This window comes from Oreochromis aureus, linkage group 10 (assembly GCF_013358895.1).
Source record: "Oreochromis aureus strain Israel breed Guangdong linkage group 10, ZZ_aureus, whole genome shotgun sequence".
In the NCBI taxonomy this organism is placed as follows: Eukaryota; Metazoa; Chordata; class Actinopteri; order Cichliformes; family Cichlidae; genus Oreochromis; species Oreochromis aureus.
Window position 1 is genome coordinate 18,684,410 of NC_052951.1, and position 69,846 is coordinate 18,754,255.

The 69,846-nt window shown below is 38.3% G+C and overlaps 5 protein-coding genes, 1 long non-coding RNA gene, 5 other non-coding genes and 1 pseudogene across 15 annotated transcripts in view; 1 reads left to right on the top strand and 11 right to left on the bottom strand.

Annotated features, from left to right (window-relative positions):
* LOC116333975 (calpain-1 catalytic subunit-like) overlaps positions 1–4,750 on the bottom strand; it is a 6,730-nt gene extending 1,980 nt beyond the window's left edge. The window contains exons 1-15 of the mRNA XM_039618459.1: positions 4,698–4,750; positions 4,344–4,608; positions 4,069–4,156; positions 3,865–3,980; positions 3,633–3,766; positions 3,344–3,536; positions 3,195–3,269; positions 3,034–3,119; positions 2,839–2,910; positions 1,362–1,519; positions 943–1,100; positions 770–781; positions 445–647; positions 275–320; positions 112–189 (exon numbers count right to left, since the gene is read on the bottom strand). Coding sequence (XP_039474393.1) covers positions 112–189; positions 275–320; positions 445–647; positions 770–781; positions 943–1,100; positions 1,362–1,519; positions 2,839–2,910; positions 3,034–3,119; positions 3,195–3,269; positions 3,344–3,536; positions 3,633–3,766; positions 3,865–3,980; positions 4,069–4,156; positions 4,344–4,583 — 1,659 coding nt within the window. The 5' untranslated portion in view covers positions 4,584–4,608; positions 4,698–4,750. The remainder of the gene's footprint in view (positions 1–111; positions 190–274; positions 321–444; positions 648–769; positions 782–942; positions 1,101–1,361; positions 1,520–2,838; positions 2,911–3,033; positions 3,120–3,194; positions 3,270–3,343; positions 3,537–3,632; positions 3,767–3,864; positions 3,981–4,068; positions 4,157–4,343; positions 4,609–4,697) is intronic.
* A 5,275-nt stretch (positions 4,751–10,025) lies between these two features.
* LOC116313246 lies at positions 10,026–10,097 on the bottom strand. The gene has a single exon (XR_004198935.1). It is a non-coding gene; the product is annotated as a small nucleolar RNA SNORD49 (small nucleolar RNA).
* Positions 10,098–15,243: 5,146 nt separating this feature from the next.
* On the bottom strand, positions 15,244–17,279 carry LOC116330628 (calpain-1 catalytic subunit-like). The gene is made up of 6 exons (XM_039618460.1): positions 16,936–17,279; positions 16,713–16,800; positions 16,073–16,188; positions 15,837–15,970; positions 15,552–15,741; positions 15,244–15,448 (listed from the first exon to the last, which is right to left on the bottom strand). The coding sequence occupies exons 1-6, from the start codon at positions 17,170–17,172 to the stop codon at positions 15,374–15,376; spliced, it is 840 nt and encodes a 279-aa protein (XP_039474394.1). The 5' UTR covers positions 17,173–17,279; the 3' UTR covers positions 15,244–15,373.
* An 11,763-nt stretch (positions 17,280–29,042) lies between these two features.
* Positions 29,043–35,748, bottom strand: LOC116313245 (calpain-1 catalytic subunit-like). Its single transcript, XM_039618788.1, has 22 exons — positions 35,721–35,748; positions 35,381–35,644; positions 35,159–35,246; positions 34,956–35,071; positions 34,737–34,870; positions 34,453–34,642; positions 34,290–34,352; positions 34,074–34,159; positions 33,443–33,514; positions 33,092–33,234; positions 32,785–32,942; positions 32,460–32,471; positions 32,120–32,322; positions 31,484–31,532; positions 31,336–31,410; positions 31,173–31,230; positions 31,008–31,066; positions 30,797–30,865; positions 30,561–30,639; positions 30,344–30,457; positions 30,192–30,244; positions 29,043–29,846 (listed from the first exon to the last, which is right to left on the bottom strand). Exons 2-22 carry the CDS (start codon positions 35,612–35,614, stop codon positions 29,820–29,822), a joined length of 2,082 nt encoding a protein of 693 aa, XP_039474722.1. The 5' UTR covers positions 35,615–35,644; positions 35,721–35,748; the 3' UTR covers positions 29,043–29,819.
* Positions 35,749–45,186: 9,438 nt separating this feature from the next.
* On the bottom strand, positions 45,187–46,742 carry LOC120432711 (calpain-2 catalytic subunit-like). Of its 2 annotated transcripts, XM_039618462.1 has the most exons (6): positions 46,667–46,742; positions 46,364–46,375; positions 46,039–46,241; positions 45,860–45,864; positions 45,665–45,721; positions 45,187–45,560 (listed from the first exon to the last, which is right to left on the bottom strand). In XM_039618462.1, the coding sequence occupies exons 1-5, from the start codon at positions 46,718–46,720 to the stop codon at positions 45,708–45,710; spliced, it is 288 nt and encodes a 95-aa protein (XP_039474396.1). In that variant the 5' UTR covers positions 46,721–46,742; the 3' UTR covers positions 45,187–45,560; positions 45,665–45,707. The 2 variants fall into 2 exon arrangements, with proteins under 2 accessions (XP_039474396.1, XP_039474395.1); XM_039618461.1 differs by having other exon boundaries at positions 45,187–45,721.
* Positions 46,743–53,208: 6,466 nt separating this feature from the next.
* LOC116333974 lies at positions 53,209–58,324 on the bottom strand (annotated as a pseudogene).
* A 3,724-nt stretch (positions 58,325–62,048) lies between these two features.
* On the bottom strand, positions 62,049–64,446 carry LOC116332759. The gene is made up of 8 exons (XR_005614658.1): positions 64,297–64,446; positions 63,843–63,927; positions 63,599–63,646; positions 63,411–63,510; positions 63,158–63,212; positions 62,639–62,683; positions 62,396–62,449; positions 62,049–62,155 (listed from the first exon to the last, which is right to left on the bottom strand). It is a non-coding gene; the product is annotated as an uncharacterized LOC116332759 (long non-coding RNA).
* LOC116332773 lies at positions 62,524–62,596 on the bottom strand. Its single transcript, XR_004200501.1, has one exon. It is a non-coding gene; the product is annotated as a small nucleolar RNA SNORD65 (small nucleolar RNA).
* LOC116333986 lies at positions 62,757–62,834 on the bottom strand. The gene has a single exon (XR_004200499.2). It is a non-coding gene; the product is annotated as a small nucleolar RNA SNORD49 (small nucleolar RNA).
* LOC116333987 lies at positions 63,287–63,361 on the bottom strand. Its single transcript, XR_004200500.2, has one exon. It is a non-coding gene; the product is annotated as a small nucleolar RNA SNORD65 (small nucleolar RNA).
* Positions 63,725–63,796, bottom strand: LOC116333985. The gene has a single exon (XR_004200498.1). It is a non-coding gene; the product is annotated as a small nucleolar RNA SNORD49 (small nucleolar RNA).
* LOC116333978 (ras-related protein Rab-34-like) overlaps positions 64,344–69,846 on the top strand; it is a 9,601-nt gene continuing 4,098 nt past the window's right edge. Inside the window, exons 1-11 of one of the 4 annotated variants that reach the window (XM_039618633.1) lie at positions 64,344–64,467; positions 64,915–65,017; positions 65,378–65,515; positions 65,906–65,997; positions 67,271–67,336; positions 68,298–68,399; positions 68,805–68,869; positions 68,972–69,023; positions 69,113–69,194; positions 69,558–69,648; positions 69,748–69,846. The exon at positions 69,748–69,846 is cut by the window's right edge and continues 9 nt beyond it. In XM_039618633.1, the coding sequence (XP_039474567.1) occupies positions 65,435–65,515; positions 65,906–65,997; positions 67,271–67,336; positions 68,298–68,399; positions 68,805–68,869; positions 68,972–69,023; positions 69,113–69,194; positions 69,558–69,648; positions 69,748–69,846 (730 nt within the window). In that variant the 5' untranslated portion in view covers positions 64,344–64,467; positions 64,915–65,017; positions 65,378–65,434. Of the gene's footprint in view, positions 64,468–64,505; positions 64,739–64,914; positions 65,018–65,377; positions 65,516–65,905; positions 65,998–67,270; positions 67,337–68,297; positions 68,400–68,804; positions 68,870–68,971; positions 69,024–69,112; positions 69,195–69,557; positions 69,649–69,747 lie in introns of those variants that run through there. The other 3 variants (XM_039618632.1, XM_039618634.1, XM_039618635.1) reach the window with 3 other exon arrangements.

Here is a 69,846-nt window from a genome sequence, read left to right on the forward strand (position 1 = left end):
AGAACACAGAAGCAAGTAAAACTGTTGAGTGCAGATTTAAAAAAAAATGAAAAGGACAAACAGCAAAGGAGTAAAATATGAGGAGCAATCATTAAAAAATATACAGCTGACCTGATTTGCATACAGGTTAAACAAGGAAATAAGGCTGGCGTCCTTATCTGTGGTCTCCTCTTTGGGCTTGTCTCGGATCTTAAAGAAAACAAAACATATTGGATGATAACTTGAAGTTGTATTAAGTATGTTACAGTATGCACAGCAACCTCTTATTTTATACCTGAGGAAGAATCAATTCCTCCTCTTCATCACCTCCACTGTGGGAGCTGGATACAGCAGAAAGTGTGTAAAAAGGTGAGACTTATGTGTCTTGCAACACTTTTTAAAATGCTGCTAGGAAAGCATGTATTGAAAAAGTATTTTGTCATTCTTTAGGAATAAAGTCTTTACCTGATCTCAACATCAGCCTTGGTGTAGACAGTAAGAACGAAATCGGCAGTCATGTTGGGTTTCATGGTGGACGGGATGATCACATACTCTCCAGGTTCCAGACTGTGTAGTTCGGTCAGATCGCTGTTGAAGCTGTAAAAATTGGGTGTCTTCAGGGGGTTATTACCATCAAAAAAAGAGGACCCTAGGTGTCCTTGCGGGGTCTGAAAGCAATATGAAAGTTGTTAAGTGCAATGAAATTGTTTCCTGGGCATTGGCTTGTCTTGTTCAAGTTATTTAAATGTGGAATTTGCTTTTTGTTGGAGTTTGCTATTTGTTTGCTTACCCCTGGTGGAATCTGTTGAATGTGAAAATGGGAAAAAGGATGTCAAACAGTTTTCAAATCACTCAAAAGGGCATGTCTATAACAATGACAAGAAAACGTTTATATTATTAATAAAATTATTAAGCATTTTGTAATAATTTGCTGTTATTTTATATTTCATTCACAATGCATACCTTATAAATGGTTAGTCCAATGGGGTAGAATCGTCTCTGTCTGCGTTGCCCCTGCTGAGGTTTCTGCATCAGGGAGAGCAAGACGTTTTTGTCTTCTGGCTCTTCCTTGTCTATAACACTCACCTGGATGCGATACTGAGGGTTTGTTGCAAAGGTGGCTACAGAGAAAGGGAAACAAAAATGCAAATTACAGTTTTAGAGAGAGTGTGGTGTCTTGATCCGTGCTCAATCATCCAGGTAAGAAAATCCCAAAAAGTTGAATTTGTTTATCTGGACGTAGAAAATGCTACGTCCAGAAACAGTTCATCACACAGTGATTTCCTCAGAGGAGATGGTGTGGTGGTTCTTGTGTTTGCAAAGACACATATATAAAAACCATAGTATTTGCACATTAAGGAAAAAGAATGAACAGGCCTCACAGTTGTTCACGCCGCCACCTGCAGATCTCCCTGCTACCCAGCTGCCATCGTAAGTCATGCATTTCCACTGACATTTAAGGTCACCGTCTATGAAGTTAGGGTTCTCACAGCAGATGGATAAATAGCTGAAATAGTAACAGACGTCCTCCAGTTGCATCCTGAGAGACACAGATGAGTACAAGAAAAGAGATAAAAACAAAAAGGGTAGAGGAATGTTAAACATCATTGAGATAAATATTGCTGTATGTGCCAATGGTTTGGAGCATTTTCTTACTACAGCAGTAGGAAAAGTAGTAACCTGTCTGCAACAATAAAATGTTTGCTAGGTTTTTTTTTTACATTATGAGGCCTTTTGTTAAGGCCCTGTGAAGTTTTTAACCAATACAGTTCTTTGGAGAAACATTTTAAAGAGGAAGGACGAACACGAGGTATGCTCCACTGTATGATATTCAGGGAGATTAATCAAGAATCGCTAAAGCTGAAAACTGAAGCCATTGCACAAGTTCCATAGTTGCAGTTCCTACAGTGTATTTATGCTAAGCTGGGTGACTGAACTTGACAGCTCTACCTGGTTTCAGATGTTGGGGCCTTTTTTGAGCATCTTTAAGGCAATTATTTGATAAATAACATGATTGCTTGGTGGTTAATAAAGTCCTGATCAAAAGTTTAAGACCACTTGAAAAATGGCAAAAAAGAATCATATTTTGCATGGTTTGATCTTAACAAGCAGAGCTTCACCATGCAACAAGAAGAAATGAGAGTGAGACAAAACATTTTTGAGCATACAATTTATGAAAACAACGCTTAAACTGAAACAGGCTCTACTTGGAACCTTGTTAAGATCCAACCATGCATAATATGATTTTTTTTTGCCATTTTTCAAGTGCTCTTAAACCTTTGATTGGGATATTGGAAAACAAATAGGTGAAATCACCACTTTTAATATACAATCTTTCGTATTAAAACGCTAAGAAATCTAGCAATAAGCAAACGCAAGCCAACAAACAAATAATGTAAGCAGCACAGGTTTTCAAAGACAAGCTTTACAAATGTTTTATGGTAAATGGTAAAGCGCTTTACACATCCAGTCATCCACCCATTCACACACATCACACACTGGTGATGGCAAGCTACATTGTAGCCACAGCTGCCCTGGGGCGCACTGAAAGAGGTGAGGCTGCTGGACACTGGCGCCACTGGGCCTTCTGACCACCACCAGTAGGCAACGGGTGAAGTGCCTTGCCCAAGGACACAACGGCCGAGACTGTCGGAGCCAGGGTTTCAAACCGGCAACCTTCTGATTACAAGACGAACTGCCAACTCTTGAGCCACGATCGCCCCGCAATCAAAATGCTGTTACAAATGTTTTATGGGGGTCATATGGCTGTAATGACTTTCTGATGTGTTGATGAGAAACACTTTAAAAATGACTGTGTTACAATAACTATTCCTGTGGTACTTTTATTAGCTAACATACCAGAACTCTCCGTCCTCGCGGTTGAAACATTTTTTCCGATCTTCTATCCTCACTTTGTACCACAAATCTGACCTGAACAACAAAAGGAAATGAATTCAGCACTTTAAAACATATTCTTTTCTTAAAAGTAATATATAATTGTGCAAGGTTAATCCATTTTTTCATTTTGTAAAATGCACACAAATGTGTGAGTACTTGTCGCTCCACTTTCCATTCCACTCCTGTTTGCCCCAGGGGTTGATGAGTCGCACCAGTCTTACTTTGGAGCTGTATAACTCCACCTTCAGATGAAATTTTTCACTGAAGTCAGAAAACATTTGCTGCAATTAAGTTCTTTCAGCTCTTTTGCAAGTTACCTCAGTGACAGCTGTGACAGAATAAGCGTGAGCATCCACCAGTCCAGTGTGAGAAACAGTGTTGACCAAAGCATCCTGGAAAAGGCAGGCAAACAAGTTCAAATAGATCAAATGAAGGCTAAATGTTCATCCAGGAAAGTTGTTCTTACCCCTTTTGGGAAAGTCCCACAGCAAATCAGTGATTTACACTGAATAGCTCTCTTGAGCGTGAGCCACAGCTCTGCATCATGGCCTGCTGAGTGGGCCTCCCTGAGTTTGTAAGTCATGGTCACCCCTCCAGTGAAGTCTTTGAAGGATTCTGATGGTGACCCCCAATGCAAGTCTGCATATGAACCACAAATTCTGAAGGAGCCAAAAGAGAAAAACGTGTGTCTTTATCTGGAATTTGTGCCGCACATGTGTGTGTGTGTGTGTGAGAGAGAGAAGAATGGTTTTTACTTGGCATATGCCTTCTCCAGCAGTGGAACCCAGAACTCATTTCCACATTTGCTATGCGCTAACAACAACTGCTTGTTGATTGTTGGCAGATAATCATCAATGATAACATCTACCCACTTTCCAAACCTCCAGAACTGAAACAGATGCAAGATAATAAAACTATTGTATTTTATAATGCAGCTGCATTGTGAAAGCAATATATCATCAGGCTTGTTAGTTACTAATTCTTTACCCTGAAGTGAAATATTCCTGCGTAATTCTTGAAGGACTGGTCCAACGGCACAACTTGTGCCAACAGTTTTTTTTTAAACGTCAGTGCTGATATTGCAGAAAGAAACCAGCAGTTACCTGTTAAAAGAAGACAAGTAATAGTTTTATCAGATGTGCCACATAGATTTTTGTCGTCTTTAGCTATAACCAAGACATTTTTGCATACCCACAAGGCCTTGCCCGAAGTCAAATCGTGAGGCTCCATCAATACAGAAAGCAGGCTCATCATTGATTTTTTGTAATTTCAAAATCTCCTAGAGGAGACAGTGAAGAAGAATCATTTGTTTAACACTTCAAATTGGCCAAAGAAAACCTGTACTGTATTACCCACATACACAAAAAAGATAAATACATTTACTTCAGTAAGAAAATAATAGTATATAATACTATATGATGATTTGACAATAAGTACTTCAAAGTATTTCATAAAAAGTATTTTACTGCCGGTCGAAGCCATTCCACGTCGTTCTCCTGCGAGGTGCTCAGATCAGGCAGGTCACCCAAAGAACCACTGTTAGGTGGGAAGGTGTTGTCCACAAACAGTCGCCCGCTGTGGAGGCAGTCAGCTTTTATCTGAGCAAAATCTTGATTTTTAAACTTGGCAGGGTTGGAGGGGCTTCCCTCGCTGCCATCTTGGTAACGCAAGTTAATGACAGACGTGCAACTTCCAGTTTCAGCCATGATGAGCAAAATCTTCAGACAGACCCTGACACAAGAAAAAAAAATTAACTAAAAGACTTTTAAACTAAAACTTTGCATGCTGAAGCTTGTGTAGAGATGACCAGAGGTTTTTACCTGTGTACGGCAGCAAGAGACAGCTGCTTCCTCACAAGAGAAGGATCTTTGAATTGGCAAATATGGCATGTTCAGCTCACAGCCTCTTTCTTATAATCACACACCCTTACATAAGTTTGGAGTCCCACCCACCCCTGAAATTGTAGGAAAGCCATATGACAGATTACTGAGACGCTAAGCTTGATATCTACAAATGAGCTGGTGCCTATGTTGGTGTTTTTATGAGTTTTACAGGAAATATGTGGGTCAGTATGGGTGCTTCCTCACAAACACTGAAATAACTTTAATAACACTTATGTTTATTTGAAGCTGTATATGTATTATTATACATGCTAATTATAGTTACTTAGCGAGGGAGTTCAGAAGGTCACCTTCAAATAAAGTTGTTCTTCACATGTTGAATGTCATTCAGCTGTAGTAATGTGTCCCACACAGGCACATTCTTTGTGTCCCATTTTGTTTGCTGGGGCCTGGTTAAGCTACAGAAAGGGGTTGTCACTAGAAATCCTTTTTTACCTTTTTTTTCTTAAATGTACAGGTGATCTAAATGTTTTCCCTGCTGTATGACTGTAGACAAAGGTGTTATCACATAAACCCTGAAGCATGGATCCAGACGTTGTGAAAACTTGCTGCAGGAACGATCCTCTGCCAGCAAGTCCAGACAGTGCAACAGTTTCCTCCAGGACATATCACGTCTTCTCTGTGCACTTCCATGTCAGTAGGACTGTCAGTAGAGCTTTTTCACAGCAGGTATATTAACAGTAATTACTGCAATAATAGCAAGCAGTTATTATTATATTTAAGTATTATATGGTGCCAAAAGTATCTACTAACTTTACTTTGCTGGTTCTAACTTCTTATTTATTAATGGAGACACTTGCAGCCATCACACAACTTAACCCTTTCATGCATGAATTATGACAACTTCAATAAGAATTTTTTTTTTAAAAGAAGTTTTCAAAGAGTTTTTTAAATGTCCACTTAGGAGGACAACATACATTCTGACTTATGGCAGGGTATGGAGTGACACATCAGTGTCCAATGTAGTGGTTTATGTGCAAGTATACCATCAACACTGACACAGATACAAGAAAACAGCCTTTGACTGGCTGTCCACTGTAGTGACTGCTATGCTGCTGCAGTGCATTTTTGTTTGTGTTTGCTTTTCATTTCAAACGTATTGAATATAAATATATTCAATTCAATTCAATTCATCCATCCATCCATTAAAAGCTTCCGCTTATCCTTTTCAGGGTAAAAGCTACACCTCAAAATGGGGGCACTGGAGCTTATCCCAGCTGTCATAGGATTGGGAGAGGCGGGGGTACACACTATTAAACCTGGACAGGTCGCCAGTCTATCGCCTGCATAGGGCCGACACAGAGGGACAGACAACCATTCACACTCACATTTACACCTAGTGACAATACAGAAATTTTTTGATTATCCAATTAACCTATCCCCACAAGCTGCATGTCTTTGGACGGTCTTGGAGGAAGCCGAGTACCCGGAGGGAACCCACGCAAACACGGGAGAGTTCTTTATTACATGCAAACTCCACACTGAAGAAGAGACCCTGGCCTGATGGTGGAATTGAACTCAGGACCTTCTTGCTGTGCGGCAACAGTGCTAACCACCGTGCCACCGTGCTGCCCAATTCAGTTCAATTTTATTTATATAGCGCCAAATCACAACAGAAGTCGCCTCAAATGACCGAATGTAACCTTTGATTTCTCATAACACGCTCTACTTTACTAAGTATAAAGGTACGTTTAGAACAAGCACATTTAACTCATTATTATATTCAACATTCTTAGACTTTCTGTTGGGTGATTTTTTTGTTCTAGTTTTGCGGTGCTTTAGGTGGATCATATCCTAAAAGTCTTTTTCCACATTTAATATTTCATTTTAAATTTCAGCTAAAATAGCTTAAAGCTATGTTTTTTTAAAATCATATGTGGTTTGTTAAAGGATCAGTGTTTATAGACATCATGTGTCTGTTTTTGATCATTTGGGTTTCTTTGAGCTGTCAGTACATGTCTCTTAATTACCTTATGTTCTCCTTGAGATTTGTTCTGTTTAGCAGACCTCCTTTGTTCTTAAAAGAACTGAAAATGTTTTCCTCTAACTTTACAAGCTTGCACATGTTTTTGCCTGCAGGTATAAATTCAACTGCAACAGATTCCACATCTGCACTGCACTCAAGGCTGCACTCAAACTTTGCTTTGACAAAGGATTCTGTGCAAGTCAGTCATTTTTTGGGTGTCAGTCAGACATGGCCAAAGATTTCTTTTCACGCAATGGGGAAGTGGATTATTTTCTGATAGAAATGACAAAAAGTCATCTAACCATGTTATCTAGAAACCACAAAACACAGAGAAAGACATAAATGCATTTTAGAGTATTGAAAGTATCATGATGTATATTGATGATTTCTCCAAATGATGAAAGAAACCAGTGGTTATTAAACTGTGGGGTGGGAAGGACAAGGGTATAAATAGGGAGTGAAAATAACTTTTATAAATTAGTTTGATTTAAACTAATAAAAAGGCTAGGATTAGCTGATGACTGTGCTCACCTTTAATCAAATTTTATATTGATTTTTTTATAGCATCAGTTGATTGAGTTATATATTTTATATTACATTTTTGTATCATTACAAAAATAGTAAACAATGAACAGCTGTGAGACAAAACTGAATATAGTAAATGTCAGGGGAGTAACATCAAGGACATGATAAAAGAAACCAAAAGGGAGCATAAATGAAAAGGGGGGTTATCTTCTCTAATCTAAGAAATAATCCAGACGAGAGTAGGAGCGATGAACAGAAAGTATTTTCCTTACAGTTGGGGTGAAGGGAGCGCCATATGTCGCTCATGTACTGTTTGATTATTATACTGTTTTTCATTATTTGTGGAATGCCAATTGCGCTGAGTTCCTGCTGTATTGAGCCTATGCATTTCTTCATTTAGTCCAAAGTTGAGGTCGCCCCCAAGAACAAGTGCAAAATCTGCACTTGTTCTGCATCCTGCGTGTCGCCCAACACGTCTTCCTATGGATCCAGAGTTCAGTTCTCTTTCGTTACTTTTTCCTAGCCTACAGTTTCTGTGTGTGCCATCTCCGCTCTTGTTGTATCCTGCTCTCCCCATGAATAAAGCTCACTCTCATCCCAAGCCTTTGCCTGCATTTGGGTCCTTACCTCTCCTCAACAAGGCTGGCGAGGCAAGCTGTGACAGAATGAGGGGAGGAAATATATTTCCAATTATTTCCCTTTTGTACAACAAACTTTTATTAAATTTTACAGTTCTTACAAATTGATAAATAGCATTGGACGAAATTGTAAGCAGGTTTTATGTAATTGAACAAAATATGCAAAGCTTTTTAGGATCAGTGAAGGTTCTCAGTCATTCAGACTAAACACAAACTTAACCCAGCGTGTTTCCCTGCTGTACAGTGCAGCCATGAATGCCCAGACCTGTACATCGGAGATACCAAACAGCCACTTCACAAGTTTATGGCACAAGGCGCAGGAGCCACCTCCACAGGAAGACTCAGCAGTCCATCTGCATCTACAAGGACAAAGGTCACTATACAAGAGGATGCCAATGTTCACATTTTGGACAGTGAGGACAGATGGTTTGGAAGTCCAGGGACAGCACGCGTTCTTCAGATTATCCACTCACAGTGACCATCTTTGAACAGAGGCGACACTGCCACGACACCAACTGTCTGCCATCTATAATCCAGTTTTGAGATCCCTTCCCAGATGCCAGCGACGAACACTCACATCCTGGGCCATCTGACCTCAAGAAATCACATGATAGGGTGGGACCCAGGTTTCACAATGAGCTCACCTGAAACCCTGGCTGATTGTGACCCACCCGCTTTCACACCTTGGCTGATGAGATTAGGTAGAGGAGAATCAGAGGGGCTGATTTGTCCTCTTTGCAGCTGATCCCACTGGGTTTAAATCTGGGACTCTCCACTCTGCTTGCAGCTGTTGACTCCTGAACTCTGCCTTGTGACATCTGACCCTCACTAAACACATGGACTGAACAACACACACCCACATGGATCCAGAGTACTTTATCACTATCATTATCCACATATCTCACTTATCTTAACTGCACCATCTATAGTTCTGTGTAAATATCATTCTGTACATATGATAATTTTTAATCTCTACAACTGTTTATGCTTGCATAGTTCACATTTCTGTATAACTGTATATCTCAGATTTCAGTATAGGGAGGAAATTTATTTCATTTATATCCTGTTTGTAGCCTGTACAAACTTGTTATTAAACAGCCTGTACATACTTATAGTTATAGAATATTCATAACAAAATGTAAGCACCGTGTACATGATAACAACAAAATAGACCCATTTTTGTAGGATACTTACACATCTCTAGTCATTCAGACTATATATGTAATATATCTATATCAAGGTAAAGTACTGCTGGATGGATGCAACTGCAGGAATGCCCTGTACCTGTGCATGTGCAATGACAAACAGCCAATTCTATTCTATTCTATTCTATTCAATTCATTTGACCTTAGAACTGAAGAACTCAGGATGAGATCTGCAACTCAAAGCAACTCAAAAAAGTCCAGACGCTTTTCTTTCCAAGCTCCTTAGACCTTTTTGGGATCAGACACAATCATCATTTCAAATGATTGATCAAAATGTTAATTCCATATGCTGCACAGTGAGTACTTTAAAAATCTGTCCTGTTGTACAAAGGTAAGCTTACAATAAACCTGACTGTATCTCAAAATAAGTACTTACAAGGACCGGCTCAGCATGTCTTCAGATGAATCTCAACCAGCTCACTTTGAGACACCTGAACAAAGTTCAAAATGATGAGACACTTGAACTGATCAATTCAATTCTTGAGAAATTTACTCTCACTTTCTGTTCAGAAAACCAATGATCAACATCAACGTTTAGATTTCATCATAACAGAAGCAGCCAGTTTTTCATGGGCTTATGGGCAGGAATAGAAATTTACCTGTGTGTAACAAATCCACATCTGTCCACTAGTTCAGCTGGCAGTGCACACACCATGCAGACAAACATCCTTCATGGATGCTCAAGTTCTTTTCCTTTACCTGCAGAAGGAAAAGGTTAGCGTGTGAGTTTGGTTCATTTGTTTTGACATGCATCAGAACTACATGGGTTCAGAACTATTAAGCCAACCTTACATGCTGGTTTGTCATCCTCTCAATCTGGCATCTTGTGAGTAGCCTAAGGAGCAAACACAAGTTAACTTCTACTTGTCATGTGAACAGACTGATTGCCACAGAGTTATGAGACTAAGGCTCAGAACAGTGAGCATGATAAATTGTTAGTTATCACATCCAATGGCACTTCCTATTCACAGTTTTCATCATGTGTAATGCAAATAAATAGAGCCACTTCATGGTCACTTATCTTCCAAGGACACAAGGCGACTAGAGGAGGACTTGAACAGCATGATTTTTAAATTCGTACTGTGACCCCAAAGCCCTAGATCCACCTGAGAGCGAGAGGAATATTTTTTTAACTCTATCGTGTTCATATTGCTACTTCAGCTTTCTTCACATTTTGTTGGAGAAAACATCACTCCACGTGAGTGAGTTGTTGTTTATGTTTATGTCAACATACATGATTTTGTTTCACATTTTGGCATCTAATTACCAGCTTTTTTTATATGTGCGTGCTCAAGCTAGTAATTTATGTTTGCCCACTTAATTGTGAATTTGATGAACATAAAAATAAATATTTTAAATGCAGCTACTTCTTAATATAAAATGTGACCTGTGACCGCACAGTGGCGCTGTTTGACAGCTAACTCTGTGTCTCGTCACTCATTTCACAGTATGTGGGTCTTCTCTCTGAGGCTGTGGAGCCGTCATTTTGTTCTGGATTTGTTTCCTCGCAAGACTTTGGATAACACATCACATCTTCTGAGTGCTTCAGTTAAAGTTTTTGAAAGCTTGCTTCCTGCAACTTTTGCTGAGAATCCATTCAAACCCCTGTTTGTTACACAGAAAAGCTTTATGTGTTTGTTTATTTATTTATACATTACATTATGGTGTGTGTTTGTGCATGTGTGTGCATCAATCAGCTGCATCAGCATGTTGCCACCTGTGAAAAGGTGTATTTCTGAAAAGATTAAAACATACGGCTCTGGTTTCACTTCTGACATAAATGTAGGCAGAAAACTAAACAGCAGTGACGTTTGTAGGGTTACTGCAGTTGGGCTAGCTCAGGGGTCTGCAACCTTTAACACCCAAAGAGCCACTTGGACCCGGTTTCCACGCAAAAGAAAACACTGGGAGCCACAAATACTTTTTGAAATCTAAAATGAAGATAACACTGTATATATTGTTTTTTTTACCTTTATGCTTTGTGTGAACAACTAAAGTAAGTAAGTAAAGTTTATTTATTAAGCGCTTTTCACAGACAGGCAGTCACAAAGCGCTGTACACAAATATTAAAATAAACAATACAATCAATAGACATTATACACAATGTAAAAGATCAAATGTAAATAATGTAAAGAATATAAAATACGTAGATCAACAAAAGGCTTGTTTGAACAGAAAAGTTTTTAACTGCTTTTTAAAAGAATCCACAGAGCTACTAAGGTGTGTTGCTTATGGAATCCATGAAGTGCTACAGAGAAAATTACATTTTATTTATGTAATTAACACATTTTGAACTCTTAAAGAAATATAACAATAGGAAAGACACCCAGTTGAACTAAAATGATCCATGTAGCAAACAAAAACTGTTGTGAGCCGCCACCCTTATATCGCCTTTGGGCTTTTGGAGCCTTGACCTGACTTTTAAAAAATAATTGTAAAAAAAGCACTATGCTGCTAAAAAAGGAAAAATAGATATTTGCAAAATACTGCCTAAATATGTATTTTACCTGGTTAATGTGTGTGGCGGGGCGTGGTCTGCAGTGCCGCTGCATGAGAGTCAGACGCACCTGAGCAGCATCCGCAATCACGCCTCGCCGCCTTAAAGTCTGTGCTCTCTCTGCTGTTGTGTTGTCGGGCTCAGCCGGCTGTAAGCGTACAGCAACCGTGTGTGAAAAGTGGTCAATAAAGAGATGCTGAAAAGCAGCGGGTCTGCCGTGGTACGAAGTCACTCTCATCTTTATGCGGGACTGTAAGCTGTCATCTGTGAGGCGTGAGCGGTGTTTGTTTTTAACATAGTTCATGGTGGAGAACAGCTGCCGACATAATGTGGATCCGAAGATCCATAATTGGCCTACCTGGGGTCGAAAGTCTCGATAAATGCACGGCGTTTCGGCGGGTATACCGGCTTCCGCGAGTGTAACGCTTATTTTGAGTGATGAAAAAATAATAAAATATAATTTTATTTTTATATTTCAAAATCACAATAATCTTCCAATTTAGAACTACAAGTTAAAAAAAGAACTAAACACAAATAAAATACACTTCAGCTAAATACTTCTAATTTATTTTCCCAAACCACCCGGAGCTGCAAACTAAGGACTAAAGAGCCGCATGCGGCTCCGGAGGTTGCCGACCCCTGGGCTAGCTGGTATATAATCATGTATAATCAATATAATCAAACACAGCTATGGTTATATTATAAACACTGAAACTAGAAAATGAACTTTTTCCACTCGATAAAAGTTAACGTGAGGGTTCCCGATGGTTAAGGACAAATGCATTCGCATGGCAGGAGGCCCTTTATAGGCTGCTGCTAATTGGCCCTCAAAACATACTATTATCTGGGGTTACATAGTAAGCTAAACTAATAAAGCTACACAAGCTTTATTTACACAAGCTTGTGTAATTTTCCAGCTTTTCTTTTTACCTTATAAATATTTTCCTTATGGCAGCACAGTGTGTGTGTAACGGTTTATACTGAAGATGACATCACTTAATGTTGCAAATAATATTTTCTATTGAAAGTAGAGGGGAAAATGAGAACAGACAGAGTCAGAGCTGAAAAATCATCCTGTTTTATTTTCTTATTCTTTGTGAAAGCCAGTTTAGAGTCACCAGTGAAGATCTGTGTCTTTGGAATGTGGGAAGAAGCCTGAGTCCTCAAAAGGGGAGAACATTCAAAGTCCACACAGAAGATCAGGAGATTAAACCAGGAACCTTATCCACTGCATCACTGCATCACTTCTTCAAACTAACTCCCAGTGTCCACAGAACTTATTCTTTTACATAATCATTATTCTGTTTTATAGAAATTGATGAACCTGGCCAACTATCAGTAGTATTATCTTTGTATATTTTAATCATTTAGCCTATTATTTCTTTTGGGTATGGATAAATTCATGTTATTTATCAGCATTTATCTTATCTGTGCAGAAAATGCACTACATGGCTGCATTTTGCCTATGCAGGCTGTGAAATAAATAGAAATGCCCAGCAAAAATTATGTCTCATATAAAGAATTATATGAGACAGTATGACTCATGTGACCATTTTGAACCCCACCGCCCATATTTCACAGCCAGCAGAGATAACACACCTGATGTCTGGCTAACAAATAGGAAACTACCCTATGGTGTCATTTGTTAAATAAATAATTCATGTATTTTATTATCCTGAATTAATCATATTAATCCTTCATTATGTGAAGGATTCTTTACATGATCTCATTTGCCAGTCTTGGTGTAGACAGCGAGAGCGAAATCTGCAGTGATGTTGGGTTTATAGGTGGATGGGATGATCACATACTCTCCAGGTTCCAGACTGTGGAGTTCAATATGATCTCGCTCAGAGCTGTAAGTCTTTTCTGCCTTCACAGGGCTGTTCCTCTGAAAGAAATCCTGTTGCAGGCGTCCTTGTGGGGTCTGGGAGAAATATGAAGGAACTTTAGTGAAATACTCTCCTGAGTCTCAGTGTACATTGTTATTAAAGTTATTAAAATGCTGAATTTACTTTTGGTGCACAGGAAGTTTAATATATTTGTTATTGTTTGTACTTACCCCTGGTGGAATCTGTTAATTGGAAAATGGTAAGAATAACTTCATTAAACTGTTTCGCAGGAACCAATTTGCATAGTGACTTTAAATAATGAATGTGAAATCAGTGAAGGCATTTTTTTTAGTATTATTGTCTTACTAACTCAGCTGCTAAATTAGGAAAAGTACTCGTGTCTTAATAACAGGGTGATACAATTGTTTTAAAGATTTAGTTTCTTGTCCTTTGGTATTCAGTTGCAGTATTTAACAATTATTTAAGTTAAAGGAAGCGGATTCAGAATGAATACCTTATAGATGTTAAGTCCATATCGGTCGAGGCGTATCTCTTTGCGATTCCCCTGCTGAGGTTTCTCCATCAGGGAAAGCACGATGTTTTTGTCTCCTGGCTCCTTTTGTCTATAACAGTCACCCGGATGCGATACTGAGGGTTTGTTGCAAAGGAGGCTACAGAGAGGAAACAGTTTATTTGTTAGTTACAGGTTTTAGAAATTTATGGTGGGTTTTGTGTTTGTACAGATAAATGAAAAATGTAAAAACCAAAATATTCTTTTAGTGATAGTTAAAGTTTAGATAGGAATGAACTTGTCCACGGTGATTCACATCGCCACCTGCAGATTTCCCTGCTACCCAGCTGCCATCGTAAATCCTGCAATTCCACTGACATTTTAAGTCTCCATCAAGAAAGTTAGGGGTCTCACAGCAGATGGATACTTTAGCAAAATAGGAACAGAAGTCCTCCATTTGCATCCTGAAAGCCAGATGAGCAGATAGAGATAAAATAGGAAATAAACATTAAATATCAAGCAGTAAGACATAAACTCTTTGGTAATGCATCAAAATAATTGTGTGATTTTTTTTTTTTTGAGTTTTTAAAAGCTTTTTTAAACTATTGAGAGTAAACAGTGTGCAAAATTTCTAATTTACCAGAACTCTCCATCGTTACGTTTGCAACACTTTTTTCGAACTTCTGGACTTACTTTGTCCCACAAATCTGACCTGAGAACACAAAACAAATAAGTTAATGACAGACTTTAATGCAGCAAAACAGATATATCTAATTTACAATTTCATTTGGCTTGAAGTTCTTAAGTTGTTCTTCTTTATAACAGAAAGCATCCTGTGGTCATCCACCACTATTGTTCTCTGTGAATGTCTGGCCATTTTTATTTTGCACATGTATATGTGCATATGTGTTTTCTCTCTCTCTCACTCTTTTTATGATTGACCACTAATGTTGTTCCAACTATACTGTTTATCTCATGTTTAGAAATTCTTGAACTCCCTGCTGTGGTTTTGCAAAAAACAGCTTTTAATTAAATAATAATGATAATAATAATAATAATAATAATAATAATAATAATAATAATAATGATGATAATAATGAGTTGATTATGTGTAGGTGCAACACTAGTTAAAATTGTGTCATTTTCAGCGGTATATGGACATTGTTTGTTGTTTGATTAAGTCAAGTACTTGTCGCTCCATTTTCCGTTCCACTCCTGTTTGCCCCATGGGTTCATGACTCGCAGCAGTCGTACTTTGGAGCCGTTTAATTCCACCTTCAGATGAAATAATAAAGTTTTTAAAAAAAAAAAAAATTCTTCTTTATCATTATCACCAAGTATTCTTTAATTGATACTGTTACAATTTTGCTGCAATGAACCTCTTACCAAAAGCCCTTTTCCTAGATGGAATATACTTTTGAAACTCAAGAATTTACCTCAGTGATGCCTGTGACAGAATAGGCATGCCCATCTACCAATCCAGTGTTGGCCAATGCATCCTGAAAAAGACACGTCAGATAAATTACGTATTGAGGGTTCTTTCATTTTGATTTTAATTATTGTTGTTTTGTTTTATTGTTTCTCTAGAAATTTATTTCTCACCTTTTTATGCAAAGTCCCACAGCAAATCAGTGATTTGCACTTGGTGGCTCTGCTTAGTGTCAGCCAGAGTTCATCACAACTCGGTGCATTGGCCTCTGTGGGATGGTAAATCTGGTTCACACCTCCAGTGAAATCTTTGCAGGCCTCTGACGATGACCCACCACGCATGTCTGCGTATGAACCACAAACTCTGAAGGAGACAGACCGAGTAGGAGAAACATTTGTAAATCTTGTCTGTGACCTTTTGAACTGATTTACATTAAAGTGTGTGACGTGGTTCTGTACTTGGCATATGCCTTCTCCAACAGAGGAGCCCAGAACTCATTTCCACATTTCGAGGAAACAGACAGCAGCTGCTTGTTGATCGTTGGCAGATAATCATCGATGACAACATCTATCCACTTTCCAAACCTCCAGAACTGAAACAGAGAAAACAGCTTAATAAGGATTAATAACCACAGTGTGTTGTGTTTCTGTTTTGTAAAGGTATTCTTTAGACACATTTATTAATCCTTTGTTACCCGGAAGTGAAATATTCCTGCATAATCCTCAAAGGACTGGTCCATTGGTACAACTTGTTCCATCAGATTTTTTTGGAAGGTCAGTGCAGATATTGCAGACAAAAACCAGCAGTTACCTGATAAAAGAAGGAAACTAATAGTTTTCTCAAGCTGCCGGAGTTAAATTATGGAACAGTCTAAAAGCAGAAATAAAAGAAAGTAACAACATAAACCAGTTTAAAATAAAATATAAAAAACTAATTTTAAACAAATATAAGAATGAAGAAAACAGGGTTAACACAGGACCGTAATTGAAGGGATGTTTTGGTTTGTTGGTTTCATTATTTGTGAATCTGCAAATTTACATATTCTGTCTTTATTTATATGAAAGAAACTATATTGTGATATTTTTTTTTTTGTTTTGGTTTGGTTTCATTTGTTTGTTTGTTTAATTTAAAACTAAAAGAAAATTAAATGAATGAGATGTAAAATCTGAGGGGGTAGGGCCAAATAAGTGTGTACATCTACCTACTCCTTTTCAAAAAAAATGGAATGATATTATGTAATGATCGTGAACGTACATGTTTAAAATAAAAAATGAACTGAACTGTGGAACATAGTTGTCATTGTCATTAGCTATAAATAAGAAAGTTTTGCTTACCTACTTTGCCTTGTCCAAAGTCAAATCGTGACATACCATCTGTACAGAAAGCAGGCTTATCCTTCTTTCCTTGTTCTCTCAATAAATCCTTGAAAAGACAGTGGAGAAAAATATGATGTTGACAAGCATTTAAAAAGAATCTGTACTCCCTACTGTACAGAAATGCTGACTTACAATCCATCAGATTTGAAAGTGAAAGAAAATATATTTAAAAAAGTTTTACTGCTGGTCGAAGCCATTTCACTCCACTCTCCTCTGAGGGACTCATGTCAGGCAGATCACCCAAAGAATGACCGTTTGGTGGGAACTCATTGTCCTCAAACAGTTGTCCTCTTTTGCGGATGTAGTCAGCTTTTATCTGAGCAAAGTCTTGATTTTTGAACTTGGCAGGGTTGGAGGGGCTTCCTTCGCTGCCATCTTGGTAACTCAAGTTGATGAGACAAGTTTCAGATTTAGCCATGGTGATCAAAGTCTTCAGACAGATCCTGGTACAAAGAAAAAGAAAATATTCTAAGACACCTAACTCCGTGTGAGAGCCTACCTGTGCACAGTGATAACCAACTGATCCCTCCTTGCAAGACGAGTTCCTTGAAATTGCAAGATGTGACATGCTCAGCACACACCCTCTTTTATATATGACAATGTCTTACATAAGACTGGAATCCCAATCCTAAAGATGTAGGGTAGTTATAGTGTAAATTTAAAAAGGAAAAAAAACACCAAGGCGTTCCCAGGTCAGCCAAGAGATATAATCTCTCCAGCGTGTCCTGGGTCTGCCCCGGGGCCTCCTCCCAGTGGGACATGCCCCAAACACCTCACCCAGGAGGCGCCCAGGAGGAGTGTGACCCATTAAGGTAAAATGGTGGAGCATATCAAAACGTACTTTGGGACTGTAGTTTACTGAATCTTGATACTGCAAGTGACTGTTTGATTTAATGATTTCATTTTTGTTTCTTGTACATCACTCAGTAAACCATTTTAGTCCAACTTGAAGATCTTGTTGCATTGTAATGTATCCTATTTCCAGATAAAGGTATAGTAAACAGTTATTTGTGTGAAAAGCATGGGAACAGGTAGGACGCTGAAGTTACAAGTGAAGTGTGAAACTGCAAGGAATTTTCTGAAAACCAGGGGAACAGGAACTGATAACAAACTGGAAAGATAAAAAAAAGAAAGTGGAAAATACCTGTCTATTTCAGATGGTTGAAGCCAGGATTGCTACACATAAATAAATACAAAGGCATGTGAAATTATAGGTATAGATCTCATGATTAATTAACAAGAAATAGATTTTAATTTTTAATTAACAGAATAACAAAGAAAAACAAAATCTGTCCAGGCTGTAAAAGAAAATCTGCTAAAGAAAATAGCCACAGAGTAATCAGTATTCATGTCCAACCATTGTGTCAAGTTATCCTTTATTTTATCCAGGTGAAGTCTCATCGAGATTTAAATCAAATCAAATCAAAATGTATTTCTATACCGCATAATAATACAACAAAGTTGACCAAAGTGCTTCACAGTTGGTCAGAGCAATAGCATAAGACAGAATAATAAAAAAAAACAGTTAAAAGGAGGGCAGGAAACAATATGACAATTGTTTGAAACAAAAACTAGCCACGAAATAACATACTAGTTTGAATCAAAAGCCAGACTAAAATAATAAGTTTTAAGACGCAATTTAAAAGACTGGATAGACTCGGAGGAACGACTATAAGGAGGGAGGTTGTTCCAGAGTCTGGGAGCTACGACAGCAAAGGCCCGATCACCTCTGGACTTCAGACGAGACCTCAGTTGCGTCAGGAGCAATTGAAGAGAGACCTAACACCTCAGACAATTCCATGAATCAGTCAGACACAATTTACAGATCAGAATGTAAATATGTTCAGTCCGTAAGTCCAGACGACATACCAAATTTGTTTGCGTGTTCTTTATCATTGCCATTTTCCGAAGAATTTTGGCAGAAGAGCATCTGCAAGGATTTGCTGATGACTGTGCTCACCTTTATTTTAGTCAAATTTTACTAGATTTTTTTTTCAGCATTAGTTGTCATTACAATATTTGTGTCATTACAAAAATACTAAATAATGAACAGCTGTGAGACAAAAATTAATGTAGTAAATGTCAAGGAGGTAACGTCAAGGACATGATAAAAGAAAACCAACGACAGCATTAAAATCTGAGTGCACTTTATCATGTCCAGTCCAGTGGATTGATGCATTTAATATTAAATAATTGATAATTAGAGTTATACATTTTTCAATTCTTTTGAAAGAATGTAGGGTCTACCTTACAACATAAAGCGCCTTGAGGCGACTGTTGTTGTGATTTGGCGCTATATAAATAAAATTGAATTGAATTGAACGGAACTGAATTTTGAAACTTTAACAAGAAGCTGCTGGGGGGGGGTGTTTCTGCTGACCACAAGGTGGTATCACTCTGTTATGGCCTCAATCGTAGAGTAAGCACAATCTTCCCAGGGAGTGAACATGAAAGTCTTTGGGTACTTGCAAACGGGGCTGGCACTACACCGGGGTAGGAGGGAGCAACGCACTCTTAAACAAACGTCCTGCCCCCTTAAGTCAAATTTTTGGAATGTTTTGAGCCCCCCAGCTAAACATCCAATCACTGTTAGCATGCAAATAACCCGGTGTCAGGTTTCTCATTAGGCAGGGCAGATCAAAATTAAACAGCTAATCTGTTTTCAAAATCAAAGCGACTGTAACCTACAGTGAATGATTTTAATGTTCTTCATTGTGTTTGTTAGAGACATTGTTATAATTGCCACTGCTGCAGCAATTTGTGAGACAAGCTAAAGTAGCATTATATTTGTATAAAAGGGTCTGAGATTTATGTTCCATTGCAGGCTTACATCAACTCCAAAAGCCCTATATTGTTTGAGGTGGAGTTGTGGAAAATGACGTACGCAGAAGTTTGAGGTACTGCGCTGCGACTCCAGAAGGGGAAATTGTATTTCCGGCTTAGTTCTGTGTTTTATCTTCTCGTGTAAGCTGTGTTCCTGTTTGCCATCTTTCACCATGATGCTCCAAGTGTTAAGTTCATGACTAGAAGTAAGTTTCCTCAAATATGTTTGGGGATGGTTTTGAGAAGAGAGAGCTTTAATTACTTTGTCGCCGCAAGATGATGCGTGGATGGCGGGTACTAAGCGTGTTGGGGTTTTTGCACCTTGTGATTAAAGGCATCAACAGGTGCCTCTGAACACGAAGAAGGCTGTCACGCACATTATGTAGTCATTTTATTCAGCCACTTTGGCCGGGCATCAAAGTTCCTTGTTAATGATTAGAGTGAATGTTTCTGCTTATCATATTATATATTATGTCATGGATATATTTAGATGGATGTGTTGGTTTATTTCATTGGATATTTTTGAGTTCATATTAGTTAAGCTGCTGCTGTAATATATTTGGTCTCTTGGCAATTTATTTGTTAATACAGACTGCTGGCAACACTGAGCATCTAGGTGGCAATAAAACAGCTGGCGGTGACAATCCAGCAAAGTGGAAGCCTCTTCTCCTCCTTCCTGCATCCTGACTGATACACCATCTTGTTAGCTGCTGAACCTAAGAAAAACTAGCCCTCACCTAATACTCCTCAATATTTGGTCCTTCGAGCCAGATGCAGTTATCAAGGTAGAGTCGGATGGAGCTACATGTCCTCAGCTTAATAAGGATTAATAACCACAGCGTGTTGTGTTTCTGTTTTGTAAAGGTATTCTTTAGACACATTTATTAATCCTTTGTTACCCGGAAGTGAAATATTCCTGCATAATCCTCAAAGGACTGGTCCATTGGTACCACTTGTTCCATCAGGCTTTTTTGGAAAGGTCAGTGCAGATATTGAACAGACCCAAAACCAGCAGTTACCTGATAAAAGAGGGGAAACTGGAATAGTAGTTTTCTCAAGCTGCCGGAGTTAAATTATGGAACAGTCACGATCAAAAGCAGAAATAAAAGAAAGTACCACAACATAAACCAGTTTAAAATAAAATATGGCAGCGGCAGCGGCAGCAAAAACGGCAAGCGGCGGCAAACAAATGTTTGGCGTCCTAAACGCCAAACATGCCAACCAAGCTGGTTTGATTACTTCAATGTCGGCTACACAGGCCATCCCTTTAGGGAAATGCTGCAGTGGGACACCCCACAGCCTCTCACGAGAAGCGGGAGAGTTCAGCCTCAGTATAGTCATACGCCAACCCTCTGCAGCAATAGGGATGGGGCCTGTTTCAATACACCCCCTCCACCAGGAATAAGTGAACAAGATGGGGACCTTTATAGGAGTCTCTCACCTGAATTTACACCTTCCAACTGGCTAGGATCTTCAATACACCCATTCCATACAGAACCTCGGCCCACCTGGAGGCCCAGCAGCAGTCCACATCCAGCTTGGCTGGACCCTTCAAGGGCCAATCATCATTTAACACACGCGCCCGGGGGCAGACCCAGCCTGTCCAATCCCTGTATACATCCGCCCAATTGGATGAGTTATTCAAGCATGTTGAGCGGCTCTGGCAGGTGGACGTAGTGCTTTCCATATCCAAAAAGAGGTTGGCTGCTGCCATTATGTAGTAATTTTATTCAGGATCAGCAAAGTTCTTGTTTGATTATGATTCTGCTTATCATATTATAGGTTGCAGGCCCTGCTTATCATATTATATATTATGGAGATATATTTAAATGGATGTGTTGGTTTATTTCATTGGATATTTTGAGTTCATATTAGTTAAGCTGCTGCAGTAATATATTTGGTCTAATACAGACTGCTGGCAACACTGAGCATCTAGGTGGCAATAAAACAGCTGGCGGTGACAATCCAGCAAAGTGGAAGCCTCTCCTCCTTCCTGCATCCTGACTGATACACCATCACACACAGATGCCACCATTGAATGCACCAAAGGAATCAAGTCATGCCCATGCTTAATAAGGATTAATAAAAAGGTCCTGTTTTGTAAAGGATCCCAGTCTGAAATATTCCTGATGCCTCAAAGGACTGGGCAGAAATGCAGAGAAGGTTGATCCAAAAATCAGGAGTTACCTGTAAAGAAGGAAGTTTTCTGCTGCCACAAGAGTTGAACAGTCTAAAAGCAGATAAAAGCTCATAAACCAGTTTAAAATAAAATATAAAAACTAAGCCAAAGTTCTAAAGCGCCAAACAGACCAAGTTGTTTGATTAAATTGGCTGGCCATCCCTTTAGGAAATGCTGCAGTGGGACACCCCAAAGTCAGTGGGCTCAGTATATGATCCAAGTGTCTCAATAGGGAGCCATTTGCCTCTGGAGTGAACAAGATCACAGAGTCTGGATCTGTGGTCAATACACCCAGTTCATAGAGAAATCAGCCAACCTGCTGGAGACCACGCTTTGGGCTCAACTGGACCCAGACTAGAACATCCGGACCAATTGGATGGGTCAAGCATGTTGAGCGGCTGGCAGGTGGCCTGTGTCCATATCCAAAAAGAGGTGCCAACCCTCTTGAAACATCTATAGAGTTCTAGTCTTCTCACAGTACAACCCATTTGGGCACAGATGTTAGCCATTGAATCACCAAAGGAATCAGTCAGGCCATGCTTCAAGTACAGAAAAGGTCCTCTAAAGGATCTCAGGCAGCTACAGGGGGATGCAGAAGTTGAAGCATGGTTGTGACGACGCAAATCTCCCCTCCACCCTCCTGCAAGCTTGGTGGGTGGACTGGGAGGCGGAGCTTCACCCTCCTGCAAGCTTGGTTGGACCTCACCTAACCTTCCCACGTGCCTATGTTCCTTCCAGTGCTAACTTGAAGGGAGCCATCCATGAGGTACACATTTTTGCTGATGCTTCTGAGAAAGCTTACGGAGCGGTGTCTTATATGAGGACTGCAGAACAAGATGGGCAAGTTCACCTCATCTTCATCCTAGCTCGCTCTCATGTAGCTCCCAAACAAGCCTTCTCCATTCCCCGCCTAGAGCTCTGCAGAGCTTTGCTGGCAGCGCAGCTGGCCAGTACCCTGAGTAGGGAACTCACCTCAGCGATTGAAAGGACAGTCTTATGGTCTGGTTCGACCACTGTTCTCACCTGGTTGAGCTCACAGTCTTGCCGCTACAAGGTTTTTGTAGGAGCCAGGGTAGCTGAGATACAGGAGTTGACGGAAAACTGTACCTGGAGCTACATAGACTCCGAGAGTAATCCAGTGGATGACCTGATGAGGGGCAAGGCTCTCGCTGAGCTCAAGGTGCCTAATTAGTGGTCTAATGGACCGTCCTTTCTCCTCAATGGTCCTGACACATGGCCAGAGAACCCAAGCTCTGTGCCCAGTAATGATGAACCTGAGCTTCGGAAGATGGTCTTCCGTGGAACCTCTATCACTTCCACACCTACCTGTCAGGATGGAATGGTGTGCAACACTTGGCAGGAGCTCTTGGATGTCACTGTTAAAGAACTTTGTGGTCAGGAGATCTGCACGCGATCAAAAACGAAAGAAAACCATGAATCAGCATATGAACATTACCGGATGCTGCTAAGGAGAAGCAGAGCGAAGTAACAGAGGTTTTATTAGAGACACAGCTAAGCTTTTTGCAATTTGGCATAATTTTAAAAAGTTTACATTTTTTCAGTATTGAACAGGAGAAATGAGACATTAATTTTCTTAAGCAAAGGTTGTAATTGAAACCTGTAGCATCAGAATCTGTGAGCTGTCAGCTTTCAACTCTGACGGGGTGTCCATGTCTGGGCGATATGATGAAAGGGTCTATGAAAAATACGTGCTATTTGTCCCGTTTCTATCCCTAATTTTTTTATTACATAAAATATATTAAACATGATATATAAGTCTCCGTTTTATATAACTACTTTTAAGGGTCCTGGGTCCCAGGAACCCTGGGTGGTCATGGATTTTTTTTATTATATTATTATGTATTTTTCCATTGCTTGCCCTAGGTCACGGTTTCCTTCCTCTGTTTGTGCATATGTGTCTGCAACAAAAACATAATATTCCAGAAACATGTGCCGGCGCCTGTTCATAACACAGGTGGAATATGTCAGCAACTATCCTGCTGGCGGACTGTCCAAAACCGGAACACCCAAAGCCACAGCCATGTTGGTGTTTTGTCATGTTTGATCATGCCTGTATCATTTCTGGGGGAGCAAATTACTTGGAAATAGTTTATTTTGAGATTCATTATAATATTTATTTTCATTTTTCCTGTAGTATATCAAAAATAAAACTATGAAATTAGTGTATCTCAAAAATAAAACTATGAAGACACTCAAAATAAATTTCTCGTGGTTGGAATCATTGCGTGCAACTTTTTGATTTACAGTGTTAGGTCACCCAGTTTAACTAGAAATGGTCCAATAAGTTGTCAATTTTTTTGTAGCATGCCTGCCATTTATGAGTGTCCTGACTTAATGCTGCATATTATTAAAATTTGGGCTATAACTGTTGTATTGATGTATAGCGTGGAAGGTCAAATGGCAGCAGCGAGTAAACTGGGAGATAAGCTGGCTCTATTTTCTCTTGCAGAAAGCAAAAGGAGAACACGACACAGGAGTCTGGGAAACATCTTGTGGTTTTGCGACATGGTGCTGTTGTGATTTCCACCACTGTAAACTCAAAACAAAGACGCACCCTCCACTCGCTGTTTACAGACTGCATACTTTCCAGATGACCACAGGTCCTCGTGATATATTCGTTATCGTGATATAAAATAATTCATATCGTGATAAATATTTTTTCCATATCGCCCAGCACTAGTGTCATGTCAGGTGAGAAAGGGTCTATGAAATACCCGAACCGTGACAATGCTACTCAGGTTAAAATGATATATTGTTTAACTTAAAAATGTTATTGTTTAACTTTTTTTCAGTTTTTTATTTGTTCCTGAATAAATCGGTTTGGCTGAGATTAAAGTTGTAGTTTTTACACACATGAATAAACGTCAAACAGAAAACTGAGTAAACATAAGTGTGAGATTATAGAGAATTCACTCCAACGTACTGTTATGTTTGAGGGAGCAAAGAGCAGGCGGCTGAGTTTATTAAACTCCACTGAGACAGCTGGTGACGCAAATCTGGCTAAACCGTCCCATTTCAGAGTCTCGCACTCCCGGCATTCTCTGTCTTCGAAGGACCCCGCCCCTCGTAGACTGTGAAGCCCTAGGAATTGGGACAGAGTATGTGGGTCTTCTCTCTCACGCTGTGGAGCCATCATGTTGTACTCGATTTGTTTCCTCTCCAGACATTAGATAACACATCACATCTTCTGAGTGCTTCAGTTTTTTACAGCTTGCTTTCTGCAACATTTGCTGAGAATCCGATCAAACCCCTGTTTATTAAAAAGAAAATCTTTATTGTTTGTTTATTTATACATTATTGTCCACTGACTACTAAAACCAGAATTGTAACTTTTGAATTTTCAATTCTGGCAAGCTTAGAAAGCATTGTTCTGCATAGATTGTGTAGTTCTGTGGGTGACCTATGGTGACTTATGAGAAAAGGTTGTGTTTATGCGTGTGTGCATCGATCAGCTGCATCAGCATGTTGCCACCTGTGAAGAAGGACCGGGTTTCACTCAGCTCCCAAAGGTTAATAAACACACACACACACACACACACACACACACTGCCTCTCGTCTTCATATCTTAGTGAGGACATCTCATTGAAATAATTCTTTCCCTAGCCACCTACCCTAACCATCAAAAATAAATGTCTAACCCTAACCCTTAGTGTAAACCTAACTATGATCTAATTGTAACCCTGACAATAAAACCACAGAAATGCCTTCAAACTTGTGGGGTTGGGCATTTTGTCCCCATAAGTGACTGTTGGCCCCCACAAGTATCTGGTCTTTAAGTCTGAAGTCATTAGCTGTTTCCAGGTCCAAACTCCACTTCTGGTGAAACGAACACTGCGGCAACACTGAGAGTTTAAAAACTGTCTAAATTCCTTGATCTTTAATAAAATAATCAGTGTGGCTGCTCTACCAGGTGTAACGAGTAAGTTTAAAATCCAAGCATCCATGAAAACAGGATTTATAAAATTTAACAGAATTAGAAGGTAGCAGGGAGTTAGTTTGCTAGTTTCCATCTAAAGATAATATAGCATGTTCTGACTGTGGGATTTCTGAAAAAATTAAAACGTACAGCTCTGGTATCAATTCCAACATAAATGAAGCAGTGACGTTTGTAGGGTTACTGAAGTTGGGATAGCTGGTATATAATAATGTGCTACGTGGTGGCTAGGAACACAGCTATGGTTAGCATAATATAAACACTGAAACTAGAGAATGAACTTTTTCCACTCGATAAAAGTTAACATGAGGTTTCTCGATGGTTAAGGTCAAATGCAATTGCATGTCAGGAGGCCGTTGACGGACCAAACTTCAGTCATCAGAACAACTGAGAGAATCAATCTACAATTCGAGGTTAGTCAGTAATATACTGCGCCATGGGCTGGGCTGTAGTTACATCGTAAGGTTTTAAAAACTCAGCTTTATAACGTCCTGCCGAGTGGTAATAAAAACCGGGAGAGGCTGACAAAATAAAGCGATTAGCCCAGTGGTGGCACAAGGTTTCAGCAGCAGCCTCTGATGTTAACTGGCAGCCCTTTATAGGCTGCTGCTAATTGGCCCTCAAAACATACTATTATCTGGGGTTACATAGTAAGCTAAACTAATAAGCTACAGAAGCTTTATTTACACAAGCTTGTGTAATTTTCCAGCTTTTCTTTTTACCTTATAAATATTTTCCTTATGGCAGCACAGTGTGTGTAACGGTTTATACTGAAGATGACATCACTTAATGTTGCAAATAATATTTTCTATTGAAAGCAGAGGGGAAAATGAGAACAGACAGAGTCAGAGCTGAAAAATCATCCTGTTTTATTTTCTTATTCTTTGTGAAAGCCAGTTTAGAGTCACCAGTGAAGATCTGTGTCTTTGGAATGTGGGAATCAGCCTGAGTCCTCTAAAGGGGAGAACATTCAAAGTCCACACAGAAGATCAGGAGATTAAACCAGGAACCTTATCCACTGAATCCCAACATCACTTCTTCAAACTAACCTCCAGTGTCCACAGAACTTATTCTTTTACATAATCATTATTCTGTTTTATAGAAATTGATGAACCTGGCCAACTATCAGTAGTATTATCTTTGTATATTTTAATCATTTAGCCTATTATTTCTTTTGGGTATGGATAAATTCATGTTATTTATCAGCATTTATCTTATCTGTGCAGAAAATGCACTACATGGCTGCATTTTGCCTATGCAGGCTGTGAAATAAATAGAAATGCCCAGCAAAAAATTATATGAGACAGTATGACTCATGTGACCATTTTGAACCCCACCGCCCATATTTCACAGCCAGCAGAGATAACACACCTGATGTCTGGCTAACAAATAGGAAATTACCCTATGGTGTTTTTTGTTAAGTAAATCATTCATGTATTTTATTATCCTGAATTAATCATATTAATCCTTCATTATGTGAAGGATTCTTTACATGATCTCATTTGTCAGTCTTGGTGTAGACAGCGAGAGCGAAATCTGCAGTGATGTTGGGTTTATAGGTGGATGGGATGATCACATACTCTCCAGGTTCCAGACTGTGTAGTTCAATGTGATCTGGCTCAGAGCTGTAAGACTAGTCTGCCTTCAGAGGCCTGTTCCTCTGAAAGAAATCCTGTTGCAGGCGTCCTTGTGGGGTCTGGGAGAAATATGAAGGAACTTTAGTGAAATACTCTTCTGAGTCTAAGTGTACATTGTTATTAAAATGCTGAATTTACTTTTGGTGCACAGGCAGTTTCATATATTTGTTATTGTTTGTACTTACCCCTGGTGGAATCTGTTAATTGGAAAATGGTAAGAATAACTTCATTAAACTGTTTGGCAGGAACCAATTTGCATAGTAACTCTAAAGGGAACCCCGGCCACTAAGACATGTTTGCGCTAAAATATGTACTGTGCTTTCAATAACACATATGTGGTAATCAAATACGCTAAATGTTTTCCTTTTAAGCACATTTTATATAAAACCGATTTACCAGTAGGTCGCCTTTGTTATTTACTTCTCAATGCACTCTGGGTAGTGATGTCATATTTGGGCAGCCCTTGTTAGCCTCCATGATCGGTATCCGGTCTTTAAGTGATAACGTAATGAATCATGCTTCCGGGCCCAAGGTACAGAGATTGAAAATGTGATGCCATTCCGGGGTAAAACCGCAAAGGATTGTGCGTACGAGTGGCAAACGGTACTAGCACACGCAGGCTTTCATATGAAGACAGTCACACAGCGATAAAAAGAAACACAAGAATGGCAAGAAGCTGTTGTATTATTAACTGCAATAGCTGGTCGCATGACAAACACGGGAAGCCGACGGGTAAAGAGATCGGTTTTTATCGGATTACATCGTGGAAGAGAAATTGTTTAAGCCATGTTTCCAAAGTAACAAAGAGCCAACGGATGGCCGACAGATGAATTTTTACAATTTTACAATTTTGCCTCTTTCTTGTAAGATTCTATAATAGAATGAAACAATAATGCCAATAAGTTAAATGAATTACGAAACACTCATTTTTTTTCTATTAGATCTGAAAATGTTGTGTGATACTACAACCTGAAACGACAAATAGATTGCGTTTGCCTGTACAGGAGATAAAGGAAAAAAATTTAACAACAGCTGTGAAATGGAATAGTCCAAATCACCAAAGTAAACTGGACCTGGGTTGTTGCAGGGATCTGAAGTTACTCAACATTTTGTGAGTGTATGCACTCACACTTAGGACCATATAATAATAAATATGTGCGTGATGAAAGTTGGGCAGCACGCTAACGTCCTTACTCTACTCTGTATGCTCGTATGGGTCTAACCCTTTCACTCCTTTGATTTTTTTCCTCGTACTTTTTTTTTTTGCCTTTTCGTCAAGTCTGACTTTGTACGGACCTGCCGTGTTCTCCGTCATTTTGTACAGAACTGTTTTTGGGGCAAATAAAATGCAAGTAGAGATTAAAACCGCAGAATTAATGATTACCGGTGCTGGAAATACTAGTGCTTGATGCAGTGTTTTGACTTTGTTGCCATTTGTACCCACAATGCAATGCGCGAAAGTCACGTGGTCTGTCAATCTCTATTCTCTGCCTAAAGTTTTTACTGGTTTCAATCATTTTTTAAAGTGTGTCATGTTTTCTATATTACTTTTATTTATCTATCTTTTTCTGTCTTCAAATAGCTGTTCAGCACTTTGTTTGAAAGTGTTTTATAAATAAAGTTATTATTATTATTATTATTATTATTATTATTATTATTATTAATTCCACACTGAAATAAGTACAGAAGATAATTCTGAGGGTATCAGTTTTTATTGCAATCCCAAAAAAAGAAAGTTGCAGATATTGAGAATTGAACAGTATGTGAACGTATTTATTTGCTTTCACCATTAATGCTGCTGAGTTACTATTACGCCTATGCCACCACATGTTTTACTTTATTTTTTATTTTTTTATTAAGTTTGTATAATTTGCTCAAACACAGATATTCATCACTGTTGAGGAAGTTATATCACTAACTGTCTGGTCCTAACTCCATCCAGGCTTTTAATAATAGAATGGAGGAGAGTTAACTGTCAAATAATCAGTTTCCTCATTTGTGTCACAACAACATTAAACAAAAAAAATAAAGAAAATCGTTGACATTATTGGTCTAAATGACTTTGGGGATTCCCCAAGTAATCCCACCCCCCAAAAAATCCCCAAAACTGCACCCCTGAAGCTGGCTCTAAAACTTAGTTCTAGGTTATCATGTTCCCAAACAATAATTAGCAGGTATACCTCTCTGACCGTGGCACCCTAATAGTTTATGAATGCAGCTGGTTTGCCTTTGCTGGTAACTTTCATAGAGTATTGAGAACTTTTTTGTACAAATAATGAAAGGAAATGGTCAAAAAGATCATATATTTGGCCACAGTGATTTGAAAGAAAGAAAAAGCAAAAGAAAAAACAATAATTTCAGCCTGGCCACCCCTATAAAAGCTGTCCAGCTCTCATACTGGTGCATTAAGACATAAAAGCAAGTCTGATTGCAGGAATCTTCTCATACAGTTCTCCTGATTTGGTCTGGTCTAGTTATACATCGAGATGACAGACCACTGAAACAAAAGAAAAGGCAACTTTTAGACTTATGATTTATTTAGGTTATGGCTAATTTCTGCACTGTAATGGCTCTGTATTACAGTTCTCCCATGTATGTGTTCTGTATTTACTCAAAACTATAGTAACATAGATAATGGATGGATGACTGTAAGAGTCATTTTCTTTTAGATTAGCTACACTTAACACACCTGTAACAGTAAAAGGCAATTCTTACTTATCCTAATATAATAATTAAACACAATAGCAAATGTTAATCAATAGTAACACCTCAAAAAGAAACTGCATACTTAGGTGAAAAGAGGTCTGCACCATTAAAGAGTATTAAGTGGAAATATACTCGCCTCATCCCAGTTCAGGTGGATTACGCCATCAGATGATTTGCCCTTGAAAATGTCTGTGTAGAAAACCCCCATGCAACAGATGTCTAAGCACATTTTAAAACAGATAAATAATGTGGATTTATTCTTCGATTTGTGGTTGCCACGTCGCTTACCTGACATCTTATCCAGGCGCAACATGAGGGTGATGAACTCCTCCAAAGAGGTGCTGGAGAAGCCTGAATACCGAAACATCATCAGCCCCACAATGCCATCATTCACATCCATTCCTGGTAAAGATACGAGGAGAAAGTGACGAGTTCTCCAGTTATAACGTGAATCAAGTTCCAAATGTGTTATTACACTTAAATGTGTGACAATAATTAGTGTTACCTGCAGCTTCCATCGCCTTCTGGAGCTCAGGGCTAGACAGGGATCCATTTTCATTCACATCACAGCGATGGAAGAGATTCTACAAGGAGGATGAACTTAAATTAGAAGCAAGTAGTTTGAACATATGTCATTTTTTCATTTTAAACTGCAACTGTTTTTTTGAGGAAAAAATCTCTAAAAGTTGGAGAAATAATTGAATTCCATCTAAACCTTGGAGACTATACTTGCTGCATTACCTTGTATTCTTGAATCTTCTTCCAGAGAATTGAGAATTCAGCGAAGGTCATCGTCATCCTTTTGTCGAGCTGTGCAGGTTAAGGATATCTTACAAAAAGCTCTTATCTCCAATACAAATGTGGTCAGCTCACAGTTTGATAATCAGCTTTGATAATTTTGGGTGTGGCATTACATGAAAACAAAAGGAAAAAAGCTCCATATTTAGGATACATCCACCAAGGCAATCATACTCCTGCAGGTATCCAAACTAAAGCCCCTGTGGCCACTCCCTGTGGATGGTTGAAAAACATTAATTTTCTTGATAAAAGCAAACAAATAACCACAAGAAACAAATAAAGATTTTGAACTTTTTCAGAGCACACACAATCATCTTACCATGAGGGAACCTGTCATTCAGGAGCTTCTGGAGTTGTCCAGGAATTAGCTCATCATTCTAACAAGAGGCAGAGAAACAATTAAAATGTATCAGTGTAGATGAAATGGATGATCTGGGAGAAAACAGTTAAAGATTTAAAGAAAGAATACAAAATTTTAACACCTGATCAGCGTAGAGTTTAAATAAGGCATGATTGGGATCATCATCAGTGACTCTCTCCTTGTCTTTGTCACGGATCTACAAGACAGCAGTAGTGTAAAATAGAGGCTAAAACTGACACATCAAATTATACAACACGGTCTTTTCAAACCTCAGAAAGATGGTCATTATCTTCATTTTCATCTCCTCCATCATAGGACCTGGATGCAGAAGAGAAAATTTGGCTTTGGCTGAAAAGGTTAATTAGTCTGAATAGTTGAAGATAGTCTGATTGTCCAGCTATCAATATAGCTGGACAATCAGCCTTCTCTGAAGTTGTAATCAGGCCAGACAACACCTTAAATGAGGATCACACTATTGACTGAGAAAGACACAGTGCAGTACCTTCCCCTGACCTTGAATGAATAAAAACTACAGCTGAATGTGTTGATTAGTAAAGGAATGCCAGTTTATTATGACTGAACAATTATGAGGAAGTCGCTCTCCCACATTTTACAGTCTGTAGTGATAACATCTGATCACTGGTTAACAAAGAGAAAACTGCCCCATGGATTCTTCTGTTAACTAAATAACTAATGTGATATCATGATAAGGTTTGTTTTGTTATTTTGAGATTACCTAAATTAACTTAAATGAATGCTAATTTAACTCTTTATTACGTGAAAACAGGGTAAAATATCATATTAGATTTGACTTTCAGCCAAGCAACCATCCTATTAAAATAAGGCACTTTGGAAAAAAGGTCTTCAGTGGGACATATATGTGAAATGTCAGAGAAAGCCTTTACCTGATCTTAACATCAGCTTTGGTGTAGATGGTAAGAACAAAGTCTGCAGTAACATTGGGTTTGTTCGTGAACGGGATGATCACATACTCTCCAGGTTCCAGACTTAGGAGTTCAACCACCTCTCTGAAACCAGTATAAATGGTTGGTGCCTTCACAGGACTGGTCCTGTTAAAGAAATCAGACCCCAGGCGTCCTTGTGGGGTCTGGGAGAAATATGAAGGAATGTATATGATGAAATTGTTTCCCAAGTATCAGTGTATATTACTCAGGTTAATTCAACGCTGACTTTACTTTCAGTGCATAGGCAACGTTTCATATATTTATCATTGTTTGTACTTACCCCTGGCCGGACCTGTTGATTGTAAAACAGAAACAAAAGTTTCATTCAGCAGTTTTGCTTGTTTCCATGGTAACATTCAACAGTGAATGAGAAATCAGTGACGGGCAGTGTTTCCAAGAATATGTGTGGTTTCTTTCTTTTTTTTTATGTTACTAACTTAGCTGTCGTGCTGGGTAGGTACTGCTGCTTTGGTAGTAATGTCATTGAATTTGTTGTTCAAAAATTATTTTAATAGCTTTTAACAATTTATTTTTTTCTTCTTCACTATTCAGTTGTAGTATTTAACAGTTATTTATATTTCAGGAAGACCATTCAGAATAAATACCTTATAGATGGTAAGTCCAATGGGGTTGAGCTTTATCTCATTGCGAGAATCCTGCTGAGGTTTCTCCATCAGGGAGAGCAAGATGTTTTTGTCTTCTGGCTCCAGCCTGTCTATAACACTCACCTGGATGCGATACTGAGGGTTTGTTGCAAAGGTGGCTACAGAGAGTGAGGAAACATTAACAATGCAAATAACATTATGAGAGATGAATGGTGTTTGCATTGTGCTTGCACAGATAAATTGATAGAGAAACCACAATATTCTTTTACTGATAATTAAAGTTAACAAAGGAATGAACTCGTCTCACAGTGATTCGCAGCGCCTTCTTCTACCCTGCCATCGTAAATCATGCATTTCCACTGACATTTAAAGTCGCCATCAAGAAAGTTAGGGGTCTCACAGCAGATGAATACGGCACTGAAATAGCGAAAGAAGTCCTCCAGTTCCATCCTACCAGACAGAGTAGCAGATAGAGATTTAAAAAAGGAACATAAACATTAAATATCAACCAATAGTATAAAAACTTTGCAAAATACTGCATACTACAAATTGATCATATGATTTTTATTTTTTCAGAGCTATTAGAGCATAGAGCTTTAATATGCTTTAATAGCAAAAAAAAATTTCTTCATGTGGGACATTTAATTAATGAATTTACCAGAACTCTCCATCATCACGGTCGAAACACTTTTTTCGAACATCTGGCCTTACTTTGTTCCACAAATCTGACCTGAGAACATAAAACAAATAAGTTAATGACAGACTTCAATGCAGGAAAACAGACTTGTTTTTGTATATAAATGTGTATATCAGCCATGATATAACTATCAATCTATATAAATATATAAATATATGAGCATTTGTTTTTTTGATTTGCCTTGTTTCTGGAGAGTATTTTTCATTTTGTCATTTGGATGGAAGATGCTTATTTTGTTTTTATCTACAATAGAAAGGATCTGGCGATCATCCACCAATATTCTCTGTTGTGTGCGTTGTGGGTTTACAGTAACAGCTTCTTAATCCAAATGCCAAACCTGGAATTATTTCTAGATGTTTAACTTGCTTAGGTTATAAAAAAAAAGAAAAAGAAACTAAGCCACGCCTGTCAATCAAAAGAGCTTTGGAGTGAACTGTGTAAAGAATTCTGATTATAAAAAAAATGTATAATAAAGTTACAGTTTCATGTTTGCATATGTTTTAGTACACAGCTAGAACTGACAAAAATTCTGTCATTGTTAAAATAAAAATGAACCCAGTCATGTAAGTTGATGTTTGATAAAACCACAAACTTGTCGCTCCACTTTCCGCTCCACTCCCGTTTGCCCCATGGGTTCATGATTCGCACCAGTCTTACTTTGGAGCTGTTTAATTCCACCTTCAGGTGAAATGATAAAGTGAAAAAATCATAAATTAGAAATGCCTTTGCATCATTATCAGCAGGTACTGATACTGTCACAACTGTCCTTTTCCTATTTTCAACACACTTTTGCAGCTTCATAATTTACCTCAGTGATTTCTGTGATAGAATAAGCGTGCCCATCTACCAATCCAATGTTGGCCAAAAAATCCTGAAAAAGACAGTTAAGATAAATTGCCTATTGAGGGTTGTTTTTTTTTTTAAATTAATTTTGTTTTGTTTTATTGTTTCTCTAAAAAAGTAGTTCTTACCTTTTTGTGCAAAGTCCCACAGCAAATCAATGATTTGCACTCAGTGGCTCTGCTCAGTGTCAGCCAAAGCTCATCGTGGCTCGGTGCGTTGGCCTCTGTGAGATGGTAAATCTGGTTCACACCTCCAGTGAAATCTTTGCAAGCCTCTGATGATGACCCACCATGCATGTCTGCGTATGAACCACAAACTCTGAAGGAGACACACAGAGGAAGGGAAACATTTGTAAATATTTTCTGAACCTTCTGAACTGATTTACATGAAAGTGTGTGGGGTTGTTATATACTTGGCATATGCCTTCTCCAGCAGAGGAGCCCAGAACTCATTTCCATCTTTTGAGGACACAGACAGCAGCCGCTTGTTGATCGTTGGCAGATAATCATCGATGACAACATCTACCCACTTTCCAAACCTCCAGAACTGAAACAGAGAGGACAGCTAAGAATGTGTTGTGTTTCTGTTTTGTGAAGGTATTCTTTAGACACATTTATTAATCCTTTGTTACCCTGAAGTGAAATATTCCTGCATAATCCTCAAAGGACTGGTCCATTGGCACAACTTGTGCCATTAGACCTTTTTGGAAGGTCAGTGCAGATATTGCAGACAAAAACCAGCAGTTACCTGATAAAAAAAGGAAACTAATAGTTTTTTCAAGATTTGGAACAAAGTATCATTGTCATTAGCTATAAGCAAGAAAGTTTTGCTTACCCACTTCACCTTGTCCAAAGTCAAATCGTGATGTACCATCTGTACAGAAAGCAGGCTTATCCTTGTTTCCTTGTTCTCTCAATAAATCCTTGAAAAGACAGTGGAAACAAATCTGATATTAACAAGCATGTAAAAACAATGTTTCCCTACTGTACAGAAATGCTAACCATCCATCAGATTTCAAAGTAAAAGAAAAAATCAATATATTTAAAATGATTTTACTGCTGGTCGAAGCCATTTCACTTCACTCTCCTGTGAGGGACTCATGTCAGGCAGGTCACCCAAAGAACGACTGTTTGGTGGGAACGCATTGTCCACAAATAGCCCTCCTTTGCGGAGGCAGTCAGCTTTTATCTGAGCGAAATCTTGATTTTTGAACTTGGCAGGGTTGGAGGGGCTTCCCTCGCTGCCATCTTGGTAACGCAAGTTGACGAGACAAGTTTCAGATTTAGCCATGATGATGATGAAGAAGTCTTCAGGCAGATTCTGGTACAAGGGAAAAAAATTCAGAGACACCCAACTCCGTGTGAGAGCTTTTGTTGAAATCAACAGAGATTATTACCTGTGCACGGTGACAACCAACTGATTCTTCCTTGCAAGAGAAGCACCTTGGAATTGCCAATGTGATATGCGCAGCATCTTATATTCACACTGTCTTACATAAGTCTGGAATCCCACCCCCAAAGATGTAGAACGGTTATTATAGGCTGTGGCTAAAAGGCATGGTTTGAATAAAAAATAAAAACATGAATCTAATGTTTTCATTTTTTGTGCCAGATGTGATAAAGCTCCATATTGTTCTTTCTGCTGAAATCCAATACAGGTTTGGACATGTTGACACACGGCCAAAATGTTTTTTCATGTGCTTGCTTGATTTTTTTTAAAAAATTGTTTATATATCTTTTTTTCTTTGCATTGTGGCACTAAATAATGTGTTGTCCTCTTCTCAGCACAATGTAACACAGTAAATAAAAATGCAATTATTATTGTGGGAGTTTTTTTATTTATTTTATTTTTACTATAAAGATTATGTTTTCCACATTTCTTTCAGGAGAACACAGTAAACCTTTAGCATGTTGAATGGCGCTGCTACTGCTACATTATGCTGTTAAATCAGCTTTTTTAAATTATAAAATCCAATAAAAAATAGTATCAGCAGTTAATTATTTTCTCTTCCCCACTGCTAAATCAGGCGATAATGGTCATTTATTTGGAATAAAATGTGAAGGAGCATCAAAGGGAGGAGGAGACAGATACAGGTAGGCAGCGAGTTACAGTGAGCAGATGGGTTTCCAGTGTTTTAGTCATTTAACTGCATTTCTACACAGAGATCAATACACAAACACCCCAGTGTGTCTTTTCTCAGCAGTGGCTGCACAAAGCATTAATGTCATGTTTCTTTTATCTTTTACTTCATTAACTTCCCTTTTTAAAACATGTGACTGTGTTAGGTTTGAGGTTTGACATTGCTCTTGTCATTTTTGCAGTATTAAATAAGACTTGATCTGGGAAAGATTAGTTTCTAAGAACCATCACACACATTTTACCATCTTTAATTAACATGTTAGCACACAAAGTGTGACTGTCACGTTTCTTTCTCTTTTTCTCACTTGAAACTCTTACCATTTAGAAATCTCTGCCAAAATCTTCAGTTGTCTGCATTAGGGCAATATTCCTTCCTAAGAACTGTTGTGCAAAATTTATCATGTTTACTTGAAATGTTGGCTGAAAATAAATAAATAAATAGTCTTATTTTGCACTTTGGTTGTGATAGTTACCTCTAGGAATGTTCATGTAGTTGGAATGAGAGTGGGAGATGTAAGAGAGAGTGCATAACTGGAGTTTGAGCAAGTCTGAATCTTAAATATGTAATATTTACTTTAACAAGTTTTTACTCCAAACATTCCCCAGCATTTTTTTTTTTGATGAAATCTCTACAAATGGTAATGAGATATTCAAAATTTTTGCAATTTTACATTGTTGCTTTTATTAGTGCAACTCGGCTTCATTTTTCACACTGAGCATTTACTTGGCTTTTTCTGTTATTCTTATTGTTCCTCTTATTCGTTCCTTATTTGCATTTGTCCGTGCTTCTTTCTCCACTACTAGCACAGTCCTGCTCTGGTCCCAGCATAATAAACACTGCCCCTGAACCCACTGGACCACTCCTTGTCTGCTGCTCAGCTACATAAACTATAACTTATATAAACTTATCAGTTTCCTAAATATCATGTGAAAATGTGACACAGTTACTGTGTAATTTACTGTGTAACTTAAAGACACACTCTCATGATTTGGCTCTGTGGTGAACAGGGAGTGGGCGCACTGCAGGACACCAGAGACAAGAAATGAACTCCAAATAATAAACCAAACGTCATCTATAACTAGAGACAGAAATACCAGAAAGAAAGTAAATTATGTTCCTCCGCACATTTTACAGATCAGTTCTTACACAGATTTACAAGGTGAAATACTTAATAATACTTAATTTTAAAAATGCAGCCTTCCTCTACATGTGCTCCAACTCAGTCCTTGCCCTGCATGTTCAGAGCTGATTAACATCTTTATTCACCCATGGATGGCTCAGGATCTGATGTTAAATAATATTTATTTCTTGCACAATATACAGGTTGGACATTATACACAGATTTCAGCTTTATGCAGTGGAATAAGACTCAGGCTCCACCTGAATCTAAGTCCTCAGAACAACACAAAATCCCTGCAAATTCTAACAGAAGAGTTCACCTTTATATCAAAGGCATTGTTAGTAGTGCAGCATCTTACAAATTTGCTCAAATTGAGTTTTACTGGCCTGTATTTAGCTGAATGGTCACACCTGATGCATGGATTCCTGGATTTCCTGGATTTCTGGATTTCAGAATCACTCATTGTTATGGTCTCCATGTCTCCCTGGCTGGCTCAGTGTCAGGATATATGTTTTTTTGTTGTTGTTGTGCTCTCTCGCTCTCTCTCTCTCCTGCCCATGCCCGGGCAGAGCTCATCTTGGGCTCCCAGCTTTGGCCCACGCACCTGGCCTGATTGCTCACCTGCTGCTGATCTACCTGAATACCTGGCCACTACTTAAGGTGGTGGTGGCTGGAAACCCGGACCTCTGCACATTGTACATATTGCACTTGGTGTTTTGTAAATAAACTGTTGACTTTTCATTGTAAATAACCTTGGGTCTGCACCTGAGTCCGTTTGGTCCCGTGACATTCATAGGCCTTCTGTGTCCTTGCATAAAGAGAGATGCTCAGGCAGATCATTGTGATTAAGTAAGGGGAGTGGTTGCAATCAAGAAAACACATTAAGCAAAAGCAAAATAATATCTCTGTAGGATATAATAAAAAATCAACCAAAAGCATAACCAGAGTAGTTAGTATTCATATGGATTAAAAATATGTCAGAGACATATTGCACTATACTGCATTATACAACTGCATTATACTGCTAACAAAACACAAAGCTTGTCATGAACCTGGAGTGATGGTAAAGCTCTGTTTATGCAGACCCCAGCCTATCAGCCAGAGCCTGATCTTCAACAGGTAAAAAGGGCAGTGATGAGCAGTCACACTTGTGGTCTCTATTTGTTCATGTTTTTAAGTCATAATCACTGTAATGATTGTTTAAAAGTCTCTTTGGGCTGGTTTTCAACTTTGTGCTTTTGGTTTTGTGTTCATACATAAATACTAAAAGAAAAATCACATGTGTCCTTATTAGGAAAGGGATTTGCTTTGGTGTGTGGAACTGTCGACTAAGGTTTATGTTGTTAACTGGTAATAATGTGACAGTGCATTTCAGGTCAGTTTATGAAGTAACAATAAAGTAGTGCAATTAAGTAATGTACTCATGAAAATGAATGAGTAATGTGTAACTTTATTACTTTTTAGAGTGTTTTTTTTACCAACACTGGTACTAATGAAGTAATATCTTGTATCAGCGCATGTGGCAGTAACAGTATCTTCATTAACACCAGGATGATTCAGTATCTGATCTTAAATAATAACATCCATAAGTCAAAATTTCAGGTTACTATCTCAAAATTTCTAGTTGTGTTTGTGATAAAGCTCCACAAATACTCTTTCGGCTGTAGGAAAATATAAGTTAGGACATGCTGACACACAGTCAGCAACCAGGGGTGAAATTGTAATACTTCTGAATACTTGACGTATCTTTCTGTGCTGATAAGATTAGTTCCTGAGAAGTGTCACGTGCATTTTACCACCGTCTTATTTTTCTGATGTGGTTGTGATAGTTGCTGCTATCCTCAGCTTGTCTCCTGCAATCTCAGTCATCTTGTGGATGTACATTTTTTTCCAACACTAGAGTATGTGCTGTTTCTTTTCCCTTCACTGTTTGCCTTAACAAGAGTTTTTAGTGTTGTAAAAGATGCCACTCAAGATGCTGATCCACAATCAGGAGAGACACTGTCATAAAAAATGTGGAATTTTATGTCCTTATATTTCTATCTAAATAATAAATAATAAACTTTGTCTACTCTGGTCAGTATAGAAACTAGTTTCCACAACTAAAAAGACACAAATTTGAAATGTTATTGAATGTTTTTAAACTGGGATGGCAAAAATGTTTTTTCTCCATAGTGTTAGCAACCACACACATGGATTTCAGCTTTATGCAGTCCTCCTTTCTAGGAATCCTGAGCGACACTTAAATATCAGTCCTCAGGATCACACACAGTTTCCAAGAATTTCACACAAAAAGATTTCATCTTCATATCAAAAGCAAATCAGTTCTTCTTTGTCTGCCCCTCATTTACCTGAACTACCATGCTGTTTCCAGAGAGAAATAATATCACAGTAAACAAAAATGAACTAAAGAAAATAACCATAAAACAGTCAGTACCCATATGTCTGATGACTATGTCAGACATATGAGTCGCCCTACTTTTCCAGACCACTAAATTTAATCCAGTTAGTTATCAAATACACAGATTTAGATGGGAGCTGCTGATAATGGGTTTGACTGAGTGGAGTACTTGAGTGGAAGGTCACCTGCTTAAGAAGCAGTTAGAGCTGGGCAAGGCTTTTCCCCGGCTCCATCTAAGCTCTCTTTGCCCACTGAGTAATACTCATAGGATCAGAGATGGGACTTTTTTAACAGAGAGCTGGTTCCAGACTTTCCTGCATTCGGGGTGCCTGGATGAAATTCCACAAGGTGCAGTACAAAAAGTACCCCATTACACTGCTTTTTAGTTTTAGTGCCCTTGTTTTCCACTGAATTATCAGTTCTATCACTGGTTAGCTAATATAAACTAGTGTAAGTCTGTTGCAGACTTACTAAATATATTCTAAAAATTTAGGTTTAAATACTAATTTCTTAAATCCAGCCTCACAGACACTGCTGATGTGGTTATGATGGTTGCTGCTATGATTTATTTGGAATAAGAGGGGGAGATGTGAGAAGAAATGGGTAATTGCAAGTGTTCTGTAGCTGTTCACTGACCCCTGACACTACATGTTTAGAATTCACATATTTCTGCTTCTCAGTAATACTGGTATTTTGATGAAAACAGAGCTGAACTAAACTCAGTTGAATTGAGGTTGCAAAGGCATGATTAGGAAGTATTAACATGTGGCATACATTCAGCATAACAGGACTCTATTTTCTAAACTATTTTCACATTCTTGTTTTTAAGCTAAATATATATGCTTGCTACCAAACATAACCAAGTGAGCCATACAACTTTGACGATTGATGAAGATTTACAAATTATTGCTGGAAGTCACTCTTTGGTAAGAAGACATTTTCTTTTATTCATGGGTGTGTGGAGGTTTTTTGTTTATCTTTGATGGCATGTATTCAGAATGAAAGAAAACTTTGCTGGGTTGAATACTAAAATGCAACAAAGCACCAAGTGCATACATTTATTTATAGATTATAAAACATGAACTCACGCTAATCTTGTAGATGAATAACTCCACTGCATGTTATTTAACTTTAGTGACACATTCTTCCTCGGGTTTCTGCAGAAGAGACAATAAGATGTTCTTGTCTACATTGTTGTCTGTCACTATCAGACAGTACTGTGGATTTGTCCAAAACTCCTCTGAAAAAGTGTGTTATGGTTACAGCATTTAATAAAATATTATATATTCCTTATTAGCGGTTTCATTTTTGGCATTTATTCCACTAGTTCCACTAGGATAGTTTAAAACAGATAAAACATAGAGACAGACAACCATTTGCACTCACATTCACACCTGTGGGCAATTTAGAATGACCAATCAACCTAACCCCACTAACTGCATGTCTTTAGACTGTGGGAGGAAGCTGGAGTACCTGGAGAGAACCCACACAAACAGAGACCCTGGCCTGATGGTGGAATTGAACTCAGGACCTTCTTCACAACAGGCATAAAATTCCTCAATCTTCATCATGAAAAAGCTTCTTAATCAGCTGGAAGTATGAATAATTTGTGTTGGAGATGGCTTTTTGCCTCCCCACTCAAACTGACTCATTAGTCTGTAGTTAAGCCCAAATTGAAAGACCTCAAAATGTTTTTGATATAATGCCATAAAATTAAATTTAGGCCATCACCGTTGCTGTTGGATAATGATTTTCGTGACCTGCTGATTTTCTTTTCTACTTCATCATAAAAAGCACTCCTGTCTGATTTGAGATAAAATCAAACTCAGCAAATAGCTTTAAAGCACAAGGAGTTGTGACATGTATAAGTCCAGCATTCAAACTGGAGCAGATTTTTTGATATGTTTTGTTAAATGCTCTTTCCATTGTATACTTCAACTGAAGCTACATTCAGATGATGCTCAGGGTTCAATCCAAACTATGATCAACAAGTTTGTGGCCATCATTTACCTAAAGATGGATGTCCTTTAAGATTTTAGTAAACAGAGGGACTCATGTCACCAGAGCAACGTGATAGTGTTTACGATTCCGAATATAGATTCCTTCATTCAGCAAATGGACAAACACACACACACACACACACACACACACACACACACAAACAGACACACACACACACACACACACAATCTGTGATGCCATCTTGCTCTAAAGGAATTGCTTAAGCTTCAAATCAAAGCGATGCTGAGATAGAGGAGCTTTGAAAGAGTCAACAAACATCTATACTTAAGTTAAAAATGCAGCGCATGACTTAGCTATAGAAAACCAGCTCCAATCAGCAAAAGTAGCTGGTTCAGAAACCGAGTAGTGGTTTCTAAATAATTGAAACAAACTCTTGTGGTGGGCTAACACATAACAGTAACCCACAAGAGATGACAGCAAAAGAAAGTTTTATTTACAGATCAATCCAAGTATAGAGTTTATGTCATAGAAGCGAGCATATAAAGAAATTAATAATAGAAAACAGAGAGGGCAATGCATCAAATCCACAGATCAAATTCCAAAAAGAAAAGTTGCAGATGGAAGTAGATAATTTTACAGTGCATGAACAAGTGGCTTTCTGTCGGGGCAAGCAAGGCAACCAGTGCTTGTCGACTGAAATCTAAAAATAGACATCAGTTAAAACCTTTCAAAGTAAAAGTGATATCACTCCTTACATCTCAAACAGCCTATACAGCTTCTTCTATTTCCTGTTTGCATCCATCCTTTACATGACTGGCATCGTGTGGCCATAGTAGATTACTGTCACTGGAAGCAGGCTTGACACTGCTGAATTCACATTGAACTAGAGAGCAGAGAGTTTGATTTCACAAGTGTGTCTATGTCGTGTTAACAAAGTCTGAAAATGAGCAAGCTAAGAGGCTAACAGGTTTTTCCTCATTATATTTATTCCGAGGTTGCATGAAAATACTTGTTTTTTTTGTGCAGGATAAACAGTTTAGCTTGTCATACTGTGGTCAGTTTACAGTAAAGCACTATGTTGGACTGGTGCACAGTGGCTGTGGTGTTCATGGTCAGTGTTGGGTTACTCTAAGCCCAATTTAAGCCGATGCTTAAATTCATTTGTTGAATTTCACATTTATACTAGCTGTAGACTGTCTAGTATAAATTGGCATAAACAGTGTAGGGAATGGAAATCAGCCAAGCTAGCTTGTGAAACATCTGCTTATTTCTTCATTCAGTTGCGCAAATCCACAAAGAGCAGTAAACCACAGAGCATCAGCAGCAACAAGTTAGCTAATCACAGCTTGTACACAGTTTCTGCTAATACACCACCTTAGTTTTTAATTTATATATCAAGGGCAAGTGGACTTCTTTTTTTTTAGTTCCTGAAGACAAAAACTAACAGTGAAACTAATAAGAATTGAACTAAAACTAGAAAACTCACTCTGCAAACTAGGTTAAACTAAACTGAACAGAAAACAGGTGAATGGATTGCTTTCGTTTTATTAGATGTTTTATTCAGGACTAACCAGCATGTATCTGAGCCTGTTCATTGCACAATAGACTTTATGCATGTAGTTTAATGGCAAGTCCATCCTTTGACTATAGAAATGCAGAAATTTAAAGTTTACGAAGATCTTGTCACTTGAAAATTTGGCAGCAGAACAGTCTGAATGAGAATATATCTAAAGGTTTGTGAGTGTGCGTGCTGAAATTGTTACAATAATTGTTTTAAACCGTTTTTTGGTTGTTTAATCAATTATTCTCATAAAGCCCAAACCATGAAATAACTGCCAGAAAATTCTACTTTTTTGAAAATGGAGTGTTTATTGAACCTTTTGATAAATTTTAAAATAAATTGATTATAAATTTGTACATATGAATTTAAATTTATATCATAACTACAATTTATTAAATTATTTGAGGAAAAAAATAACACAGATGAAGTAAAGACCTCAAAAACCCATAAAAACTTGCATAGCAAATATGATACACATAAAGGTTACCTAAAGTCTTCAAGGTGTGCTTTTGCAAAGCACTCATTCTTACATGAACAAATGATAAAAGTGAGTATCCAAAAAATTCTATTTGGCTTATTTGCTTTTCAAAAGCTCCAAGTATAAGTAATGGTTAGTAGTATGCTAGCTACTGCTATACAAACCATCCAGCTGTCCTGCTGGTGCAGAAATATATCAGCACCAGTCTAGTTGCAGAAGTCTTCTTACGCAGCTCTCTTGAGCTCACTTTGGTCTAGTTGTACATGGAGATGTTGCTCCACTGAAACAGAAGAAAGGGTAGCTAATAAATTAGTTATTCCAGTGACTATATACTGCACATTAATAAGAATGATATTACAGTGGCCATTTGATATTTACTAAATTAAAGATCAACAACTTTAATTTTTTTAAACATAATTCTAACTTTACAAATGTTGCATATTATAGCTACATTTAAACCTACTGTCAAAGTAAAAGACATACACAACATGATGTAATGCATATAATAATAAAAACTATTAATAATGGATGATTAAATGGCATCTAGTGACTTGCCTCATCCCAGGTCAAGCGCATAGTTCCATCAGAGGATTTGTCCTTGAAAATGTCTGTGAGGAAAAACACAGTCAATGCAAAATAAGCTTAATCACATTTTGAACTTGATAAATTCAACAGATTTATTTCTTGATGCACTTGGTGGTTGCTGTCTCTCTTACTTGACATCTTATCCAGTCGCAACATGAGAGTGATGAAATCCTCCAACATGGTGACAGAGAAGCGTGAATACCGAAACATCATCAGCCTCACCGTCTTATCATTCACGTTTAGACCTGGTAATGACATGAGGAGAAAGCGATGAGTACTGCAGTTATAACATGAACACAGTTCTGAACTAAGCTTAAAGTTAAAATGCAAAAACAACTGGTGTTACCTGCAGCCTCAACTGTTTTCTGGAGCTCAAGGTCAGTCAAGGATCCACTTTGATTAAGATCAGATTGATGGAAGAGTTTCTGCAAAGGAGTAAGGAGCAGTTTGAAAATATTTTTTTTTTATTATTATTATTTTATTTAATTTTACACTACATGTCAGACACTGAACTTAAAAAAATATCAGTGTCTTAGGGAAATACAGCTCTAAAAGTTAGAGGAATTATTTGAGTATGTCCTACATTTTCTGTTTTACCTTGTATTCTTGAATCTTGTTCCAAAGTATCAAAAATTCAATAAAAGACATTGTCATCCTTTGGTCAAGCTGTGTACATTAAGGAAATCACAGGAGAAAGTGTGCTATTCCTAATCAGATTGTTAATATTTTAATATTAAAGTCAGCTTTGGTCAGTTTGGGTGTGGTAGAACAAAACAAGAGCAGAATATACTTCAGTATTTTAGGATACATCCACCTGCAGGTATCCAAACCAAAGCCATACAAGGTTCCTATGGATGGTAGCTTTTTATTCTGGTTTAATACAAATGAGGTATCATTTTAAATATTCTGAAAGCACAAATGATTATCCAACCATGAGGGAACCTGTCATTCAGGAGTTTCTGGAGTTGTCCAGTAAGCAGCTCATCATTCTAGAACACAGAAGCAAGTAAAACTGTTCAGTGCAGATTCAGTGCAGAAAGGACAAACACCAAAGGAGTAAAATATCACAATCATAAAAAAAAATACACTTGACCTGATTTGCATACAGGTTGAATAAGGCAATAAGGCTGGCGTCCTTATCTGTGGTCTCCTCCTTGGGCTTGTCTCTGATCTTAAAGAAAACAAAACATATTGGATGATAACTTGAAGTTGTATTAAGTATGTTACAGTATGCACAGCAACCTCTTATTTTATACCTGAGGAAGAATCAATTCCTCCTCTTCATCACCTCCACTGTGGGAGTTGGATACAGCAGAAAGTGTGTTAAAAAAGTGAAACTTATGTGTCTTGCAACACTTTTGAAAATGGTGGTAGGAAAGCATGTATTCAAATAAGCATTTGTCATTCTTTGGGAATAAAGCCTCTCATGGGGCTTATGCATTATCACATATCAAAGTAAGTCTTTACCTGATCTCAACATCAGCCTTGGTGTAGACAGTAAGAACGAAATCAGCAGTCATGTTGGGTTTCATGGTGGACGGGATGATCACATACTCTCCAGGTTCCAGACTGTGTAGTTCGGTCAGATCCCTGTTAAAGCTGTAAAAATTGGGTGTCTTCAGGGGTTTGTTACCATCAAAAGAAGAGGACCCTAGGTGTCCTTGTGGGGTCTGGAAGCAATATGAAAGTCATTAAATGCAATGAAATTGTTTCCTGAGCATTGGCTTGTCTTGTTCAAGTTACTTAAATGTGGAATTTGCTTTTTGTTGGAGTTTGCTATTTGTTTGCTTACCCCTGGTGGAACCTGTTGAATGTAAAAATGGGGAAAAGGATGTCAAACAGTTTTCAAATCACTTCAAAGAGCTTGTCTATAACAATGACAGCACAGTTGGCCTGAAAGTTAACTGAAGATCTTCCAGACTTTTGATTACAGAGTGGACAAGTGGACATTATTAAATATTTAACACATTTTATAAAGCCAAAACAACAGTAGCTAAGAGTGTTTATTGTTATTAATATTATTAAGCATTTTGTAATAATTTGCTGTTATTTTATATTCCATATTTCTTGCTTAGATTTCATTCACAAAGCATACCTTATAAATGGTAAGTCCAATGGGGTAGAATTGCCCCTGCTGAGGTATCTGCATCAAGGAGAGCAAGATGTTTTTGTCTTCTGGCTCTTCCTTGTCTATGACACTCACCTGGATGCGATACTGAGGGTTTGTTGCAAAGGTGGCTACAGAGAGTGCAATAAGTACTTCAAAGTATTTCATAAGAAGTATTTTACTGCCGGTCGAAGCCATTCCACGTCGGTCTCCTGCGAGGTGCTCAGATCAGGCAGGTCACCCAAAGAACCACTGTTAGGTGGGAAGGTGTTGTCCACAAACAGTCACCCGCTGCGGAGGCAGTCAGCTTTTATCTGAGCAAAATCTTGATTTTTAAACTTGGCAGGGTCATTTTAAATTTCATCAAAAATAGCTTAAATCTATGTTTTTTTAAAATCATATGTGGTTAGTAAAATGATCAGTGTTTACAGACATCATGTGTCTGTTTTTGTTCATTTGGGTTTCTTTGAGCTGTTAGTACATGTCTCTTAATTATCTTATGTTCTCCTTGAGTTTTGAACTGAAAATGTCTCATCTAACTTTACAAGCTTGCACATGTTTTTGCCTGCAGGTATAAATTCAACTGCAACCGCTTCCACATCTGCTCTGCACTCAAGGCTGCACTTAAACTTTGCTCTTCCTTGTCTATAACACTCACCTGGATGCGATACTGACGGTTTGTTGCAAAGGTGGCTACAGAGAGTGAGGAAACAACAATGGAAATTGCATTTTTAGAGAGCGTGTGGTGTCGTAATGCATGCTTAATGATCCAGGTAAGGAAATCCCCAAAAGTGGAATCTGTTCATCTGGATGTAGCGTTTTCAGTGGGAGAAATGTTTCATCACTCATCCAAGTGGCTTCTTCAGATGGTGTGGTGGTTCTTGTGTTAGCAAAGACACATATATTTAAAAAAAACATAGTATTTGCACAGTGATAGTTTAAGGGAAAAGAATAAACCGGGCTCACAGTTGTTCACGCCGCCACCTGCAGATCTCCCTGCTACCCAGCTGTCATCGTAAATCATGCATTTCCACTGACATTTAAGGTCACCGTCTATGAAGTTAGGGTTCTCACAGCAGATGTATACATGGCTGAAATAGTAACAGAAGTCCTTCAATTGCATCCTGAGAGACACAGATGGGTAAGATAAGAGAGATAAAAACAAAAAGGCCAGAGGAATGTTAAACATCAATGAGGTCAAATTTGCTGCATATATGAATTGACGCTACAGCAGTAAGAATGGTAGTAGTCTGCCTGCCGTATTTTTTTGTTTTTTTAATTCTGTCATTTTATTTGAATATTACTTAAAAATATCAACTGTAATAATGTTATTTCCACAGCATTTTCTAAAACGCGTTCTCATGACTTTGTATAAAAACCACATGGGAAAAAACCCCAAACAAATATGTTATACATGCATCTATACACACACATACTAATATCATATATAGTTGTGTGTGCCATGCACCCATGCAGTCTATGGATGAACCTTCACCAACAAGTCAGCTGATGGCTCAAAAATTGCTAAAAAGAAGAAGAACAAGAACATGAACAAGCTACAAAGGCCAAAATAAAAAAAAAAAACTGTGCTTTTAATTAAAACTATACAAAACAAATAGGTCATGTCACTTTGGCTATTTCCCTCTTTTATATACAGTCTGTGGTGTTAACACGCCAAGAAACCCAGCAATAAGCAAATGCAAGCCAACAAACAAAGAATGTAAGCAGCACAGGTTTTGAAAGACAAGCTTTACAAATGTTTTATGGGGGTCATATGCCTGTAATCACATTCTGATGTAGCAGTATGTGCTGGTGAGAAACACTTTAAACATGACTGTGTTACAATAACTCTTCCTGTTGTACTTTTATTAGCTAACATACCAGAACTCTCCGTCCTCGTGGTTGAAATGCTTTTCCCGATCTTCTGTCCTCACTTTGTACCACAAATCTGACCTGAACAACAAAAGGAAATGAATTCAGCACTTTCAAACAGATTTGTTTTTCCTCTTTTCTTAAAAGTAATATTAAGGATTCTGATGGTGACCCCCAATGCATGTCTGCATATGAACCACAAATTCTGAAGGAGACAAAGAAGAAAAATGTGTCTTTATCTGGAATTTGTGCCACAACTGTAATCCTCTATTTATTTGAAGTGTGTTTTTGTGTGTGTATGAGAATAATGGTTATGCACTTGGCATATGCCTTCTCCAGCAGAGAAACCCAGAACTCATTTCCACATTTGCTATGCGCTAACAACAACTGCTTGTTCATTGTTGGCAGATAATCATCAATGATAACATCTACCCACTTTCCAAACCTCCAGAACTGAAACAGATGTAAGATAATAAGACTATTGTATTTTATAATGCAGCTGCATTGTGAAAGCAATATATTCCCAGGCTTGTTAGTTATTAATTCTTTACCCTGAAGTGAAATATTCCTGCGTAATTCTTGAAGGACTGGTCCAACGGCACAACTTGTGCCAACAGTTTTTTTTAAACGTCAGTGCTGATACTGCAGAAAGAAACCAGCAGTTACCTGTTAAAAGAAGACAAGTAATAGTTTTATCAGATGTGCCACATAGATTTTTGTCGTCTTTAGCTATAACCAAGACATTTTTGCGTACCCACAAGGCCTTGCCCGAAGTCAAATCGTGAGGCTCCATCGATACAGAAAGCAGGCTCATCATTGATTTTTTGTAATTTCAAAATATCCTAGAGGAGACAGTGAAGAAGCACTCAAGGCTGCACTTAAACTTTGCTTTGACAAAGGATTCTGTGCAAGTCAGTCATTTTTGGGGTGTCAGTCAGACGTGGCCAAACATTTCTCTTCACGCAATGGGGAAGTGGATGTTTTCTGATAGAAATGACAAAAAGTCATCTAACCATGCTATCTAGAAACCACAAAACACGGAGAAAGACATAAATGCATTTCAGAGTATTGAAAGTATCATGATGTATACTGATGGTTTATCCAAATGATTAACGAAACCAGTGGTTATTAAACTGTGGGGTGGGAAGGACCAGGGTATAAATAGGGAGTGAAGGTAACTTTTATAAATTAGTTTAATTTTGATTTTTTATAGCATTAGTTGATTGAGTTACATATTTTATATTACATTTTTGTATCATTACAAAAATAGTAAATAACGAACAGTTGTGAGACAAATCTGAATGTAGTAAATGTCAGGGGAGTAACGTCACGGACATGATAAAAGAAACCAAAAGGGAGAATTTTTTAAAAGGGGGGTTATCTTCTCTAATTTAAGAAATAATCCAGCCGAGACTAGGAGTGATGGACATGTGAGAAGAAAGTATTTTCCTTACGGTTGGGGTGAAGGGAGCCCCATTTGTCGCAAAGAGAAAGTCACTCATGTACTGTTTGATTACTATACTGTTTTGATTATTTGTGGACTGTCAATTGCGCTGAGTTCCTGCTGTATTCACCCCATGCATTTCTTCATTTACTCTGAAGTTGAGATCGCCCCCAAGAACAAGTGTACAATCCAGGTGTTCAGAGAGTACACTAAAAAAAAAAAAAAAAAATGTGGAGGAATGAGGGTGGGAAATACATTTCCAATTAACTGCCCCGTGTACAACAAACCTTATTTTCAATTTTACAGTTCTTACAAATTGATAAGTAGCATTGGATTAAACTGTAAGTAGATTTTATGACATTGAATAAAATATTCAAAGCTTTTTGGGATGAAACACAAGTATACAAACAAATTCCAGCAGGATTTCAAATAATTGAACTAAATGTTAATTCCATGTGCTGCACAGTAAGTACTTTAAAAATCTGTCCTTGTTGTGCAAAGGTGAGTTTATGATTAACCTGACTGTATTTCAAAATAAGTACTTACGAGGACCAGTTCAGCATGTCTTCAGATGGATCTCAACCAGCTCACTTTGAGACACCTGAACAAAGTTTGAAACTATGAGATACTTGAGATACTTGTCAATTCTTGACGAATTTATTCTCACTTTGTGTTCAGAAAACCAATGATCAACACTGAACAATGTCTAATCCTAACCCTCGGCATAAACCTAACTATAACGTGCAAAAGAGATGTGGCATTTGCGTTTTGTGTTCGTTTTTATCACTCCAGGTGTCAAGCCCCCAGCTGATTAGCCAGTTTCAAACCTTATAAACAGTGTTTGCATAATGGCTGAAACCAGCCCACTGAAGGAACAATGGCTGTGAGGTCATGACAAATGAACTGACCTCACAGCCCATTGTTCCTTCAGTGGGCTGGTTTCAGTCATTATGCAAATGTACTTTTATGTGTTTGGTGAAAGGCTGACAGGTCAGCTGAGACTGAAGAATACACTGGATGCAGTTTTTAAACGTTAGACACAAAACGTTATACGTCCGGTTGAACAGATTCAACTTTTGTAGTTTTCACTGACCTGGATGATTGAGAATGCATCAAGACCTTTAACTATAACCAAATCGTAACCCTAACAATAAAACCACATTTTGACTCTCAAAAATGCCTTCAAACTTGTGGGGATAGGCATTTTGTCCCCATAAGTATCCGGTCTTTAAGTCTGATATCATTAGCCATTTCCGGGTCCAAACTCTGCTTCTGGTCCCAAAGTGAAACACAGCAGCATCACTGAGAGTTAAAAACTGTCTAAATTCTTTCATCTTTAACAAAATGATCAGTTGCTAGGTGTAACAATTAAGTTTAACATCCAGACATCCATGAAAACAGAATTTATGAAGTTTAACAGAATTAGAATTTAGGAGGGCATTAGCTCGCTAGTTTCCATCTAAATATAATATAGCATGTTCTGACTGAGAGATTTCTGGCCTGTATTTGTATAGCGCTTTACTAGTCCCTAAGGACCCCAAAGTGCTTTACATATTCAGTCATCCACCCATTGGTGATGGCAAGCTACATTGTAGCCACAGCCACCCTGGGGCGGACTGACAGAGGCGAGGCTGCCGGACACTGGCGCCACCAGGCCCTCTGACCACCACCAGTAGGCAACGGGTGATGTGTCTTGCCCAAGGACACAACGACTGAGACTGTCCAAGCTGGGGCTCGAACCGACAACCTTCCGATTACAAGGCAAACTCCCAACTCTTGAGCCATGATCACCTGTTAAGAAATTAAAACGTACAGCTCTGCTATCACTTCTGACACAAATGAAGGCAGAAAACTAAACACCAGTGACTTTTGTAGGGTTACTGAAGTTGTACTAGCTGGTATATAAGGATGTGCTACATGGTGAATAGCTAGACTGCTATAGTTAGCATAATGTGAAACTGGAGGATGAACGCTAACTGTTTTCCACTTGATAAAAGTTAACGTGAGGGTTCCTGATGGTTAGGGACAAATACAAACACATGGCAGGATGCTGTAAACGGACCAAACTTCAGTTAGGAGAACAACTGAGATAATCCATCTACAATATGAGGTTAGTCATTAATATACTGCTCCATAGTGTAAGGTATTAAAAACTGGGCTTTAAAACATGCTGCCGATGAATAGCAGTAACATAAACCTAGAGAGGCTGACAAAATAAAACAACATAGCCCAGTGGTGGGACACGGTTCCAGCAGCAGCCTCTGATGTTAACTGGCAGCCCTTTATATAATGCTGATAATTGGCCCTCAAGCCATAACATTATCTGGGGTTACATACTAAGCTAAACTAATAAACTACACAAGCTTTATTTATATCAAGTCAATACTGTTGGTGCAGTGTGTAATTTTCTAGCTTTTTTTAAATCTTATAAATATTTTCCTTATGGCAGCACAGTGTGTGTAACGGTTTATAGTGAGGATTTCATGTTGCAAAAAATATTCTCTATTGAGTTTTTCTATTGAAATTTCTATTACATAGAAGAAGAAAAAAACAAGAACAGAGTCAGAGCTGAAAAATCATCCTGTTTTATTTTCTTATTTTTTGTGAAAGCCAATTTAGAGTCACCAGTGACGATGCTTGTCTTTGGATTGTGGGAAGAAGCCTGAGTCCTCAGAAGGGGAGAACATTCACAAGTCCACACAGAAGATCAGGAGATTAAACCAGGAACCTTATCCACTGCATCACCACATCACTTCTTCAAACTAACTCCCAGTGTCCACAGAACTTATTCTTTTAAATAATTATTATTCTGTTTTATAGAAATTGATGAACCTGGCCAACTATCAGTAGTATTAGCATTGTACATTTTAATCATTTAGCCTATTATTTCTTTTAGGTATGGATAAAGTCATGTTATTTATCAACATTTATGTTATCTGTCTAAAAATGCACTACATGGCTGCATTTTGCCTGTGCAGGCTGTGAAATAAATAGAAATGCCCAGCAAAAAATTATATTGGGAACATTCTAGACCAGCAGTCCCCAACCTTTTTTTGCACCAAGGACTGGTTTATGTCCGACAATATTTTAACGGACTGGCCTTTAAGGTGTCGCGGATAAATACAACAAAATAAAACAGTACCAGTTCCAAAAAAGAGATTTATTCATAACATACGGGAAAAGACCCAGGGAAACCTAGTTAACAATAAAAACAATTTAAAAAAGAATATAAAAACCCTGAAAACCATAAATTTCACACCCGTGCCTCAACTCTCGCACCCTGGTACCAAACGACTCACGGACCAGTACCAGTCCATGGCCCGGGGGTTGGGGATCGCTGTTCGAGACAACCCTGACAGTATGACTCATGTGACCATTTTTAACCCCACCACCCATATTTCACCACCAGCAGAGATAACACAGCTCATGTCTGGCTAACAAACAGGAAACTACCCTATGGTATCATTTGTTAAATAAATAATTCATGTATTTTATTATCCTGAATTAATCATATTAATCCTTCATTATGTGAAGGATTCTTAGTTTATATGATCTTATTTGTCAGTCTTGGTGTAGACAGCGAGAGCGAAATCTGCAGTGATGTTGGGTTTATAGGTGGATGGGATGATCACATACTCTCCAGGTTCCAGACTGTGGAGTTCAATATGATCTCGCTCAGAGCTGTAAGTCTTTTCTGCCTTCACAGGGCTGTTCCTCTGAAAGAAATCCTGTTGCAGGCGTCCTTGTGGGGTCTGGGAGAAATATAAAGGAATATCTATAGTGAAATACTCTCCTGAGTCTCAGTGTACATTGTTATTAAAGTTATTAAAATGCTGAATTTACTTTTGGTGCACAGTCAAGTTTCATATATTTGTTATTGTTTGTACTTACCCCGGTGGAATCTGTTAATTGGAAAATGGTAAGAATAACTTCATTAAACTGTTTGGCAGGAACCAGTTTCCATAGTAACTTTAAATAATGAATGTGAAATCAGTGAAGACCATTTTTTCATTATTATTGTCTTACTAACTTAGCTGCTCGATTAGGAAAGTACTCGTGTCTTAATAACAGGGTGATACAATTGTTTTAAAGATTTAGTTTCTTGTCCTTCAGTATTCAGTTGCAGTATTTAACAATTATTTAAATTAAAGGAAGCGGATTCAGAATGAATACCTTATAGATGGTAAGTCTAGTTCGGTGGAGGCGTATCTCTTTGCGATTCCCCTGCTGAGGTTTCTGCATCAGGGAGAGCACGATGTTTTTGTCTCCTGGCTCCTTCTTGTCTATAACAGTCACCGGATGCGATACTGAGGGTTTGTTGCAAAGGTGGCTACAGAGAGTGAGGAAACATTCATCTTGTTAATTACATTTTAGAAATGTATGGTGGGTTTTGTGTTTGCACAGATAAAAGAAATATGTAAAAACTATATTATTCTTTTAGTGATAGTTAAAGTTTAGATAGGAATGAACTTGTCTCACGGTGATTCACATCGCCACCTGCAGATTTCCCTGCTACCCAGCTGCCATCGTAAATCATGCAATTCCACTGACATTTTAAGTCTCCATCAAGAAAGTTAGGGGTCTCACAGCAGATGGATACGTAAGCAAAATAGGAACAGAAGTCTTCCATTTGCATCCTGACAGACAGATGAGCAGATAGAGATTTTAAAAAGGAAATAAAGATTAAATATCAACCAATAAGACATTTACTCTTTGGTATTGCATCAAAACGATCATATGATTTTTTGTTTTTGAGTTTTTAAAAGCTTTTTTTGTAACTATTGAGAGTAATCAGTGTGCAAAATTTAGAATTTACCAGAACTCTCCGTCGTCACGGTCGAAACACTTTTTTAACTTCTGGACTTACTCTGTCCCATAAATCTGACCTGAGAACACGAAACAAATAACTTAATGACAGACTTTAATGCTGCAAAACAGATATATTTCATATACAATACATATATACTACATATATACTACACATACAGCATTTCTTTTCTTGAGGTCGATAAATGTTTTGCACTGTGCTGAACACTCCCCTTCAATATGTGAGAGTGTTGGCATTGCTTTTAATTTGGCTGGAAGTTCACAAGTTGTTATTCTTTATATTAGAAAGCATCCTGTGATCATCCACCTCTATTGTTCTCTGTGGATGTCTGGCCATTTTCATTTTGCACAGCATATCTATGTTTTTCTCTCTCTCTCTCTTTTGTTGACCACTTATTGTTCCAGCTATACTGTTTATCTCATGTTTAGAAATTCTTGAACTGCCTGTTGTAGGTTTGCATAAACAGCTTCTGATTAAATCATAATTGCTTTTTTTTCAGTTTTATGCCTGTCTTTATCATAATACTGTGAGTTGATTATGTGTAGGTGCAACACTAGTTAAAATTGTGTCATTGTCAGCGGTATATTGACATTGTTTGTTGTTTGATTAAGTCAAGTACTTGTCGCTCCATTTTCCGTTCCACTCCCGTTCACCCCATGGGTTCATGACTCGCACCAGTCGGACTTTGGAGCCGTTTAATTCCACCTTCAAATGAAATAATGAAGTGAAGACATCAGGTATTGGAAATGCTTCAGTAATGGTATCACATTATCACATTCATTGATACTATCACAACTTTTGCAATTAAGTTTTCTTGGCTCTTGTTTTCACTCTTTTCCTATGGTGAATGTAAATTTCTAGCTCCTTGGTTTACCTTAGTGACACCTGTGATGGAATAGGCATGCCCATTCACCAATCCAGTGTCAGAGACCAAAGCACCCTGAAAAAGACAGAACAAGGTTTTTTTTTAATCTATTGTTATTGATTTTTGTTGGGGTTTTTTTGTTTGTCTGTTTTTTACCTCATTGTGGTAAGTCCAACAACAAATCAGTGATTGGCACCTAGTTGCTCTGTTTAATGTGAGCCAAAGATCACCATGGCCAGCTGAGTTCATCTCCTTCAGTTTGTAAGTCTGGTTTACACCTCCAGTGAAATCTTTGCAGGCCTCTGATGGAAACCCAGCATGCATGTCTGCATACGAGCCACAAAGTCTGAAGGAGGCACCCAGAAGGAGAAACATTTTTAAATCAATGATATTCATATCAGAAATGTGACCTTCTAAACTGATTTACATGAAAGTGTGAGAGATGGTTATTTACTTGGCATATGCCTTCTCCAGCAGAGGAGCCCAGAACTCATTTCCACATTTTGAGGACACAAACAGTAACCGCTTTTTGATCGTTGGCAGATTGTCATCAATGACAACATCTACCCACTTTCCAAACCTCCAGAACTGAAACAGAGAGGACAGCTAAGAATCAATCAGAGGTGGCAAAAGTACCGAGATTCTGTACTTTGATCTAGATTAGATTTCTGTACTAGAAGTACAGATACTAGTGTTGAAAAATACTCTAGTAAAGTTTGATGTACTGATTCCACTTTTCACTTTCTTTTTAAAAGTAATAAAGTAAGGCTCTGAAATGTACCCAATGTAAGAAAGTAAGATGTAGCTCTTTGGAGGACATTTCTAGGATAAGCTGAACATCAGCAGAGAAACAGAAGGAAAATACAAACACCTCCATTTTTTGTTGCCTAGATTGTAGGCGTGACTTTGCCTCTAAACAGAAAATAAGTAGGCAAGAGGTTAAAGTGAGATTCAGCATGTAGGGCCTAAAATCAGTTTTAATGGCTCAGAGTGGAGAAAAGAATCACAACTCACAATAATTTCTATTAAGAGCTCCATTCAGTGATAGTTCAGGCTGTGATGATTTGATCATCATCCATCCATGACAGTAAAGCAAACTAACCTGTTTATCCTGCACTGACCTGCAAAGTTTTTTCAAGCAACCTTTGAATAACACAGCAAGTCTGCCTCAGCTTGTTTTTCAGCAGGTTTCACAGCATGAAAAAACACTGTGCCCCTTGTACTGGGGAAAGGGATTATCTTTCATGTGTTACTGTTTAAGCTCAAATCAGTTTGATGTTTGAATGGTAAATGGCCTTTATTTGTATAGCGCTTTACACATTCAGTCATCCACCCATTCACACACTGGTGACGGCAAGCTACATTGTAGCCATAGCTGCCCTGGGGCGCACTGACAGAGACGAGACTGCCGGACACTGGCGCCACCGGGCCCTCTGACCACCACCAGTAGGCAACGGGTGAAGTGTCTTGCCCAAGGACACAATGACCAAGACTGTTGGAGCCGGGGCTCGAACCGGCAACCTTCCACTTATAAGATGAACGGCCAACTCTTGAGCCACAATCGCCAAGACTTGCAGTGACGCGAAACAATAACTCACCTCAAATATGTTAAAACAAAAGTAGCGAGGCTGTTTGGAAAATGTATGGAGTAGAACGTATAGATATTTGTTTAAAATGTAGGGAGTAAAAGTAAAAAGTTGTCAGAAAAATAAATACTCAAGTAAAGTACAGATACTTGAAAATTCTACTTAAGTACAATAACAAAGTATTTGTACTTTGCTACTCACCACCTCTGGAATAATTAACCACAATGTGTTGTGTTTCTGTTTTGTGACAGTATTCTTTAGACACATTTATTAATCCTTTGTTACCCTGAAGTGAAATATTCCTGCATAGTTCTCAAAGGACTGATCCATTGGTACAACTTGTGCCATCAGATTTTCTTGGAAGGTCAGTGCAGATATTGCAGACAAAAACCAGCAGTCACCTGTTAAAAGGAGGAAACTAATAGTTTTCTCAAGCTGTGGAACATAGTTGTCATTGTCATTAGCTATAGGCAAGAAAGTTTTGCTTACCCACGTCGCCTTGTCCAAAGTCAAATCGTGACATACCATCTTTACTGAAAGCAGGCTTATCCTTCTTTCCTTGTTTTCTCAATAAATCCTTGAAAAGACAGTAGAGAAAAATATGTTGACAATCATGTAAAAAGAATCTGTTTTTCCTACTGTACAGAAACGCTAACTAACAATCCATCAGATTTCGAAGTGAAAGAAAAATAAATATATTTAAAATGATTTTACTGCTGGTCGAAGCCATTTCACTTCACTCTCCTGTGAGGAACTCAGATCAGGCAGGTCACCCAAAGAACGACCGTTTGGTGGGAACTCATTGTCCACAAACAGTTCTCCTTTCTGGAGGCAGTCAGCTTTTATCTGAGCGAAGTCCTGATTTTTGAACTTGGCAGGGTTGGTGGGGCTTCCCTCGCTGCCATCTTGGTAACGCAAGTTGACGAGACAAGTTTCAGATTTAGCCATGATGATGATCAAAGTCTTCCGACAGATTCTGGTGCAAGGAAAAAAATAATAATTCAGAGACACCTAACTCCGTGTGAGAGCTATCGTTGAAAGGAACAGAGATTATTACCTGTGCACGGTGACAACCAACTGATCCCTCCTTGCAAGAAGAGTTCCCTGAAATTGCAAGATGTGACATGTGCAGCACACGCCCTCTTTTATATATTGACAATGTATTACATAAGACTGGAGTCCCAACCCTAAAGATGTAGATTGAACATAATGTAAAAAAAAAAAAAAAAAAGATTTTCTGATAGAAAGGCCTCACTCTGAGCCTGCTGTTTTGTCAGATTTGATGAATTTCCACAAATCTATGTGGCTAAGATATGTTAAAGAAAATACATGACCACTTGCTTTTATCTCACCCTGTTCCTTAGCATACTCCTGTCATACTAATGCTCTGCATGTCCTATCCCTGTGGTCAGTGGCGGTCCTAGCCTGTTTGGCGCCCTGGGCGAACACTCCCTCTGGCGCCCCCCCCCACACACACACACACACACAAAACATGTTAAGGATTGTACATTAACATAAAACTGTTGTCCACACACACATATGAAGAGAGAGAGAGAGTATGCATAGTATGCAAACGGCTACCAAACAGCCATCATAATTCGTCATACAATGAGAACAGGACAAATCAACAATTGACAATGACTAATTAATATTAAAATCTGTAACATAATGTATTGTTTGGAGTTTAGTCTGTTACTGTTACTATTTTTACCATTTCTTCTTGGGGCAACTGTAACCCACATTATTTCCTTAGGGATTAATAAAGTATTCTGATTCTGATTGTTTCAGGATGACCTGCCATTATCCAATGACACATCTGTTTACCTGTATCTTTTGTTCGTTTCTTCTCCTCTTCTTTCTCTTTTTTCTAAACTGAGCACCTGATGGCTTTGAACTTTTCTTGTCCATCTTCCATTGGTTTTAATTTTGCACTCCAGTATGAACACCCATCCCTCAACCAGAGGATCACCACAACATAACCTAATAGACCTACACCTTAGTTCACAGATTAACTTTGTCTAGGGTGTATTTCTGGGATTTCACACAACCCAGGATTCAAATCATGAATACATAATGGGCTTGGATTTACAACATTATGAATGAAATGTGCTCTATTTGAAGCAGCAGGTCTCCTCCCCTTTCGACGGGTTATGTGTGAGACTTTAAATCATCAAACTGTAAATTATAAATTTTAAATTGTTATTGATCCCTTTACCCCGAGTCCTAAAGTGTATATTTATTTTCTTACTCTACTATATTTATTGTTCGTTTATTTGCACTGCTGTAACTGGAGCCTCGTCGTCTCATCTCTCTATATACTGGACTGTATGACAATAAAGTTTACTTTGACTTCAGCAGTGAGCAGGCGCACCGAGGGCTCTCGCGCTCAGTTTTCGTGTATAAAATTTCGAAAAAACATCGGTGCAAATTATAAGTCTGTATCACAATGTCCGGTGTTTTCGTGTTTGTTGTTTTGTTTTTATTTTGTTTTATTTTGCGAGTTGGTTATTAGATGCTGCTCCAGCCAGCCAGAGAATCCCCCGCCGCCCCGCCCTCTCCTCCCTGTGCCGCAAGCAGCAGGCGCACCTCGCAAACGGAGGGCGCCCTTACTCCCAGCAAATGGGCGATAGAAAACCGATCGGTGCCTATGACATTCCCAATATGCGCTGGCTGCCATCGGGGCAGCATGAGTACGAGCATTTTTTTTAAAAAAAAATTTTTTGCCGATGCCCGTGATGCCGCCCCCCATCACGATGCCGCCCCGGGCAACCGCCCGTGTCGCCCGTATCTAAAACCGCTACTGCCTGTGGTGTTCCCGTTTCCTTTTGTGTCATAGCTCCTTATTCAACAAACTTAGACAATGTTTCCACTATGCCTCCTAAACGTCTGAGTTTTTCTCCAACTATTAAACAAGGTATTTAATTTATCTACCTTCACTATGTCGAATCATGTTTCTGCAGCAGAGGCAACAAGATACACGTGCATTGCCTATTTTGATTTACACCATCAGACAATATTGGTGACTTTTGTTCAAAGCTCATCGCTTGTATCAAGCTCACAGAGTGAAGCCTGTGTCGGTGCGTGCGTCGCTTTAAGAAAAAGTCACGTGATCGATACAGCCGCTGTATCGCTCTTTGCCAACGGGCCAAACTGTGTTTAAAATGTACCGCATCCGCATCTGCCAACGGAATGAGTCGCCACCAAAAAAACACAAAATTACTCTCGCAAAGATAAAAAATAAAAAATACACATCTCTCCATAACAAAATGGAGCCCGAAAGAAAAAGAAATGTTTCTGCTGTGTGGGATCATTTTGATCTTTTAACTGCAAATAGTTTGTCTGTCTTTGTTTCAGTGTAATCTATCAGAATAGGAAAAACAGCAATGAGACTTGCAGTGTAAATTATTTATTTCATTTTATGCAGGGTAAATGTCGCATCTGTTCTGCATTTCTAACACAAACAAAAGCACCTCCTCAGTGTTTAGGCATTACAGAGCCAAACATGAAAATGAGGAGACAAACACACCGAGAATGAACACAGGTAGACCTATATAGACACTGAACAGCTTTATCATTTTTTTTGTATTAATATGTGTTTTATTATTTTGAAATCAAGCATCTAGGAAGACTGTTCTGGACCAGGCAGTCCTGAATTTTATTATATAGGACTGCCAACCCCTTAGTATGGTGGAGAGTGTCAGAGAGAAACATTCCAAGATCAGAGGATCCTTTAACGTACTGGAGGAATAGGAAGACATTTGTCAGAACCTTTTCCACCTGGCTTTACAGTTTTTGTGTACCCCAGCTTCATCTATGCCTGTGAGTTTTCCAAAGCTGAGGAAATGGTGTCAAAAAAACCAAACAAAAAACCCGCAATAGACTGAATGCAAAAACATTGGATAAACTTATTTTTCTGAATAGAAATTTATAATAAACTCTGAGTCAATTACATTTCAATTGGTAAATTATATTCACAATACTTTCATTTTAATTTTCACTTAATGTCATTCACAATATATTTTAAAGATTTCTACAATATTTGCAATGTAAAACATAAAATGATTCCATGTAAAGTACAATACCTTACAGCGTATACAAGAATGACTAGGTCATTGAATCAGTGTCTGTTTTGAGTCTCAAGTTGCCTGCAATGATACTTCAGGTCCAGCAGGTGTCAGTATGGAGTAAAACAGCAATACAGTTTGGGGAATGTGCTAAAACGCTTCACGAGGCCTCATCTACCCATCACTAGTGAGGTGATTACAGCCTTAAGAAACATGTGCTCCGTGTTTGCCATTTGTCCCTATATTTACAGCCAAGATTGTTAAACCATATAAAATGCTTTGCTCTGCCAGCTGCAGAGAGTGCAACTGTTAAACAATTCTAAGATAAAATCATGAGCTCACCAAGTCATTAAGTAGTGGAAGGAGAGTATACACAAAGTAAAGTATTCACTAGTCCAAACTTGTTAAAGACATTTTCCTGAAACAGACATATTTGAGCTTTAGAGTTAAATTTAAGTGGATTCAACTTTATTGCCAGGGATGACTTGGAGTTGATCATCTTGCTCGTTAAGACTCCGATGAAGAGCCAGGAACAGAGCTACCAATTCTGATTGTTGAAACATGTTCTGAAAAGTCCGTGACTTTACACCTAAGAAAACAAAGTTGCCATTTTTGTTGAAGGACTTGAGTTCTGAAAGGTGCTATACAATTAATAAAAAAATAAATCTAAATTCAAGCCTATTGTTTAACACACAATGATGAGAACACTGGTTACATGTCAACAGTTTATTCAAATTACAGCAACATCAGCTCTTAAACATCAAGCATTAAATGTGTTCCATCTTCACATAAAGATCCATTCCAAGTCCTCTTTTCACCTGAGGGGGGAAATGAATTAGACTGAATTATGTGCAAAATAAAAAGCCAACACAGATTAAAGTAAAAATAGGCTAACAATTCCAAAAAGAGTTTTTACTGCATCATGTTATTTTTCAAACTGCATCACTCCATTTCTCCAGCAGAGGTCACACTAAACAGACCACATATTGCTAAAAGACAATTATAGGACTTAAGAGATCTGATCATTTAACCAATAAGTTAACATGCATGTACCTTACCGAGCTCTGGATCCATGTATACTGAAGCAGTCTCTGCAGCCACTGAATCCAGTTCTGAGACATAAATAAGAGGAAGTTAATGTCAAGAAGCTTTCGTCTAACAGCAGAATGTAACGCTTCCACTTTCTGTTCAGAAAACCAACAATCACCACTGAACAATCTGACGGTAATTCCAGCTTTTCAGTTTAGGTTTCATCACCACAATTAATGATAAGTACTTGTCATATAGAGGAAAAAGGTTACCTGATAAATTCACTGGACAGTGAACTACGACATCATTAGACAGACCTGATAATAAAAAAGGGAGACATCAGAATATGCAGTACACTTTGATAAGCATCAATTTCTTTAATTTGAAGAGACTCAGAAAGGTGGATTAGAGACAATCGTCAGTTGTCGCATCTGACGGCACTTCCTATTCCAGGTTTTCATCATTGATACAGCCGCTCAGGGCTCATAAGACTCTTGGGAAATACATTTCCAATTAACTCCCCTTTGCACAACAGAGCACTTTCATTTAAATTTTAAAGTTATCACAAATTGATGAATAGCATTGGATTAAATTTTTAGTAGATTTTATTTCACTGAACAAAATGTGGAAAGCTTTTTAGGATCAGACACAATTATACAAACAAATCCCAGCAGGATTTCAAATGATGTAAATTCCATGTGGTGCACAGTGAATACTTCAAAAATCTGTCCTTGTTGTACAAAGGTGAGCTTATCATTAAATACAGTCAGATTTGTTGTAAGTGTACTTACAAGGAACTGCTCAGCATGTCTTCAAATGAATCTAAACCAGCTCACTTTGAGACACCTGAAACAAATTTAAAAATGATGAGACACTTGAACTGATCAAGTCAATTCTAGACAAATTTATTCTCACTTTGTGTTCAGAAAACCAATGATCAACACTGCACAATCTGCCGGTAATTCCAGCTGTTATCAGTTTAAATTTCATCATAACAGAAGCAGCCAGTTTTTCATGGGCTTATGGGCAGGAATGGAAATTTACCTGTGTGTAACTAATCCACATCTGTCCACTAGTTCAGCTGGGAGTGCACACACCATGCAGACAAACATCCTTCATGGATGCTCGAGTTCTTTTCCTTTACCTGGAGGAGGGAACAGCGAGTGTGTGAGTTGAGTTCATTTGTTCTGACATGCATCAGAACTACATGGGTTCAGAACTATTAAGCCAACCTTTGATCCTGGTTTGTCATCCTCTTGATCTGGCATCTTCCGAGTAGCCTGAAGAGTAAACAGAAATTAACTTCTACTCATCTGAACAGATGGATTACCACAGAGCTATTTTGAGACTGAGGCTCAGAACAGTGAGTGAGAAACATCGTCAGTTATCGCATCAGACGGCACTTCCTATTCACAGTTTTCATCACGGACACAGATTTATCAGACAAACAGCTGGGTCCACTTCATGGTCACTCACCTTCTGAGGAAACAAGGAGACCACAGGAGGACTTGAACAGCACGATTTTTAAACCCATACTGTGACCCAAAAGCCCTAGATCCACCTGAGAGGGGAAAACAATGATTTTAAAAAAAATCCTTCTATGGTGTTCATATTGTTGCAATTGACAGCTTTCTGAGAATTCAAAATTCACTATTTTATGTTCTTCACACAAAAAGAGGTAAAGAAAAGGAATGGGTTTGAAATAATTTGCATAACCACTAATTTATCAGTAGCATAAGTGCGTCAGACTTCCAGAAATGATTTTACAGACTCATGGCAGACATTCAATGCTTGCATTAAGACTTGCAGAAAGAGAAAAGCACAGGACCAGCAGTCCTCCCCACGTGGCTACAACATCACAACTAAGAACAATGCTAACCTTCAACTTTAGCGAACTGAAATCACGACTTAAACACGCTTACAAACTAACCTTTAACGCGGGGCCTTTCATGTAAAAGCACCGGAGCCTTCTCACGTGTCAATGCACTTCGCAAGTTCAGCGAAACTAGCGACAGTGAACCACAGCGGACGAGAAGAGGCCAAAAGGACGAACAATGTGCGTTTGCGCGTTTTTATACTGCTGCTGTCGCGGAAATAAAACGTCAGTGCTACTTCGGCTTTCTTCGCATTTTGTCGGAGAAAACCGTCACTCACTTGATCCAGCGTCTCGCTAGCTAACTTGATAATCCTTTTTTTTCCTTTTCTTTTTTTTAAAATAACACTTTAATTGTGGTGATAGATTTTTAAATGCATGTATTTTAACCATTTGGACATTTTTGTTTTATTTATAACAACGTGCCGGATTTTTTGTTCCCATTTTAGCATCTAATTTCCAGCTAAGACCTGCATTATAGTGGTCATCACCTGCTTTTGTGTGTTATTTATTTATTTATGTGCTCAAGCTAGTAATTTATGTTTGTCCACTTAACTGTGAATTTTATTTTTTCTCCCGTTAACAAATGCAGTTTCTTCTTAATATAAAATGTGACCTGTGACCGCACAGTGGCGCTGTTTGACAGCTAACTCTGTGTCTCGTCGCTCATTTCAGAGTATGTGGGACTTCTCTCTGAGGCTGTGGAGCCGTCATTTTGTTCTGGATTTGTTTCCTCTGCGGACGTTGGATAACACATCACATCTTCTGAGTGCTTCAGGTAAAGCTTTTTACAACTTGCATAATCCTTGACCAGCAGACAGGCCCGTAAGGAATGTTAGTTTGGGGTCTGCAGTGCTGCCATGAGAAGTAGTAGTAATGACAGTAGTAACTTTGTTCAGCTGACTGTCTACGTTTCTACAACATTTGGTGAAAATCCATTAAGATTTGTTTGTTAAAAAGAAAAACTTTATTTGTTTGTGTATTTATACATTACTGTCCATTGACTACTAAAAACAGAATTTAAACTTTTGAATTTTCAATTCTGACAAGCTTAGAAGGTATTGTGCTGCGTGGATTCTGTAGTGCTGTGGGTGATTTATGAGAAAGGGATAAATACAAGAAGTGCGTCCTCTTGCAGTGAATGAAACGTGTGCTTGTAGTGGTGATAGCGGCTTCTTGAAGGAGGTGTGTGTTTATGCGTGTGTGTGCATCGATCAGCTGCATCAGCATGTTGCCACCTGTGAAGAAGGACCGGGTTATTACTCAGCTCCCAAAGGTTAGTAAACACACACACACACGCACGCACGCACGCGCGCACACACATACCCCATGATTGTAGTTGAATCTCCTACCCTTACCTTATCGCAAACCTGAACCTAGTCTTAATCCTGAATAAAGGTACTCCACAATGACTTCGGTGTTTATCCCCATGGTTAACAAAAATCTCCATGGATACAAAAAGTCACAGCCTATTCACCTTGCTGCCATCTGGCAAGTGATAAAAAAAAAGTATCTCCAGCCGTGCAACCTGACCTCAGAGCATGAAGAGAGTGAATTTCCAGTTTTACATCATGACTGAAATGAATGTTGAGTCTTTAATCCTGATTGGGTCAGTGTGCAGCCTCTTCCAAGCATGATAAAACATGGACATGTTTTTTTTTTATAGTGTTTTAGTGCAAATGCAGCACTGCACACTAAAGAAGGCTTCCACCCGCACGTGAAGGCTGCATGCCAGGTCCAGAAAGCAGGCATAGTGAGGTAAGGTCACATAAGGGTTAATAAATGCTCTCTGCCTCCCATCATGCTACTACACACATCTCTACACTGTGGGTTTAAATTATATTAATGAGTTTCTGATTAATTTGGTCTTCTAAATCATATTAGACTGTGTCAGCTGACGCTCCTGCCACATCTGACCACTTTCTGTTGGTGGTGTTTTTAAAGAAAAGGCTAATGGCATTTATTTTTACAAACCACTTTTTTTTTTTTTTTTTTTAAAAAGGCCAAAACCAACGACTTTGCTTGGATGTTTACTCCTCGTAAAGAAGTAAATCTGAACAAACTAGTCTCACGTAAATACAGTAAGGTTTATGTAGGATTAGGTACGTTTTAGCCTCTCTTTACCACCCCAGTGTGTTTTACTTTGAAGGGGGGGGGGTATGAATAAAAATAGCTGTAATTCCTGCATTACTGAGGCAGTGATGCAGAACTCCTTAAATTAAGTCTCAACTTTAATCACATTTTGATTGTTTAGCTTAACTTATAGGTTCAGTTTTAATCAACTGCAGTTTTCAGTTAACATCATTGGAACAGGAGGAATTAGAGCATGTGTTAGACACAGCTGGTGCTGTAGTGAGTACAAGGACAGTGTCTGAGGTGGTGAGTCAAAATAAACTACAATGTCCAGTGTTACAGTGTAGTTTACTGATGCACTTTAATCGTTTATGGATAATAACAGAGGCACGAGCAGCTTTGGCTAAACAAACCATATTTTCCAAAGGGTTCATTCTTATTTTTGGTCTTTTCAGTTGATTTGTTATGGATAATAAAACCGAATATAATCAGACATGTAGCTTTTTTAAGTTATAGGCACATAAAGATGACTAATGCATGTTATTTTCTTCATATTTGTGCAGTCACACATACACAAATTCTTCCCATCCATCCATTCTCTTTCCCCTATCCAATTCAGGGTTGTCAGCACAAATTCTTTTTTAAATACAATACATAAATTAATTATTGCTTAATAAAAAATAAATACATAAAAGCAGGTAAATTTTCTACACTTCTACACTGAAGTCATGAAGCAGAATTAGCACTGGAACTGTGTTTTTGCTTCTCTGTGTTATACATCAAATTTATAAATTATTGCAAATAAATAAAGTGCACTTTACTAAATTCCCAATGCTTCCAACATATCAAGTATTTATGTAATTAAATGTTTGAGTGATTTCTCCATGCTGTGGAATACCCTGCTGTGTATTTTCATGTTGTTGAGTGAATGCTGACAGTTGTGGATTTCTGTTCTCAGCTTTAATGTTGCTAAGGTCATCGTCGTGGGTGATGTTGCAGTTGGCAAAACGTGTCTGATCAGCAGGTAAGAAGCTTTTATATAGCTATTGCTTTACATATTATATAGCTTAATATATAGAGACATGGTGAACATGACCTCCTGAAATTAAAACTGAATGTCACAATGGGGGAAGAAATGTGATTTAAGTGAACATGCATAGTTTTTGGTGTCAGACTGGTTGTTCTGAGTATTTCAGAAAATGCTGATCTACAGTTTACAGAGAATGGTCTGAAAAAGAGAGAATATCCAGTGAGCAGTAATTCTCTGTGGAAGAAACACCTTGCTGATTTCAGAGTTTAAAGGAGAACGGCCAGACTGCTGTTAGAAAGAGCACAGCATGTTGAACCTTAAAGCAGATGAGCTGCAGCAGCAGAAGACCACACCAGGTGTCACTCCTGTCATCCAAGCAGGAGACTGAGATTACAATTCACAGAACCTGAAAAAATGTTTCCTGGTTTGATGAATCTCAATTTGTGCTGAAACATTCAGAGGTAGGGTCAGAATTTGGGGTAAACAGCATGACAGCATAGATCCCACCTGCTTTGTGTCATTGGTGTAATGGTGTGGGGCATGACCTTTACCTAACACTTTTTGTTCACCTAAATTAAACCTAAAGCATACCATACTAAGGCAGAAACTTAAATTTACTTGGTGGTGCTGCTGTACGGATTTCAATCACACATAAAAACACTGAGCATGTGCACAGAGCTCAGGCTCATTTGTTTTTCTCATCCTCATCACAGGTTAATAGTTTCAGCAGAAACCATGCCACTCAGGATGAAGACTTTTATGATACCACAAATGTCATTAATATTTAATTAATAATGAATATTTTGAATATTTTGTATTTCAATAGTAGGATGTAGTCAGTTTACTGTATTGTTGGGTAAAAATCCTTAAGAAATGAAGCATTTTATTCAGAAAATGTTAAAAAGATTTTCTTTTTATCTTTCTTAGTCTGCCACCTGTCCCCTGTTCCTCTCAGGTTCTGTAAGGGTGCGTTTGAGAAGAACTACAAAGCGACTATAGGGGTGGATTTTGAGATGGAGCGCTTTGAGGTGCTTGGTGTTCCCTTCAGTTTACAGCTGTAAGTGTACTTCTTAACCAGAGAGAAACATCCAGTTCTTAGACTGAGCCCTAGGGTCATATGAGTAATCACCACGAAGAAGTTCAAATATGAGCAGTCTGTGTCTAAATGAGGTCACATAAATAGATAATTGTGGGGCTGTGCAGCATCCGCCTGATAATTTCACGATCTGGTTGTTCAGGCTGCTCAGTGCGACTTAAATCACAAGCCTTGCCTTCACTATGTCACCTTCAGATGTGTGTGTACCTACTGTGAGTGCACATGTAGAATCAGTGTAATATTAAGGTAATAATTTTGGCATCCAGTCAGCATTAGGACTCTAGTTCACTTTTAATCCCACTGTTTCTTTCACGTTCACCAAATATTCCAAAGACGACCATTAAAGCTGCGTGTGATCTGTTTTAGGTGGGATACAGCAGGTCAGGAGCGCTTCAAGTGTATCGCTTCCACCTATTACAGAGGAGCACAAGGTGAATGAAGCTTCAAAATATTCATTTTTGTCTTTTAACTAAAGCTGGTGAAAGATTCGTGTTCTCGTTCTGACCCATATCAAACTGTCTGCATTTCTCCAGCCATTATTGTTGTGTTTGACCTAAGCAGTGTGGGCTCACTGGCCCATGCCAGGTAAGGAGTTTCCATTACAATGTCATTGTCAGATATTTTCTTTAAAAAGCCGATAAAATGTATGTGCGTGTGTATGTGTGTGCATCCAGGCAGTGGCTGGAAGATGCTATGAAGGAAAATGACCCGTCCAGTGTCTTATTGTTCCTTGTCGGTACCAAGAAGGACCTCAGTGTGGGTGAATTTTATGAAAAAATTATGAAAAACTGAGATGTGACCTGACATTTTTAATGTAATAGTTGATTAATAAGTTGAAAATGTAAGGTGAGATTGTGAGGATCATTATTGATTCAAAGCATTTCATTTTGAATGAAATGCCTTGAATGATTGGAATTTTTTAGTTAATAATAAAAACTCTTGTGGTCATAAAGGACAGACTTTAACAGTAATAAAAATATTTCTGCTTTCAATTTTAGTCTTCTGTAAAATGCCAGATATCGGGGAGTTTTGTTCTGATCAGTCAGAATGTTGATAATGGGTTGACTGGTTGCTGAAGTTGCCCTGCAGTGACTCATCTCTCTGTGTTTTGCTCTTCAGTCTCCTGACCTGTTGGCTCAGATTGAGCAGGAAGCCATGAGGCTCTCTGAGGAAATCAAAGCAGAGTACTGGGCCGTGTCTGCAAAGTCAGGTGGGAGATAAACAGGCAGTCTTTAAGCCTGAATGCTTTTCATTTTCATGTTTTGTCCTCTCAGTAAACTCTGCCCTCTGTGACTTTGTTTTTGTCCAGGAGATGGTGTGAAGGACTTTTTCTTCCGTGTGGCTTCTTTGACTTTTGAGGCCAATGTTTTATCTGAGCTGGAGAGGAGCGGGTCGAGGCATGTTGGTG

Excerpts from the sequence above, each read along its gene's own strand:
- LOC116330628 (XM_039618460.1), bottom strand. The coding sequence starts at position 17,172 with ATGGCTAAATCTGAAACTTGTCTCATCAACTTGAGTTACCAAGATGGC. Across the intron at positions 16,801-16,935 it reads TGAAATGGCTTCGACCAGCA|GATTTATTGAGAGAACAAGG; the intron begins GTAAAACTTTTT and ends TGTCTTTTCAAG. Across the intron at positions 15,742-15,836 it reads TTGGAGAAGGCATATGCCAA|AGTTTGTGGTTCATACGCAG; the intron begins GTACAGAACCAC and ends TGTCTCCTTCAG.
- LOC116313245 (XM_039618788.1), bottom strand. The coding sequence starts at position 35,614 with ATGGCTAAATCTGAAACTTGTCTCGTCAACTTGCGTTACCAAGATGGC. Across the intron at positions 35,247-35,380 it reads TGAAATGGCTTCGACCAGCA|GATTTATTGAGAGAACAAGG; the intron begins GTAAAATCATTT and ends TGTCTTTTCAAG. Across the intron at positions 30,458-30,560 it reads GAAGGCGATGGAAGCTGCAG|GAATGGATGTGAATGATGGC; the intron begins GTAACACTAATT and ends TATCTTTACCAG.
- LOC120432711 (XM_039618462.1), bottom strand. The coding sequence starts at position 46,720 with ATGCAGATACCTCAGCAGGGGCAATTCTACCCCATTGGACTTACCATT.